Raw genomic sequence first — 72,089 nt, 5'->3', positions numbered from 1 at the left:
GAACAACAGTTTGCATGACTTTGGTATGGTCATGCCTAAAGGCATGATGAATATAATTCTTATGCCTGAACCATGATGTGTATATGATCCATCAAAATAAAACTTCCATGTAATTAGCTCCGTTTGAAGGATGTGTGTATCTGAAAAATCTACTAAGATGGGATTTATGCTTTCTAGGGGTGCCTCAGCCAACTTATCCGCAATGGCTTGTCCTTTGATGACCTTCCTATCAACATATTCTATGTCAAACTCAGTTAAAATCATCACCTATTTGGCTAGTTGTCTTATTAAAGCTGTTTTGCTAAGGAGATACTTGAGAGGACCAATTTTTGCTATGAGTTTCACCTTGTGTGTTAAGAGGTAGAGCCATAATTTTTGGGAAGCAAAAACTACTGCCATATACACCTTCTTAATGAAAGTGTAGTTGAGCTCATAGTTAACCAAGGTTTGAGTAATGTAGTAGATGGCTCATTCCTTTCCTTGGTCATTTTCCTATGCTAGGAGGGCTCCTATTGATTTTTCTGTCAAGGAGATATACAACAATATAGGTTTGTGTGGCATAGGAGGCACCAAGACATGTAGATTCAGTAGATAATTCTTTAGAAGATCAAAAGTTGTTTGACACTGATTGTTCCACTTGAAAACTATGTCTTTGTGTAGGAGGTGAATGAAAGGCACACACTTCTCAACCAACTAGGATATGAACCTTTGGATGGAATGAAGTCTTCCTTGTAGAGAATGGAGCTAGCTTGGGTTCTTGGGAGGTTGCATGTTAACAATAGCTTGGACCTTTTGAGATCTACCTCTATCCCTTTAGCGGAGACAACATAGCCCAGGAGCTTTCTAGATTGCACCCCAAAAGCACATTTCTTAGGGTTTAGGCTAACCTTGAATACTTATAGATGTGTGAATATTTTGTCTAAAATTGGAAGATGATCCTCATAGGTATGAGACTTTTCTAGAACGTCGTGAAAAATTATGGTCATAGCCCATCGATATGTAGCTCCTGCATTCAAGTGAATGTTGTTTTCTCTTGATCTTCAAGTGCTATCCTAATTTGGTTGTAGCCAGAAAAACCATCCACAAGGGAGAACATTAACTGTCCTATTGTTAAGTCTACAACAGTGTCAATGTTTGGTAACAAAAAAATCATCTTTGGGACATGATTTGTTGACATCACAAAAGTCAATGCAAATACATATACTACCATCTTTCTTTGAAATGGAAACAATATTGGAGATCCATGAAGCATAGGCTAAGGGCCTGATGAAGTTGGTATGAAGTAGTTTTTCCAACTTTGCTTTTACTAACAATGCTACATGGGGATGCATTTTGTAGAGCTTCTTCTTGGCTGGCTTAGCTTCTGGAGCAATGTTGAGATAATGAAGGATTAGATTAGGATCTAATCATAGCATGTTAGCACAAGACCTTGCAAATTTAATTTGTCTCTTGTTGAAGAAGTGAATGAATGCACTTCTTTCTTTTGGAGTTAATGACTATGTTAAGTGGTTGACTTTGGGTTCTTGCTCTATCTTGATGTGGATTTTCTCTGCTAGCTCAATTGGGATAGACAACCTCTCTTTTGAATATTTAGGTAAACCAACAATCATCTCATCTTTGGGTGCCATAGTTGGGTTTTCACCTTTAGATGCATCATTTCTATTTGTTTCTATTTTTTTATCTAGACCTGCCACAATGTAATTTGGGTTGTTGGATAAGTGAGGTGTTCAAAATTTGTTTGTATGACTTAGATGATTGATACTAGACCCATCCATAGGTGTTTCTTTTGTTTCTAGTCTCAAATATGGTTCAACTGCATTAAGGTATACATAAATGTCACGGTCAGTGTCAAAGTTGGGAATGTTATGAGACTCGCTTGTATCCCAATCAATAAGCTCAAGATGGATCAAAGATAATGGCTCAAGATATGGATATGGTTTAGCCTAATTTAAGGACATGATCTTGTTTGGTGACTCATAGATTATATCCATTAAGTCTATAATGTGCACCTCTTCTAAGTTGTCTAGGAAACTAGAGTTGTCAAACTACTCATTGTCCTTGTTTTCAATTTCTACAAGAAAGAAGTCCGAAAATAGGGTTTAGAAGTGGAATTCTCCATTGGGTGCATCATCACTCTGGGGAGTGAGATTGGGTGTCTATTCCATATCTACTTCTAAATTTGTTTGTCGTGAATTGGCTCTGTGTGGTGAAGGGGAGTCTAAGCTAGAGGCAAACTCTTATGCTGTGAGACTGCTTTACGTAGGAATGTGAATTACATCACATTCTTTGTCATGGGTAGATTCTTCAGCTATTGAATCAAATTCCCATTTGGTAAAGTCATCATTATCTTCATCATTAATGACATCCATGAATGTTTCTTCTACAATATGCAGATCAAGGATAGATAGGTTTATATTCTTTAGACGTTATGTGCTCTAATCTACAATGTTCTTCTCTTTTAGGACCCAAACCAAAGTGGATGAGGAGGAATTTCTATGTCTATGTTGTGACTTATCGAGGTGTGGTGGCTTAAGATAAGGTGGAAAACCTTCCTTTTCTTGTTCTAAATAGCCCACTCTTATTTTTAGTTTGTTGGGTCTGAACTGTGTCGTTAGTGGTTCAACAATACCTTTGCCTTTTCCTAAAGGACCATCCCCCTAGTAACCCATCTTTTTCATCAACTCATAACCTTTTCCAAAAAGGTGGGGGGCTATATCAACGTGTCATATTCTCTCATTTTCTTCTTCTGTTGTGCTTGTAGATATACCACTTTCTTTAACAAAGTGTCTATTGTAAGTGTTCTTTGTAGGTGGCTTGCCATGTGATTTAGGAGATGATGGTGGGTCAAACAATGAAACTGAATATTCACTTATGCCCTTGCATTGTAGTTTTCATTTTTGATTGAACTCTCTCATTCAACAACTCATTTCCTCATAGTGTGTTTGATTGGAGTCTATGGGTATCAGTGATGATGAGGTAGAAGAATTAGAACAACCCACTTTCTCTTTTCCCTTAGTTGTTGTGGAAAAGTGGTTGCTATTATGGCTGGTGGAGCTTGAGGCTTCTGCTGATGTTGATTGACTGACATTACTTGTTGAGATAGGGACTTCTTCCCTATTATGAGGAACAAGGGAGTTGTAATCGTATGTTAGTTTTGGTCTCTGGGTATAGTTACTGTTGTCACAAAAGTTTACACCCTTGTTCAAAGTTTTTACCTGAGGACAACCTTGTGAAACATGGAAACAACCTCCAAGCTATGGGACTTGAACTATGAGGTTGAGTCTCCAGAGAAGGCCAACTTCCTTTTATATCAGGATGCACCTAACTACTCTTGGGGAGGAAAATGAAGAAGGAATGCTGATGGGGACACAACCCAAGAACAGAATGGACACAACAGAAAAGGGAAATTGTATTAACTGAGAAAATAAGCTAGTACAAATAGTACAGAGAAAATAAACTTCAAGACATGCCCTAAGGGCTTACAATAGCATAAATCTAGAGATAATTTCTCCTTTTAGTACCTCCTCTCAAACTCCACTCCGAACTGCCTTTTACAATGCCAAAAATCTCCTTAAATAGACCCCAGAGGGTTAAGGACTAGGAGTACATTCTAGAAAGTGCTAGTAGGCATCCACCGACCAAATAGAAGGTTCCAGAAGCTGCGTTAGAAGTCGGTGCAAATCTAGAAGAATCCAAAAATGGTAATCGAACTTCCGGGAGGCATAACTTTTGAACCATAGCTCCGATTGACAAACCGTTTACATTTTTGGAAAGCTCTCGAAGCGCTCTATAGCCCTATGGACCAGCTTCGCTCGTCCCCCATTTTTTGGCCCTTTTCGAGGTCATTTAATGCCCCTAACTAACTTTGAAGCATTCTTAGGAGGTCTCCAAAACTCGAAAAACTGCAATAACTTTCAAACCGTGGGGCCTTTTGACTTGATTCTTTTTCTGGAATGCTCTAAATCACAATTACATTCATCTAGCCAATTCACACCTTCTAGTTTACCAAAATGATGGCCCAATTACATGCTCCTATTTTTTCGAGATTTTCTAACACACTGATAGTGGAACTGTGAGAGTTGGAACCTTTATTTGACCCAAATGGGTATCCAAAAATGAAAACACATGAAACATAAACTAAATCTAAGTACATTTTTTGGGTGACACAGGATTGCCCTTAGACCTCTAGATGCTCCTGCATCAAATGCATAGAAAGAAACTCTAGCTACTTCTAACTTAAGGGGCTGATGCACCAAAATAGAGTGTTCAAACTAATCTCTACTAATACATGTACTTTGGATCCATCATGACACCAAAAGATATACACATCCAGACTTGTTTTAATCTAACAATCACGTGTAGATCAGAAAACCCAAATAAATGACACAAGAAAGAAGAGAATTCACTTATATATTATTCATAGGCCAAAAGAGATATATTCATGCAAGATTGTAGATATCCATGATACACTAATGAGAGGCAAATGAGTCCTACACAATACATCAATAGATGGAGGAGATAAAGTAGAATTTCATATGAGTTTAGAGGTAAGATGCATTTATAGTGAGATCACAAAGCAATATCAAAGAAAATAGAGAAGAGTCTCACCTCAACAAAATTTACAAAAACTTCCTTTATAGCTTAGGAATAACCGAGATACTTCTTTTCCCTAAACCAAACTCAACCACTACCATTTAAGATTATAGAGAACAACCATGCAAATCTGGAGAAAATCTAATCTTGGCATATATTGGGCTTGCCGACCATATGATATCTTATTTTCATGGCATTACACATTAAAATGGGAAGTGGCCATTTATCCTTTATAATTTGAATGTGGTGATTTTGGAAAAAAAGCAAATTTGGCTAACCATTCTGGTGATTTAGAGGGGATGCAAGCAAACTATGCATAAGACTAGTGACTTGAAGCATCCATTGGGCTATAGAGTCATGAAAATGCAAGAATCCATCCAAAAAAACCCTCAAAATTATTTCAACAACTACCTCTCTACAATTAGAACCAAGAACCCAAAACCTTCCACAACCTCTACAAACCACATGTGCTCATGCGCTTCTTGGAAAACAAGAAACAAGAAAGGAAACTACCCTAAATTATGTACATGAAGTGCTCATCCTTTTTCAAAAGTAGGACTTAAGATATATTCCATTAACTAGAAAAGGCAGAATCTCACCATTGGGCCTGCTTAATTGAAAAGCATTGGCCTGTTTGCAATTGATAACCACATAGGGACCACTCCACAATGTATCAAATTTTGAGTGCCTCCCTAATTTTGCCTTGTCTGCATCCCATTTTAATACTAGATCACCTTCTTTGAAGAGTCTAACCCTAGCCTTTCTATCAAAACTCTTTTTAACTTGTTGCTAATGTGTTTCTAAGGTTTGCATGGCCTATTTCCTTTTCTCTTCTAGTTCCATCAATTCTGCTATTCTCATTGTCATGGCATCATTTTCCATTAGCTCCAGCTATTCAGCTAGTTCTAGGGATGGAAACTGTAATGAAATTGGAAGCCTTCCATATACCAACATAAAGGGTGAATTTCCTATGGCCCTCTTAGGTGTTATTCTATCAGCCCACAATATTGTCCTCAACTTTTGATGCCAACATCTTTGATTGTCCTCTAGAGTCCTTTTCAAAATCCTAATTAGGTTTTTTTTGGATGACTTAACCAATTTATTACCTTGAGGGTAGTAGTTTGAGGATGTACTCAAGTAGATATTATGATCAACTGCTCACGCACAAATCTAAGCTCCTATAGAAGATTTTGCATTATCTGAAATAATGGTTGAAAGGGCACCAAACCTGGTCATGATTTCATCAAGGAATTCAATAATAGAAGATTCTGTGGCATCCTTTAATGCTATTGCCTCTGTCCATCTGGTAAAGTAATCTGTAGTAGCTAAAATTGACTTGTGACCAGAGTTGGAAGAAGGATTGATAGGGCCTATGAAATCCAATCCCCATTAAGCAAAAGGCTAGTCCACCTGAATGGGATGAAGAGGAAGAGCTACAAGCTTTTTCTTACCAGAGAAGAAAGCACATTTTTCACACTTCCTTACATACTTATGACAATTATGGAATAAGGATGGGCAGTAGTAACTAGCCCTCATGATCTTCATTGCAGTTGTCCTTGCTGAGAAGTGGCCACCACTAGGACCATCATTAAGCTCTTTGATCATTCTTTTAGCTTGGTCTATATCAATGCATCTTAATAGGGCCCCATTAAAATCTCTCCTGAAAAGGATACCATCAACTATGACATAAGGAATTGACTATAGCCTATACTATCTTCTTTTAGTTCTATCCAATCCTTGAGGGTATCCACTGCCTGACAAGAAAGTCATCATATCATCCATCCAATTCCTTGGATTATCATTTCTTGTTTCTTGTTGTTCTATCAATATCATGGCAACTTCCTCATCTGACTCCTGAGACAAAATCATCTGTTTGCACAATCCCTTCCCTTTTATCAACTTGGTAATCTAGATGTCAACATCATATTCCATTACTTTAGTAATCCAACTAGCTCTCATCTCACTAATGTCTTTGCTCAAAAGAAAATCCTTCACGCTTGCATGAGGTACTAGAAAATGGATCTTGTTGTGTGATAGAATGTGTTTGAATTTCTTCAAAGCTCTTATGACTACAAGGGCTTGCTTCTCCACATAGCTATATTTGTCTTCATACTCTTTAAGCCCTTCACTAAAGAAGGCTATGGGTTGCTCTTCATTCTTATCATTTGCTTGAGTCAAGACAACATAAATGCTTGAATCACCACCTAAGTTATATAGGATGAAATCCTTTTCAAAATTTGGATTAATGAGAGTAGGGACTAAGGCCATGGCTACCTTGATCTCTTCAAAACTTTCTTTCCCTTCCTTGGTCCATGCAAACACCATATCCTTCTTAAGCATAGCTGTAAGGGGTTTTATCACGGTAGCAAGATTAGGGATAAATCTCCTCACAAAATTTATCCTATCAAGAAAAAATTGTAGCCCTTTCTTATGTTTAGGAAGAGAGAGAGCAAGTATTTCCTTTATTCTCTCTAGATCAATGGTTAAACCATCCTTTGAAACAATGTGTCCTACTAATTTTCCTTGATTGGTAGTGAAGACACACTTGCTTGGGTTAAGGGATACCCCAACCTCTCTACACCTTATGAACACTTGTTTGAGATGATCAAAATGATCTTTGACATTATTTGAATAAATTGTGATGTCATAAAGGTAAACCAATACAAGATTTTCAATAATGTTTTTGAAGGCCATCTCCATTGCCTTTTGAAAAGTGGCACCTACATTAGTTAATCCAAAGGACATTTTACTATAAGCATAAGTGCCCCACTTTGTGGTGAATGCAGTCTTGTATCTGTCAACCTATTTGACTAGTGCTTGATTGTAACCAAAGAATCCATGAAGAAATGAGAACCTCTCAGAACTGCTAACCTTAGATAATATTTGTTCCATGGAAGGAAGGGGATGGTGATCCTTTAAGAAAGCTTGGTTAAGATCCCTAAAATCTACAGACAATCTAATTTCTCCATTCTTCTTCCTAATAGGAACAAGGTTTGCTACCCATTATGAGTTCTTGATAGGGAAAAATATATTGGTCTCAATCAATTTCGATAGCTCTTTACTCATTAAGTGTTCAATTTTAGGATTCACTAGCCTCTATCTTTGTCTTACTGGTTTGACATTATCAATTAAATCTATGGTATGCTGAAACAAACTTGGGTCAAAACCATTCAAATCATCATATGTCCAAGAAAATACATCATTAAATTCTTGACATAGATGAATAAAACTTTCTTGTTCAATTTCAGAGCATACCTTCCCCATATTTAAGGTCTTTCCATTAGCAACCACAACTAGTGTATGATCATCTTTGTCATCATCTAGGTTCATGACTCTACCTCTTGCTTGGTCATTAGGTTTGAAAACACTTTCTAAGGTAATGAGACCCTTAGGCAATTTTTTGGAATTGAGCTTGATGATTTGATCTCCATACTGGTCATGTAACCTAGACTAGTTTCTTTCTAAGAACTCTGCGTCATTCTGCAAAAAGCTTATAGTTTGTTCATCAGATTCAAAAACTTGCCAATTGGCGTTGTTGTCAAGAATTGTAGGCCTAACTACCACCTTAATCTACTACTTCTTCTCTTCCTCAAGATTCCTTGGTACATCATAAGATTCACGTATCGCTGCAAGCCTGTTAGCATGCCTATTTTCTTTTCTAGGAATGCTTTGAATATTAAATGCATAGAAATTTTCAAGAAAATCCCATACCCTATGTTATAAGACTTGAGTGAGCCATTCTTGGTGACATTTTGATTTCTCATTTGATTAACCACCAACTCACTATCTCCATATACACTTAAGGCTCAAATTCCTCTTTTTTGAGCTAGTAGGAGACCCTGAATCAAGGATTCATACTCGGCCACATTATTAATACAACTGAATTGGAGCCTAAAAGAGAAGTAGTACCTTTCTAGTGTAGGAGAAATCAACATCACATCGACCCCTGATCCATTCTTATTCCTTGATCCATCAAAATACATACTTCATATCCCACTCACATCCTCTTTGGTTTTCATAAGGTTAGGGATAAGAGCATCCTTTTCTGACACACAATATGTACTAAGACCTGTCTCAAGGGCTTTTGATATGGGATCAACTTGATATGCATTAGCCCATTCATCTAAGAGAAAATTAGGTACCTCTGCTAGAGAAGTGGTAGGCTCATTCACTATGTCATTCTCATCCATTTCTAGGATAGTGCAATTCATATTGATGAGATTAGGGGTGTAGGGTTCAATATGATGGAGGGCTAGAGGATTTTCTCTAATTGAAGCCTTGGTTCCATATCTTGTTCTAAAAAACATATATGACTAATTAGAAGATATGTAACCACCTATTGGGCAATAAAGTCTCTTGAAAGATAGATGGCAAAGAGTGGCTTGACTTTAACAATTGATATATCTTGGACTACAGTATAACCAGGGCATGCATGTAGGGCCATTTCTACATTCATATGGATCCCTATAGTCTTGACAGTACTACCATCCAACTATAATACATCCCTAATAACGGGTTCATATTTCATTTCTAAAGCATCAGCAACACACTTAGGCATCACTGAACTACTAGACCCTGAATCAATCATGCAATTGTGGACTAGTTTATCCCCTATAATTAGAGAAACATAAAATGGAGGAGGTCTAACATTTTTACTTGTTTCTACCTCCTTTGATGGCTGTACTAGGCTTGTGGCATTTTCTAGACTAGGTGGCCAATCCTTTGGTTCAATACTTTTGAACTCCTATGTAGCAACCTCTTTTGCAAGGGTATAGTAGCAACAACATCCCACATGGAAATCTTCACATTTGTCTTCTTCATCTATTCTACCACACTAAATGAGGCATTAGGTACTTTGGTAGAAGTTTTGGAATTGCATGTGTAGGAGGTCGAGATGGAACAACTTGGGGACTACTCACATCTCCTCTAGAATTACTCTGTTTTTGTTGTAGATGAGCATTGGCTTGATCATCTACTACTTGTAATGAGGCACTGCATTTGACATTGAAGCTTGATTAGGAGGAGGAGTAGCATCTTCAATAGCTCTTCTTTTGTTCCTAGTGTTGTGAGCAATGGAATCATAGTTTACATTACAATTTTCCTCCACATGATGATTCATAAAGGAGCAATCACCCTATCTTTGCATATACAAGGCATCTTTGGATTGGTTCTCCTTGTATGATTGTCTTGCTGTAGGCTCTTGAATGGTCAAAGCCAAATAATATTCACCCTTTTGACACATGCAATAGGCATAGAAGTAATTAAAGGAGGGACAAAAATCTTGACCTTGGGCCATATTGTTTTGAGGGACCATGGCCCTACTTTGGTTTACATTTGAGGTAGAGGCATGACTATTTTGCCTATTCTAATCAAAAGAATTGTTTCCATAATTATGATTTAGAGGCCTACCATTGTTCAGAGTTTGATATTGCAACTAAGGAGCCTTACTACTTTGAGCTTGTTGCCTTTCCAACGTCATCACTTTGTTGCCCACTTTTTGCATCATATAGAAGCTATCCTCCAGCTTCTTCTCTTGGCCCTGCAATCTTTTATCTATGTTCAACATCATAGATTGGATCATCTCCTTGATTTCATCTATTCCATTTGAAGATTTGGAAGCTTGAGGGACTAGAACAAGGGATTGTAATGTGAAAGTTATGGGGATAGGGGCCATTGCTGGTTGGTGATTTGGGACATCAGGGAAGAAGGGCATAGGAGGTCTTGGGGCTAACTTTCCCCCTTGTATCAATATGTTTTCTGCCCTAATTGAAATTTCATAAGAATTAGGTAAAGTGTCTCCTCCCATGGTTTGGATTGTGGTGGCAATGTCATTGTTAAAAGCTTTGAGGTAATGTAAGAAGGCATTACTAGGGATAGGCTTCAGTGAAGTAGGTATTCTGTCCCATGTTTTCTAAAATCTATAATTGAAATTGGTGATACATTTATTGGGGGCTCTTTTTATAGTAGTTAGCTATTCTAAAAGTGACAAATAGTCACTTTTGTCCTCAAAGTGTTTACATAGTCCTTATCCTAATCCATCCCAACTTGTTATAGAGCCATTTGATAGACTTATGTACCATTGTAAGGCTTTTCCTTTTAAAGATGAAGCTAGGAGTCTAATGGCCACATCATCTTCTATGATACCATGGATATTATAGACATTTGCAACCTCTCAAATATGTTCCAGGGGAGAGGTAGAAGTTTCACCAATAAATTTAGGTATACTTTTAAGTGCAGCTACTGGTATGTCATGTCTTTGGGCCAATAAAAGAGGACTTCCACCATTAAAGGTGACAAAAGCATGAGCTCTAGGCTATGCCATATGGAATAATGGTCTATTTATATGAGCAAACGACAACCTATGTTGAGATCTAATAATAGGAAGAGTAGAGATGGATCTCGCAGGTGTATTTGTTATTGCTATACTCCTAACTAGTGATAAAGATACTCTAGTCTTTCTTCTTCTAGGATTTGAAAATGAGAGTTCCTGATACTGAAAATTACCTCTAGAAGATGCCCTTGTTTTAGCTTTGGGCACGAATCATAGAAAATTTGGTCTAGAACCTGATATGAAGGGTGTAGAGTCACCAAATGCTTTGTGGGATGAGCTTCTTGTAGGCTTGCAACACTGAGAGAAACATTATCTTCTTAGCATTAATCTTGAAATCTTCCATTTGACACTAATAGAATTGAAATTTTCTAAATATTGTCCCACCAAGCATGCCAAAAATTGTTGTAACAAAAGTTTGCACCCTTGTCCAATTTTTTTACCTAAGGACAACCTTGTGAAACATGGAAACAACCTCTAAATTGTGGGACTTGAACTATGAGGTTGAGTCTCTAGAGAAGGCCAGCTTCCTTTGCTATTAGGATACACCTAACTACTCTTGGAGAGGAAAAGGGAGAAGGAATGCATAGAAAGCAACTCTACCTACTTCTAAGCTAAGGGGGTGATGCACCAAAATAGAGTGTTCAAAGTAATCTCTGCCCATACATGAACTTTTGAACCATCATAACAACAAAAGATTTACACATCTAGAATTGTTTTAATCTAACAATCACATGCAGATCAAAAAACCCAAAATGACACAAGGAAGAAGAGAATTCACTTACATATCATTCATAGGCCAAAAGAGATGCAGTCATGTAAGATTGCAGATATCCACAATACACTAAAGAGAGGCAAATAGGTCCTGCACAATACATCAATAGCTGGAGGAGATAAAGTAGAATGGCATATGAGTTTAGAGGCAAAGGGAATTTACAGTGAGATCATTGAGCAATATTAGAGAAAATAGAGAAGAGTCTGACCTTAACAAAATTTACAAAAACTACCTTTATAGCTTAGGCATAACTAAGATGCTTCTTTTAAACCAAACTCAACCACTACCATTTAAGATTACAAAAAACAATCATGCAAATCTGGAGAAAATCTAATCCTTGCACAAATTCAAACATAATGAAATCCAATATTTTTCCAAAAGAGAGCCCTAAGAAGATAGAACGACGCCATTAAATCACTCTAACCAAGTAGATAAAATCAAAGATGGTGGAGTGTCTTCCTTCATTCACCAGATGAAACATTCATTGGAAAGTGGTTGGAAATGATCATAAGATCAGATCATGCAAGAAAAACATTCCTCCTTCATAGTTGGCTTGATGAATCACCAAAGTCAATAGGTCAATTGAAGTTTGCAACCAAGATGGGCCACGTGGGCCAATAATCTTATTTCATTTTTCCACCCCAACAAAGTCTCCACATGGTTGACTATATCACTTTATCCACCTCAACACCCACCTAAATAGCTGACCCCACATGTTCTTAGCATAAGATCAGAACTAGGCAAAATTCCCTTTATGACCTTACAAAATCTAGCAGCTTTGTAAGATCTTACATCTTTACCTTTAGCCTTATGATCCTTCAACATCCTTGATCTTATGACATCTCGATCTGACAACATTCTCTGAATTTTTTAGAATTGGAGCTCAGTCTCTTTCTTTCCATGATCCTATGACATCCTCCACTTTGTAACATTATAACGCTAACATTTCTCCCTCCTGATGCTATGGTTAAGGCCTTTTCATAACATCATAGATGAACCCTTTAAGGCTTCCAACCACTCGACTAACATATAATCTTATGCCTTTCTCTCTCCTCTCCCGATGCCACAGTTCCCCAATCTTATGACTCCCTAATCTTACGAGTCTGGTGTAACATTGCAACACTCCTTTTTCTTTCTCCCAATGCTACGACATATCACAATTTATTGTAAACCTGCGTGTTTCACTTTCTTGACCTCTCAACCATATCATAATATCAGAGGACCTCACCTTTCACTTTACTGATTCTATGACCACATCGTAGCATCGTGAACCCTTGAAAATTGCCCCGTGATCTTACGTTGGACCCCTTATCGTAGCATCTTACCCTTATAATTTGGGCTTCCAACCATATGATATCTTATTTTCATGGCATTAAACATTACAATGGGAAGTGGTCATTTATCCTTTTAAATTTGAATGTGGTGATTTTGGTAGGAAGGCAAATTTGGCCAATAGTTACCTCTTGACCCATGTATGGAAACTTTTGACATTGATGATAAGTAGAAGGGATTGCTTGCATGTCATGGATCCATGGTCTACCTAATAAGATGTTGTAAGTCTATTTCAATTCTAGGACTTGGCCAACAATTTCTTTCATGATTGGGCCAACCTTTATTGGTAAGATGACCATGCCTTTAGAGGATCTCTCTTCATCGTCATAAGCCTTGATTGTGATCTTTTTCTTGGGACCAACAAAATCCTCTATATATCATAGTGATTTTACTAGGTTTAACATGAAAATATTTAGACTAGCCTCACTATCAATGAAGGCTCTCTTCACTCTATTCCTATGTATGAAGACTTCAATGTGTAATGGGGAGTTTTGAGAATGGGTGAATGTCATGCCATCTTGTGCTAAAAAAGGATACACAGTGAAGGGCAACACAGTTGCTCACCATGTTTTGGAATCTATTAACATCCAAATCATTGGGCACTAAAGCTCTGGTGAGTATCTCCTTGTACTCTGAGGATATTTAAAGGATTTCAAAAGTGAAAATATGGGTAGGAGTGTTTAATAGTTGGTTAACTAGACTATATTTGGGTATGGTGGAACTTGTTGTGGCTTGGTTTGAACTAGTGGTTGTCCTAGACATAACAACTTTAGAGACTTGACCTAAGGTGATGATGTTCAAGGCTTCTTTCTCATGTTTATCTTTAACCACGATGACATTGATAGCGTCATCAAATCCTAAGATCATGTTAATCATATTGTCATAATTATGGGTGTAGTTGACTTTTTCATTAGAGGATGTGGTCTAGTTAATTTTGGAAGATTCACCTTGCTCATTATTCATGAAGGGATTTTAAAGATTTCATGATCCTCATTATTGTGAAGGTGGTGTACTTCAATTGTCTCATCATCAATTAGTTTTTGAATGGCCCCTTTGAGAGCATAGAAGTTATTTGTGAGGTGTCCTTGGTTTCAATGACAAGTGAAAAAATGTTTTTCATTCCACCATGATAGGTTGACTTGTGACTCATAAGGTTTAGCTTCTAGTAATACAATGAGCTCATTAGCTAAGAGCATTTGTAAAGCTCTTTTGTATGTCTTTCCTATGGGTGTGTATACCTTGGGTATGTTGGTGGAATTGTATCCTCTTGGGGAGGAGCTTGATTGTATGCTACTTATTGATTGGAATGGTTTGACATTGGGGAGTAGCTATATTTCATCAATAGAATGGATGAATACTGTCTTGTTTTGGTGAGTTTTGGCGAGTATGTACATTGGTGTTATTGACAGTTGGGTATGGTTGATTTGGATAGGGGTGAGGTTGTGGTTTAACATGATTGCCATTTACCACCCCATCATTTACCATGTTTTTATTATTGTTCCTCTACCATGATTTTTGTTTTTCATTCAACTGGCCGGATGAGTTGTGTTGTTGTGAGGAGTTATTCGAGAAACCTTTGCCATCTTTTGATAGCTTGATGATGTTTTTGCTTAGCAAGGTCTCTTCTACTTTGGTTGCATTCTTCAATTTGGTTTTAAAGTATTTTGGACCTTGTAGTTGTAGCTAATAGTTGATAGGTTTGGAGAGGCTAATGATGAAGATATCCATCTTTTCTTTGTCTAGAATGTCTAGATGGTATTTAGCAAAGGTATGTCTCCATCTTTCTAAAAATATCTTGAAGGACTCTCCTAGGAGTTGTTTTGCATTGGATAAGTTGAGCACGATGACCTCCCTTTTGATGTTGTATGTGTATTGTGTAATGAAAACTAAATCTAGGTGGTCAAATGACTTGATATTAGAGGGGATTTTTGAGAACTACTCCATGGCTTGTCCCACAAAACTCCTAGGGAATAGATACATAAGGTAGGTTATGTTATGAATGAATTCCATACTTAAAGTATAGAATTGTCGAAGATGATCTTGAGGATCTGATGTGCCAAAATATTTATCATATTTTGGTATTTGCATGTTTTGTGGAAAATATGTCAAGGTGATGTTTCTATCAAATAGGAGAGGGCATACCTTGTCAAGGCTAAATTCAGTCAGTCAGAATTTTTCCCATTTCATTCTTTCCATTTCCAGTTGTAGGTCTTGAAGTTTTTGAGTGACAACCTCTAGGGGTGATTCTTCTTGATCCCTCCTGAGATTTGATATATAAAAGTCAGATGATAATTTTGCACCTTGTTGTGCCAATGATAGAAAGCAATGTTCTTTATGTCATTCAAGGATTTTTTCCATTATATCAACAAGTTTGGTATTTTGTTTGAAATCCTTGATCTTTGTTTCTAGTCTATTTTGTTGGTCTCAGATTGGTTTTGACAATTGAGTGTCAACACACTTAACAATTTTCTAAGTTGATGCTGAGTATGATATAGATGTCAAGCTATAGTATGTGTTGATTCATGAATTCAACATGTGTTGAGTGAACTTCAGGTGTCGAGCAAGATTCAAGTGTCGAGTGATAAGTGATGCTGAGTCACTATAGGTGCTGAGCAAAGTATAGATGCTAAGTGAATAGAATTACTATAGGAGTTGAGCAAGATAGAATTCCTATATGTGCTAAGCATCAACAACTATTAAGTGCCGAGTAACACAAAATCAACATATGAGTTTGTGCCTTCACAAACTCAGATGTAAACCATTTTTGAGTTGACTGAGGATGAATCTCGAAGGATCTTTAAGATAAGATCAAATCTTTTGCATTCCCTATGTAATCAGCATGTAGCCAATTAGAAAAATGGAGAAAGCATGCAACCAAAATGAAAAGTTAAAGAATTGAGCGGGAAAAGAAGAATGAATATTGATCATAGATTCATACCTAACCCTAAGTCTTCAAAAGCCTTTAAAAGGAGGATGAAACCCCATTATTCATGTAAGAGTAAGAGTTTATGGGTGAATGCTAGCGAAGTGCAGAGGGGTGTAAAGACTTAGAAAAGGAAGAAAAACATTGCATAATTCAATTGATCAGAACAGAGCATTAGAACTTAGAGGAAAGACATATCGTATCGAGGAAGGATCAGAACAGACAAAGCAGAAAGAGGATCTAGAATCAACAATTGAAGATTTCAAGTCATTAAGTCAAGACATTCTAATACTTTCTAGCCATTGTATTAGGAATGAAAATCATATGATGATAGGTTGGTTTAAAAGTCATGTTGTAAGCTTTTAAACAAGGTGTTAAATCCTTTAACAGGGTAACATTCCAAGTGAGTGTTTGCAAATCCTTTAACTAGGTTGCTTTTAACAAGGTGTAAAGTCTTTAACAGGACATGCCTTTCACAGGGTAGACCATTGGAAGTGGTTAAACTTTGCAACCTTAAACAGTTACATATTGCCATAATGATAGTTTGTGGGTGTCATCCCCACCCCAATTTTACCTTCTCATTTTGGAGAGTTTTTGGGTGACCAAAATCTTGTGTTATCTATTTTCATGCATGTCTTTATTTTTCATGTTAAGTAGATATGTTATATGCATGTGAATGATCTCAGCTAAAAGTTTTAAAAGGTTAAGGTTAGTTTCTTCTGATTCACCCCTCCCTCTCAGAAGTAAACCTTCCTACTTCTAAATTCCAACGATTGGTATTAGGGCCTAGTTCTCACAAGAAGGATCCTTATAGCTTGGAGAAAATATTTGGAAATGGAAGTCTACAAACTTGGGAAGGTCATAGAGAATCAGATGATTGATATACAACTCGCTCTACATACTTTGGAAGAAGTCAGGGAAGAACTGAGAAAATCTTTAAAGAGAAGAAGAGAGATTGCCATAGCTGAGAAAGACACACAATACAAGGAGATTGACACCTCAAACTTGTTTGCAAATGGAGATTCCAAAGAGTTTGATGTAGCAATAGCAAACCTAATGGAGAAGAATAGAGCTCAAGTAAAAGAGATTAGAACTCTCAAGATTGAACAAGAATCACAAGCCATGATGCTTTGTGAAGTGATTGAATAGAAGAAAGGAGCCATTGAAGATATGGCTATGCTAGAACAAGACAAGAGAAATCTTACCAACAGATTAGAAGAAAAGTCAATTGAGCTTGCAATAATTTCAAACATGTAGCTAAACACTCCAAGTCAGATGATGAATGCACATCATGAACTGAATGTCAAGGACATTGAGATCTCCACACTGAAGATGAAAATGAACAACTGCAAAATGACCTAAAAAGAGAAAAAGAAATTACAGAGAGCTTCAAAAAACCTAATGAGGCAATCAAGTACTTTGAATAGCTACTAAAATCACCAAGAGCTAGTAATGATACTCTAGGACTAGGATACACTAGCACTAAAAAAGGAGAGTCATCCAAGACTACAGAAGAAAGAAGTGACAAAGATAAGAACAATAAACCTACTTGTCATTTCTATGGTAAAAAGGGACATACTTCTAATGTATGCAGAAGCAAGAACTCACATCAGCATGAAAAACCTAAGAATATGGGTCACTACCATAAGAGCAACAAGCAAGGACATCAAGCACACAACTACAGGACTAGGACGATAAGAACACCAAGTTTTGAAGGTCATTGCTACAATTGCAAGAAGTATGGACATAGAGCTTTTGCGTGCAGATCAAAGCCTATGTGGACACCTAATCAGCTAGCAAAGAAAAATAATCATGGACATCACTACAATTGGGACTACAACACCAGGTATAGTTGTTAGTACTGTCATGAATATGGACACATCCCTAAAAATTGCATAAGAACATATTTCAATGGAAACTATAGTAGATGGCTTAGCCAAACTACATGCTTCAGTTGTTTGAAGACTGGTCATATCAACAGGAATTGCCCAACAAGGTCAAAGGCACCCAACTTAGAGTTCAAGAAAGGAAAAGAAAAGGTAGATGTTGAACACATCATAGGAGAAATAAATAATACATGGAAGAGGAAAGATGGAAAAAGCACATCAAATGAAGGGATCACTTCACCCAAAAGGTCAAGTTGTCACACTTCATCAAACTAAGCAAAGAGAAGGTATGTGGGATTGATATACAAAGCTTTATCACACATCAGTTCCTAGACAAGTAAGTACTAAAAAGGAAAATATCAACATGAATAGAGGTGCAAAGTTAAAACTTCAAGATTTCACTAGTATTGCATAGTAAGAAAAGTTGTCTTCAGATGCCAAGTAAAAGTTTCAATACATGTTGAGTTGATTACCAAAGTTTAGTTATAGCTGAGTTAGTAGTAGAAGCCGAGTGAGGGATACTTTAGTGGATTTTGAGTGGTGGAAAGATAATGGAAGCCGAGTAATGTAGATATGATTAAGAAGTTGAGTGGATAACTATAAATGCACTAAGCATTAAATACTATGAAAATAGGGTATATTATTGCATTTTGAACCATTTTTCTTCATCACAAATGAAGAGAAAAGATGAAAAAGAGTGAAAAATGACTTCAAAGTAGAGAATCTAGCATTTGAGCCAATGTCAATAATGATTCAACACAATTTCATCGATTCAAGGTATTTACACTAGTGCCGAGCTATGCAGTTTCACATTTTCTTCATGTTTAAAACCCTATATAGAAGAAAATGGCCTCTAGTTCTAAGAAACCCCAAGAGAAAGAGCTATTTCAAGTCCAACTTGTGTCAAACAATGTAAAACAACCTTATGATCCAACTGGAGCCCTATCTATCATACCACCTAAGGTAATTATGGTCTAGGATGTTAGAAGATGTTACAACTATAATATTGGTGCTATTGGAGATATGGAGATGAGGGGAGCCTATGAAAAGTTGTGTGAAAATGAAGTCTTGAAAGAAGAATACCAAATCATTGAGAGGAAGGGTTTGAATCGTGCCCTAGAATTCCCCACTGTCTTCAAAATGGAATGTATTAGAATTGTACTTAGCAAGATTCATGATGGAAGTTTGTGGCTAGAAGATGGCCTAGTGAAAATAACAAAGAGGATTGTACATAGAGTAATAGGGTATCCAACCTTAGATCAGCCAACGACCCTTAGAAGTGACTCTAAGGAAGCAATTGAGAAGAACATAGGTGCCAAATGTAACAAGAGAGGAATGACTATAGATACTATCCAAGACCCTCTTGTTGACTTTGTTGTCAGGGTTATTTCTCACAAATTTTATCAATCTAGCAGACTTAATAGTGTACCATGCATTGTAGTGGATGTTGGTTACAAACTAGTGAAAAAGGATCATACTTATGATTTTGCAAAACTGCAACTATAACAAATCAATGAGAACTTAGCAGCAATAAGGAGAACTAAGGGAGCATAGTGCAAGTTTGGTGCAATTTTGATATATATATATATATATATATATATATATATATATATATTTATGTACAAAATGAATTTCCATTATTTGGTAAGTAAGCTGGAAGACCAACATGTCAATAGTAGCTCAAGTTAGTGAATATATAGAACAAATGGGAGCTAATTTTGAAACCCTTATGACAAGTTATTTTGAAGATTTCAAGAAATCCATGAAACAAAGGCTAAGGATACCAGTTTCATTGGTAGAACAACATGTAAATGATGTATGTTTCCTTGTAGATATTGATTTTACTTACATACAAGCAGCAATACCAAGGGTTAGATGGTTAAGACCTCTTGGATATGAGTTAAATATAGATGAGGCATCTGTAGCTATAACTACATTATTAGCAAAGGAAGTGGACAAAAGTGCACCACATTTTGGGACTTTTGATGTGGTAAGATCAAAGGTGGATATGGAGTTGAAGACTACCTCCACATTAAAGAAAAATGACAAATTGGTTAAGAAGTTAAAGGCAAAATTTGGTGAGGACACTGTTGAAGAAGAAGAAGATGAAGAAGCTAAAGATAAGGAAGATGAACAAGGTCAAGAACCATTAGCATTGACCAAAGGCATGGATGAGGATATAGAGGAAGAAGAAGGTACCAAGCAGGAAGCACCCAAGGTTGAACCTAAGAAGAGACAAGCACAAAAATAGCCTGATGCATAGCCCAAAGGGAACAAGAAAGTAGCAAAGCTGAGCCTAGCCAAGCCTACTACAAGGGTAGACACAAGGGCAACAACAAAAGTGGCTAAGGAATAGGAGAAGTAAAAAGCCATAGAGCAAGGAGGGTCTACAAAAAAGAAAAGAAGAAAATATGTTGCACCCCTAGAGTCAGATGAAGGAAGGGCAGAATTTGACAATGATTAATTCAGAGAGGTAAGACATTCCACCAAATCTAATTTGAAAAATGTTTGTGATAACATTAAAGATAATGCAGATTTAACTAGTTTAAAGACCATTGATTTTAATAAGTTGAGTAGAGAAGAACATAACATAGTGGAAGAGTCTATCTACACTATGATGGCCAAGTTCAAGACTACTCCAGTTGAACTGGACAATTCTATGCCTAAGGAGCTAAGCTCCACTGTTGAAAATAAATGGCATTACTACCTAAATATGGAGAAGGAAATAAGGGAGTCAACATTGGCTCGTGTGATGCTAGACCTTACAAAAGGTCAGATAAGTAAGGCCAGTAAGAAACATGGGAGCAAATTTGCACCCAAATCTAGAGCCTTTAGTATTTTGCAAAATAAAATAGAAGATGTTGTAAAGAAATTCACACAAATGTGGAAATTGATTTATGGATTGACCATGGTCAAGGAAGGGCAAGAAGATCCCTTTGAGGGAAGAAATAATGGAGGAAGGAGAAGAAAATGAAAAAGAGGAAGAAGGAAAGAAAGAGAAAGAAGAGGTAACAATGGTGGAGAAGACACATAAAGGTGATGAGGCAACAATTGAGGAGCAGTAGCAAGAACAAAGTGTCCATGACACCCAATTTCCACTACCTAGTCCTCCACATGCAGCACCTACATCTACATAAACCATAATTGTGAAGGATGTTCTTGACACCTTAGGTCAGAACATCAATCCATTGACTATAGAGGATCTTAAAAAGATCCTTCACCAAACAACATTGCAATCACAGTTGTGCACAAATCTTGTTTTGGTGAGTGTAGAAGAGTTACAAAAAGCTGTAGCTAAAATTATCAAGGAGAAGGTGAACACACAAGAACCACCTTCACAACCTCCCACAACAACATATGATCAACCAAAAGAGCAAATAGCACAAGACACAATTGCTAAGGTTGATCCCATAATGATAGTAGCAACAACTGCTGAGGAGTTAGCAAAGGAGCATATAGGAAAAAAGGTTCCTATAGTGCAAAGCCAAGGTGCACCTCCTCAAATCATTGTAATTGATCAAAGTAGGAGTGAAGAAGATAACGAAAAGGAGAAAACCCCCAAGGAAAGAGAGCAAGAGGCAATACATACCTTGTTTAATTTGCATACTATGGGGACTCCTACTTAGTAGCCAAGCACTGATGTAGTACCCTTGCAAATTTTAGCACCAGGCTTGAGCTCCACCAAGGTAGCAAGGGTAATTAACTATGGATACCTTGCACTTGATGAGGAAATAGTCATACCAAGTTATGACTATAAGACAATAAACCTAGCATAGATAAATGCAGTGCAAGAGGCACTGGAGAGAAAGAAGAATCAAGAGATACTCATAAATGAGTATAGACAAAGGCAAGCATTAGTAGAAATCAAAGACATATTCTTTGATGCATTCAGCTTGTTAGTACTTGATGAAACAAAGCCCATTATGAAGCAACTATCCAACATAGTGGATTAGGTACAAAATGAAGATCTTGATACTAATGCTAAATTACTAGAATGGTCTGAGAATAAATTTCAAATGAAGGTTAATGAAAAGATATCTAGTGAAATAGCACTATCACAAGTGGAACTAGCTAGGAAAGTAGAAAAGGTGAAAATAGTACTTGAGAATATATTCTGATTGTACTCCAAACTATGTGACTCTTCATATTTCACACAAGAGACTAGCTAGAGAATACTAAGCTTGGAGAGGATTCTTAAGATATCAAGCACATAGCTACCTAAGGATCCAGCTCAAAGTGAGAAGCATTTTTCCACAATGCTTCACACTCAGAAGGAGTTAGTTGTATTAATAGTAGAAGAGGCTAATGTTATGGCCAAACTAATACAAATTCAATCTACAATCACCTCACATCTGAAAGTATTACAAAATAAGTGGCCTATGCATAAAATGTTTTGAAGAAAGATCCTAATCTTTCTACATTAGAAGGCCTTATGCATCTTGCAGCAGAGATAGCCATCTAGCTCAAAGCACTAGAAATAGCATTAGACAACTGGGATACTTCTCTAAAGATAATAATGGAGGTAAATAAAACATTTTTGGTTAAATATTCCATTCATTCTTAGGACCCTTTGACATAAGTGTCAAAAAGGGGGAGATATTCATGTAAGGGGGAGATATAATAAAGATAGGAGAAAATAAGAATGGATGTGTAGATAAAGGGAGTAATACCCAAAGGGGGAGATATTAAAATTTTGAATTTTGAGGAGAGATAAGGAAATAAAGCCAAAAGAACAACAAAAATTGCAAGAAGATGTGAAAGGGGGAGCAGAAACAAAGGGAGAGTACAGATAGACCAGAAATAGGATAGACAGAAACAGAGGCAAAGGAATGATAAGGCAAATAATGGAAATAGCATGAGACAAATTCAACTTAAGGGAATTTTTGGTTATAGAAATGGCATTCTAGCTCAGGGGGAGTTACAAATTTTTAAGGTATATAGTCTTTTACAAAATTTTGAACAAGTTTTTGAAGTTTTGTACATATGCCAAATATGATGCATATCATACTTATAGAGACTAGATTCATAACGTTTGGTTAAGTGTTTTTTGGCACTCATGTCAAAGGGGGAGATTGTTGGTCTCAGATTGGTTTTGACAATTGAGTGTCAACACACTTAACCAATTTCTAAGTTGATGGCGAGTATGATACAGATGCTGAGCTATAGCATGTGCCGAGTCAGGAATTCAACAGGTGTCGAGTGAACTTCAGGTGCCAAGAAAGATTTAAGTGCCAAGTGATAAGTGATGCCAAGTCACTAGAGGTGCTGAGAAAAGTATAGATGCTGAGCGAAACATAATTACTATAGGAGCCGAGCAAGACATAATTCCTATATGTGTCAAGCATCAGCAATTAGTAAGTGTCGAGTAACATAGAACCAACATATGAGTTTGTGCCTTCACAAACTTAGATGTAAATCATTTTTGAGCCGACTTAAGATGAATCTCGAAGGATCTTTAAGATAAGATCAAATCTTTTGCACTACCTATGTAATCAACATGGAACCAATAAGAAAAATGGAGAAAGCATGCAACCAATTGCAAAAGTGAAAGAATTGAGTGGGAAAAGAAGAATGAATATTGATCATAGATTCATACCTAACCCTAAGTCTTTGAAAGCCTTTAAAAGGAGGACGAAACCCCATTATTCATGTAAGAGTAAGAGTTTATGGGTGAATGCTAGCAAAGTGTTGAGGGGTATAAAGACTTAGAAAAGGAAGAACATTATTACAAAATTCAGTTGATCAGAATAGAGCATCAAAACTTAGAGGAAAGACATATCAGATCGAGGAAGGATCAAAAAAGACAAAGCAAAATGAGGATCTGGAATCAACAATTGAATATTGTAAGTCATCAGGTCAAGACTTTCTAATAATTTCTAGCCATTATATTAGGAATGAAAATCCTATGATGATAGGTTGGTCTAACAACTGTAGTGCCTGCCCCTAGTCTACTTTTTCGAGCTACATTTATGATATGATTGCCAAACTCTTTTAGGCCAATTTATGTTTGATGAGTAGTATTATTATTTTAGAGATTATCAGATGATGTTTACACTCAGTTTATTATATGATGAGATTACTTGGTACTCTATATTTCATGCATGTATGATGATTATTCAATGGTTTCAGTTATCGATGATGATTAGTTAGATGGTTTATTATTTCATGTGCTTGTTATGGATACTTACCCCATATTGCATGTGTATGGTGTGCGTGTTGTTTTATTTATGTATGGTGTTTCTGATATGGTTAAGGAAGGGAGTCGTAGTCACCGGCTAGTCAGGATCTACACGATGCACCACTTCCTGCCATTGTCTGTTTAGCTTAGAATATTGTGTTTGTACATGCGTGGATTTTATGCAGGTTGCAGGTACCGGGTATCGACTTTCCTGAATTGTCAGGATGAGCGTACCCTATCGCACTGTCTCAATGGTAAGAGAGGAGAGATAAACTCTTAAGTCCAAATCCTAAACCCTTTAGCCAATCGTCCTAATTGATAATTAGGACAAGTATCTGAGTTAAGTATCCTCCGAATGCATCAAATGATGTAATTTCGTGATTATAATCCTTTTTGTTGTTTTGGTATGTATTTCTCTATGATGGGTTTTCATATGTTGCTTTATGAGTCCTTGGTGTATTTTCTATTAATTAAGTCTAATTAAAAAAAAGAAAGAAAGATTAATTAATGATTTAATTAAATAGAGAATTATTATGATATCTTTATATTTAATTAATTAATTAATTAATTAAAAGAATTAAAGTTGGAGATTAAAGTTCAAAGATAAATTTAGAACAGGATAATATTTATTTAATTTAATAGTAATATATTTGGAGTTCATTTTTGAATAAATGCTAAATATTATTGTTATTTAAATTAATTAAATATGTTATCAATTAAGTTCTAAAATAAATTAAAAGTTGAAAGATATTAATTTATTAAGAATTTTAGATCGCATGATCTAAACATGAGTTAAATTTAAGAATTAAATTAAAAGATTAAATTATAGAAATTAATAATGTTATTTTAATTTCTTAAAAGTGCACATAAGATTTAAAGTAATAAATTAATTAAGAATAGAAGTCAAGTGAAATTTTAAATAAAGTTATTTAATAATTCAACTTAATGTGCATGAAAGTTGAATGCAAAAGAATAAGAAAAGATAATAAAAGTTAAATTGGAGTTAACTGAGTTGTGCAAAGAGTCTTCTTGGGTAAACGCACAATTAGTGCCCCGATTTGAGGAGAAATTGCTTATCACAACTTTGGGGGTTCATTTTTTTTGGGAGACGAATTTGGACAAGAATTTTGGAAGACATCCTTTGACAGCGAATTTCAGAAGGAGAATTCTAGGAAAGTTTTTCAGAGGAAAGTTATTGAAGGGGAGCAAATTCTCCCTAGTTTTTCGAGGGTTTTGTATTAGCATCAGGATCAGGTAGGGTCTTGTGTATTGATCGTTGATTATTTACGCAATTTCTCTATTCCTTGTCTTCTTCGTGCCTGTGGATTGTATATCTAAATTCTCTGTGATGAAAGTTTAAACATTCCAATATTGAAAATTAATAAATGCTCATGAATTAATCTTCTGTACATGTCAGGGTTAGAAAAGAGATATGAAAGAACCCTAGTTTCTAAATCAAAGAACATAGGATTTAATCGAGAAAGGGTCGAATCTAAAGATGAAATTCTAAATTTGGATGGTTGATAATATTTATTTACTTTCTCCATCAGAGTATAGATGAAATCAATTTTAAAAAAAAAAAAAAAAAAAAAAAAAAAATAATAATAATAATAATAATAATCATAATAATAGTTATTTAAAAAAAAATTGTTTAATAAATTTAAATATCTATAAATTTTTTTATAAAACAAAGTCTTATTATAAAAATGAAATAAAAACATATATATGTGTGTGGTGGGGGGGGTTTCGTTGACCCAGCCCCGAACCCGACTGCCGACCACATTAATTTGCAGCCTGTACTGCTGCGGCAGCAGGTACTGCTCACGCAGCAGTACCTTGCGCAGAGTACCCTGCGTAGCGGGTTAATGCCGCAGGACAGCGATTTTAAAATCGCTAAGTTTTTTTTTAATTAAAAACTTTTCATGCAGTCCGCATGCGATTTAAGAGTGTTTTTTTTTAATAATATAAATTGCAATTTAGTTTTTAAAAAAAAAAAAAGAAATATAAGTTTTAATTAAATTTAATTTATGTTATTAATATTTTTTTTCTATCAAACTTTTATAATATTTTACAATTTGATATGTTAATAATAATATTTATATATTGTATTAAAACTTTAATCTATTTAAATTAAATATGTTTCAAATAATATTTGTTAAGATTAGAAGATATTAAAATATTGATTTTTAATAAAATCATGATTATTTTATTTATAATCATTAAGGGATTTCTTTTATAATTTAATAAAATGAAAAGGTTATCTTAGACTATTTTGTTAGGAAAATTAACTTTTAAACGTGAGAGCAATTATATATCTGTGGGTTGAATTAATTATCGGATTAAAATTTAAGGGTAATAGTGGGGAAACCTTTGCATTAGAAATGTACATTAATTGAAAACTACAATTTAAATCCTATTGTGTGTTCTGGAAACAAACCCAAACTATGAAATTTAATTACTTGAAACATATGTTAACTGAGAACTAGGTCCTTACCTTTAACTTGATAATTTACCTTCAATCAAACCCACTGTGAAACTATGATGTTTTTTATGTACTGGTTATATCTGGGGTTTGGGTGGTCCTAGAGTGTTGACCCGTTTAGGTTGTTACCAGAGGCTCGGGGGTTGTGAATGTGATGACATGATGAATTGGTCTCGATCTTTCTTAACCCGACCATGGTAATTTGATGAAGTGCTCTATGACATGATTGTGTTTACCGTTTGTTATTGCTTTCCAGTTTCCATGTGTGAAGTTGAGGTGTATGTATTTGAGAATACCTAACTTAACCATTTCTGAGTCTCGATCAGTTATACTTGTATTACTTTCTGGTTGCTCATTGGAGAACCATTGGATTTTGTGACTTATCATTGATGCCTTCAGTTGTTGATAGAGAACTGTCGTGATTACATGATTACTATTTGATGTTATCTATTGCTCATGAAGAACTGATGTAATTTTGTGGATTATCTTTTTATGATGTTTTTCAGTTGCTCGTATAGGACTGAGGTGGTTTTATTATGATTCTTTGATTTACGAGTTCATGAGCTAGGGTAGGTTATCTATGTGTAGAGTCGGGAAGTGGCTTGCAATGGGGGTTGGAGCCCTAAGAGGCTTCCTTGAGAAATCCATTGTAAGTTGTTTTTAATAAGTGAAAACATTTACACTAAATGAGAGAAAATGAACCTAACAAGATAATTGTATGTTCTCTCCCATGCCATGAGTGCTAGTACAGACTAGGATGGGGTAGAGAGAACGCTTGGTTATGACCTTGCATTCCATAGTAGACCTCGTCAGTACGAGAGGATACTAGTGGCCGCAGGATCAGTAGGGACTCGGGATTCCTAAGGGATTGCTCGGGTAACTTCTACGTGACTTTTGTGATGACACTTTCCCGCTTGCATATTAGGTTTCCTACGTGTCTTGTAGTACCTCTAGGATTTAGATGTCGATCTTTTTAGGAACCCTTGAGTTAGCATACTTATAGGATTTCCTGGACTTAGAGAGTAATTTTGATTATAGGTTTTGTTATCCTAGTTGGGACTTGAGCCTATCTCCTCAGCGCAGTGGGAGTGGACCATTTAGGTTCCACGCGGTCGGGTGGTAGTGCTTTTACTCTTACCATTGAGATCCGTTTCGTGGTCACCGTGGCTGGAGTTTTCGTGATTGGCATTTACCTTCACTATGTTCTTGGATTATTATGATGGATGGTTAGATTTTATGATAGATGTTTTATCATTATGGATGTATGGATGTATCATGTATGGTGAATAGTTTCATATATTTTTACTGTACTTTGTATCATGGATTTAAGGATGTTGTATCTTGATCTTTACATATGTATATTCTTTTAAGCCTTTCATACCCTGTGACTTGTACAGTGGATGATTGAGCATTCCGAATTAATTTTTTGAGAGGCATTCGAAACAAATGTATATTATGGACATGGGACTTTCTGATTATTCTTTCATATGTATGTGATAGTTGTTAGACTTAGATTTAATTAAATTTAAACGTGACTCAACATCTTGGGATCTTTAAGAAATGTAACTTGCAATGTATGTTTGTCGATGATTACATGTTATTGCTTCCGCTACTATGTGTTTGATGTGTATGTCATACTTTCTTACTTTAAAAAAAAAAAATGTTTAGCAAACTTAGTGAAACTTTAGGTTAATTCTTTTGGATCCCTTGGCGGGGCATTACAACAACCATGTTGTAAGCCTTTAAACAAGGTGCTAAATCCTTTAACAGGGTAACATTCCAAGTGAGTGTTTGTAAATCCTTTAACTAGGTCACTTTTAATAGGGTGTAAAGTCTTTAATACAATAGACCTTTCACAGGGTAGACCATTGGAAGTGGTTAAACTTTGTAACCTTAAACAATTACATATTGATGTAGTGATAGTTTGTGGGTGTCATCCCCACCCTAGTTTTACCTTCTCATTTTGGAGGGTTTTTGGGTGACCAAAATCTTGTGTTATCTATTTTCATGCATGTCTTTATTTTTCATGTTAAGTAGATATGTTAGATGCATGTGAATGATCTTAGCTGGAAGTTTTAAAAGGTTAAAGTTAGTTACTTTTGATTCACCCCCCCCCCCCCCCCCCCCCCCCTCTCAGAAGTAAACCATCCTACTTGTAAATTCCAACATATTTTCACCCCAGGCTTGAGATGAACCCATTTTGATGATAGATTCTAAGTTTTGTTGGTTGAACAAGGGTTATCTTTAGTAGAGGTTGCAAATAAAAAATCAATTTGTGTAATAGGCTCAACGATATTTGGGGATTGTGTGGATTTGGTTATTCATTTTGCTATTCTGGCATTTACCTATATAGGCAATCTTTTTTGTTCCTTTTTTTGCAGCTATAATAGTTTTGCATAGTGGCATGAGATGTGGATGAGATCCCTCTAATTCTTTTGCATTTCTATTATGTGAGGATTGCTTTTAGACCAAATTTATCGAAGTGTCAAGCTATGTTTCAAAAAAAGTTTTTGGTAATGCTGATGATGATAAGACTCAATTCTGTGAAGTGAGGTAAGGAAAGGATGTGTGTGTTAGCGCTCAAAATTGCATTCTCATTTTGAGCGTCTATTTCACATTTTGAGTCAAGTCAAGCCCCATAAATGCATGTGTACCCAGCTGTACCTTTGAGGCCCCTGAGGTGTTTAATGTTTCTAACACCTTCCATTTAGCCTATCCACATGTTCCATGATGATAAACTGTTGTTCTGAGTCATTTGGCAAAGTCCTATTTTGAGCAAATGTCAAATTTGTATTTTTCACCAAAGTGTCAAATAGTGACAAGAAGCTGTGTTTGTCATTGAATATCTCGCACCTAGAATTGCGTCATGACCCGCCACCTTGGGAGTGTCTAGTGCCCATACCTAAGAAGCTATGTTTTAGATTTTGATTCATTTCAAATCCATTTGACTAGGTTTTGAATCCCTCAAAGTTGGTAGTTTGTTGTTTTCATGCTGATGCACATTGTACATAATTCTAGGAAGCCTTGTTTGACGTGCTATAACTTTGACTAGTTGACCAAAATGCTAAATTTCCTTTTGCTTTGTATTGTAGATGTCAGAAACTTGTTATGTTTCAAGTTTCAGCTTATGACGAATCTGTTTGATTAGTTTTCAAACGCGATTCCAAACGCAATTTCTAGCTTTTTACTAGTGTTAGCATTTGTAGATTTGTCGGAACCCCTGTTCGTGATGTCATATCTTTAAATCTATGATTGCCTAGATTGAATGAATTGTACCACTATGTTTTGCTCTGAAAATACTCCAAGTGTGTTAGTTTTCAAGTCTTGACAAATTTGTTTGCACACTTTTCCAGGTCCATTCCATTTGCAAAAAATGTTTTCTATCATTGTTTCCAGTTTGCAAAATCCAAGTAGCCTACTTTGACCGATTTCCATTCGTGCCCCGTGATTCATCATGAGCCCAAATAACAAATCTATACTCTCCTCGTGATAGTGAATCAACATCCCAGTTTTCGTCCTCCCAAGTGTCAGTTTACCCAGTTTTCAATGCTAATTCTAAAGGAGATTTAGTGTTTTCTAACATGTTTTGTTGTAAGCAGTTCGGAGAGGTCAACTTTGACAGCGAATATCTTTTGATTGTGAATTCGTTATGAGACAAGATCTGACAGGATGCAAGTATGCATAATAGAGATTCAATGTGCTAGTTTTCAGAGCCCGGTCAGGTGTTTAAATAAGTTTTTAAGGCCAGTCAACGAACCTTCTGGCGCAAAAGTGACAGGTTGCAAAAAAGGATAAAATGAGTTTCAAATGTTGATTCATTGGTCGAGTTTGATTTCAATCAGTATCAAGTGATGAATGGATCAGTTACAATTTTCAGTTGTTTGAAAATGAAATTTTTTTAGCTGGACCCACTTTGGGGTCCGACTGATTACATCAGGTTGATAGATCATTGAATGGTCCAATAAATGTTAAAGTTGTCAATTATCACTTTCATACATTAAATTACATCATGAATAGTTTGAAGCTAGCCAAGAGGATAGTAGGGATGTATTTGATGATGAGAATTTCAGATATTTCAATTCAAACTTTGGTCCACAACAACTTGGAGATAATGAGAGAGGATTATTTTAATTTGCATGTGTCTATGCATGTGCACTATGGCTTTGAGAAAGGATCTACACCAGGTTATGGAACTAAGTTTGACTTTGAAAGAGAAGATATTTTTGATATGAACCAATGCCATGAGATTGTTGTTGCTACAATTGTATTTGCCAACTATGATAAGATACAATAGCATGAAACATTTTCCAACCACAAGTTTTCTTTTCAACCGTCAAGATGGTGAAAGAAGTTGTCTTTGCAAGGGGGATCGATTCCACATTAGTAGAGAATAGCCCATGATGGAAAGAGTGAAGTCTGCACATTGAGAAAAAAGAAAAGAAAGTTCATGCAATCTAAAAAAGAAAAAAGCTATCCCACGCCAAGGAACACTCATTTAGCAAGGCAATAAGCATTGACCACTAGTACCTAAAAAGAGCAGAGATCCAAGCCATGCAGTCTTAGCAAATAAAAGAAGACCCTGCATATAATTTTTTTTAGGTACATTATAAGAGGCAGCAATTTAATCATAGAAAATCACAGTGAAAGCCCACGCATCTCCACACATTAAAGGAAAGGACGTCAGGGGCAACCAATGTTTTGAAGGTAGGGGATTGTATTTAAAAATGGAGCTCCACGTGTGATAGGGGATGCTAAGGAAAAGAAAGAACTCACACTATGAAAGGAAAGCCGCCCAAGCATATTGAAAAATATGCCTTCTAGAGGCAATTGTCTTCTAGCTGCAGGTGAACCACAAAAGCGTTCCACACCAAAGTAACACAAGCAAGTGGTCAGAGAAAGTTCAAAATTCCCCTGATAGTAAAACCCCATGAGGTAGAGCGCAACATTAGCAGTGCATTGTGTTTAAGGTAATACAAGGTTCAAACCTTGGAGTGGACAGATGGATTGATTAGAATTGAAGTAGGAAAAATGACAGTTAGAGCTCTGATTATTCATTCCATTAATAGCATAATGGAGTTGCTCTGCCACATAGTTAAAACTGAACTCGTATAGAAGAAGGTGAGTAGAAATGAAGAGCAGCCCAGTATATGTGCAGGTCCATGTTAAAGACCATGTAGCTAAGAAAAAGGAACTCATGCCAGTAAAAATGCATTTAAAGCTGAGATATAAAGGACCCTCATGCAATAAAAAAAATAGAGATGCCAACACACAGGATTAGCACCCCACATGAAAAACCTGTAGTTTTTTTAAAAGCACAAAGAAAAAGAAAAGGGAAATAACGGTATTCACATTATCCCACATTGGTAGGGAAATGGGACTTTAAAGTCTTTAAATACTATCTTACACTCCATCTATGAAAAGAGAAGGCTTTTGGAAGCCATGTGGTGTATGTGGGGTTGGATGACGTTAGCATGGAGGTGCAAAGCATAAATTTTGAACAAATGAACATGCAGAGTGAAATGTCCCTTTCTCTGATTTTACATGATATTTCAAGCCTCTAATCAGATTTTCAAAATCAAACAACCATTATCACAAAGATCCACCAAATTTCTCAATAAACCCCAAATCGGGTATGCCGAAAATAGTGCCAAAAACTTCACAGCTTCACATATTATTAATCAATCTGAAAGTGGAAATTTTTTAAAGAAATTTCAGCAGCATAACAGCCTACAAAATGACATTTTCAGATCTGTATAACATTTACACAACAGCTCCCAAACAGAGGATAAAAACAATGCTCTTCAGGCTCCCGAAAACAACATAAAATAGCCCGAAAACACCACAAAAACACTAATAATCTATCACAAAAGTATAATCATGATCAAATAAATATATTCAGCTCTATTTTAACATCTAAAAGTCTAAAATACAGCAGCAACCCAAACTGATATGAAATACTCAACCGGAAACACCAAACTCTTACAAAAAACACACTCGAAAAACCACAAATCTGCACTGTTCAGCACAAAGGCAAACTCTGCATGAGCATGCACATGGAATAGCTTCAAAATCCCATCCTTAGCCTTCCTAGAAACCTGCAAACTCCCATTCTTGGGTCTCCTTCTCCACAGGTTTGGCAGCCTTTGAAGAATAACAAAGAAATGAGCAAAAATCAAGTTCTGGAATGAGCCCAAAATGCCTCCAAACTCCTTAAAAGAGGGCATAAACCTAACTCACATCCAAGAGGGGTTAATAAAACATATTTTAATAATAATTTTTATTTATTAGTCCATTAGCTTCCAAAGATTATCCCCTTTTTCCGAAACTTCACCTTTTTGGGCCTGCCTGCCTTAGAAAAGATTATTATTTTTAATTATTTGAAAAGGGGACATGACAAGTCCTCCCCTCCCAAATATTTCTTGTCCTCAAGCAATGGCTAAACAATAAACCAATCAATCCACTTGGATCCCAAATGTAGTCATGAACTATATTACTACCAATTAACATAGGCTCCTGCAATATCCTCTGCAATATGACCAAGAGGAATCCATAATCAAACTGACAATTACAGCTCAACCAAACTCCAAAATCACCACTGCCACAGTTAGAAACCCATGAGATACAAACTCGTAGAACATCAGAACCCAAGCAAAGTGGAAAAATCAAATTGCCAACATAGTACATACCATCAACGCATCCCATTGGCCTATACAGAATGTACAATCCAACTCTGCAACAATGGTGAATGCTCTCGAATGAAACTGTACCAAGTATGGAGAATCCACACACTGTACAACTCCTGCAGTCAACACAACTCTATAGATCACTGACCACTATCTCATAACCATAACTCCCATGCACCCCTGATGGTGAAAAGCCATCACAAGATAAACAACAAGAATTGGAACCCAAACCAAATTTGCCTGCCATCAAATCCTCAACACAAGGATCAAATGCTAATTGATGTACATACCTTGCAATATAATGTTGATAAAAAAAACCAACCTCAGTCAATAGCTCACCATGAAAAAGTGATACAACCCACTGTGACTGATCACCGGCTAAGTCAGGAGATGTCATAGCCAAAGGAGTAGAATCAATAACAACACCCGCTGAAGCATCACTCCAAAACTCCTGCTCTAAGTCATGTATTATCAAGCTGTCAACTACAGAACCTATCGCCATGTTGTGCCCATCACAACTCTCATCTCGAGGTGTTAAACTATCCCATAACTGATGATAAGCAATAGGAACCAAAGTACATCTCTGTATCATCATCTCATCAACATGGTCATCAAAGGTAAATTGATGAGCATACCTCACAATGTAATGCTGATAGAATGCGCCAATCTCAGTCAGTGGCTCAGACTACAATCCAGATGTAACTAACTGCAATCGATCACTAACCAAGTTGAAACTAACTACTACCTCTAAAGACATCGCCAAGGGAGTAGTATTACTAGTAGGAACCATGCCAACTATCGGCTCACCAACATCACACATGGTCTTTGATACAACATCTCTAGTCTTCTTGCCATTAGTGCTAGAGGTCACCACCATGTCAGGCATACCACAACAATCTACTACATCACCCAACTCAATTGAACCTGACTCTAGTGGGGATGAACCCGATATGCCAATGTTAGTATCAAGGATGGATGCATCCCCATCTCCACTATCTTTGAAAATCTCGACCATGGACATCCTTGGATCATCAGACACCACAGCTTGTGACTATACAGAATCTAGTAAAGACTGTAGTTTCTCTAACTCCATGGTCACCTTAGCCAAATGAAACTGTGACTCCTTGAAAGCCAACTGTGTACTCTCAAGAATCTCAGAAGTCACCTCAAGCTGCTCAGTAAGCTCACTCACCTGATCTTCCTTGGCCAACAATGCATCATATGTTGTACTACCCCACTCCATAAGATAATCTTTGTCGGCTACCAACTGCATATAATCCTGTCTTAGAATCTGGATAGCCTCCCATAAAGAGTAGAACTATGTCAAGGAAAGATAACTGCCTCCTTGCTCATCACTAGTAGGAGAACCCCATCCATAAACCACTAACAATTGACGAGCAGCATCAAAATGTTGGCAAGCGATAGCAATGTCTCGCTCACTAACTCTCAACTGATTAGACACATGATGGCACTGGCTTGACTGTCTCCTACAAACCTCCTCTGATGCACTGTCTAAAGGAGTATCCTCAAAGTTACTAGTCTCTAGATTATTACCATCCATATCTTGTGAATCAACTCTAAAGCTCATACCAACAAACGAAGTATCAAAAACTGTAGCACTGCTATCTAACTCCTCTATACCAAAAGAAATCGCCAAGGAAACTAAGTCTTCAAAATTGCCCACTACATCCTCCTAGATGTCATCAATGCCAATATGACCCTGGGACTCATCTGTACACACTACCAAATATGAAAGGTCATCAACACATTCTAGCAAAAATGGTCGATTGGATATATGAACAAAGCCCAACACCGGTGAATAAAAACTAATACCAACATTGGACAAGCTGCTATCACAAGAAAAGACAACACCGTGTAATCTGCTAATCAAATCCATGATAGCACCCAAACAATCACTGCTACCAAAAAGTGTTAAAGATTTCCAGTCAACTGAATCCCAAATGCCAATATAACAATCTCGAGTCCATATCTGTAAACTAGAATCAACTAGTAACTCAAGCAAACTCCTCACCTGAGTAACATGATCAATACCAACTAACTCCACATACCTGTCATGATGAGATAATGTAGTCACAATACTGTCTTCACTCACCTTCAGCTAGCAGGATAAATCATGTGAAGTACTACTAGCCTCAACCTCATGTGACGAAGCATCTAACTGTGCCTGGTACTCTCTCTTAGAAAAGTCATGAATGCTCAATGTTTTCTCATCTCTATCAGGTATCTCACCATCATGCACAACAACATCCTCATAATCATCATCCTTGAGGTCAAATCTATCTATCACTCTTTGACTAAAATCATCAAATGTAGTTACCTGATCATGACCTTGAGTAGTCATTCCATAATACCACCAATCATAGGCTGCATCTTCCAAGTGTAGAATTGCAATTTGAACAACATCACTCTCCTTCATGGGGTTAAGTGTGAAGAAGGTCTGTAATTTTTGTAGCCATGCTCTAGCTGAAATTTTATTTGTTCCATCAAAAGTAGGTGCTATAAACTTGCTTATTTTATTTTTGAGCTCTCTTCCACTTATTTCATGCTCCCTCCCATACTCTTTCTTGGGCATCAAAGTGTTCATCATATCCACATATTCTCTAAAAGGAACTAAACTGCGAAAGTCATCATCTAAACCATTGTAAGTAGCTCTTAATGCAATCAAGTTCCCTGTAACCTCTTCCATGGGATTAAGGGCTGGATTTGGCACTGGTGGCTCATCTGCATGTAGAAAAATAGTTTTTGTTGATTGAGAGGGTGTGAGTTTCAGATTTCTTGACTCCCTGAAGTGCTCCCTTTCTCATTAATAGATGCAACTCCTTGCAATTTTTCTGTCAATATTCGCAAAGCCTCTCTAGTTTCTGCCAAACTATCCACTGTTTGCTTCTGAGTATTTTGGATGTCTTGGAAGAATTTCTTTGCCATCTCATCTAGAATAGCCATATTTTTTCCTTCCTTGGATTTTATACTTTTACTTTCAACTGGAGGTTTGATCAAAATCTCTTTATTCTTTTCTTGCTATCAATATCTCTTTTCTCTTTCACTTAGTTGCATGCAACCATAAATTTTGACATGCAGCTGATTAGAAGCAACATGAAACCACCAAATTCACCAAGAACTAACATGAAAATGATTAGAAGTAGCATGCAACCATATATTTTGACATGCAGCTGATTAGAAGCAACATGCAACCATAAATTATGACATGCAAGATTTGGGTAGTTGTCAAAACTGACATGCAAACTTCTACAAACCCTCAGGCTGGCAAGATCATAGCTCTGATACCACTAAAATGTCCCTTTCTCTAATTTTACATGATATTTCAAGCCTCTAATCAGATTTTCAAAATCAAACAACCAATATCACAAAGATCCACCAAATTTCTCAATAAACCCCAAATTGGGTATGTCGAAAATAGTGCCAAAAACTTCACAGCTTCACATATTATTAATAAATCTGAAAGTGGACATTTTTTAAAGAAATTTCAGCAGAATAACAGTATACAAAATGACATTTTCAGATCTGTATAACATTTACACAACAGCTCCCAAACAGAGGATAAAAACAATGCTCTTCAGGCTCCCGAAAACAACATAGAATAGCCCGAAAACACCACAAAAACACTAATAATCTATCACAGAAGTATAATCATGACCAAATACATATATTCAGCTCTATTTTAACATCTAAAAGTCTGAAATATAGCAGTAACCCAAACTGATATGAAATACTCAACCGGAAACACCAAACTCTTACAAAAAACACACCCGAAAAACCACAAATCTGCACTGTTCAGCACAAAGGCAAACTTTGCATGAGCATGCACATGGAATGGCTTCAAAATCCCATCCTTAGCCTTCCTAGAAACCTGCAAACTCCCGTTCTTGGGTCTCCTTCTCCACAGGTTTGGCAGCCCCTGAAGAATAACAAAGAAATGAGAAAAAATCAAGTTCTGGAATGAGCCCAAAATGCTTCCAAACTCCTTAAAAGAGGGCATAACCATAACTCACATCCAAGAGTGGTTAATAAAACATATTTTAATAATAATTTTTATTTATTAGTCCATTAGCTTCCAAAGATTATCCCCTTTTTCTGAAACTTCACCTTTTTGGGCCTGCCTGCCTTAGAAAAGATTATTATTTTTAATTATTTGAAAAGGGAACATGACACAGAGTGTGGTGACATCATAATTTGTAGGCCATTGGAAAAGTCCAGAATCTAGCAGTTGCTACCTTGCTAGCCAAAAAATCTAAGGATTTTTGGCTAGCGACATAGCGAGTCGCCGAAAAACCATGAAAATCTGGCAAATAGTTGTGGGTCTTGTGTGGCAGTGCCAATGAACCAAAAATTGACAAGTGGTAGTCGGAAAACAATGGGTCCCTATTGTGATGACATGGCATACAAAAAAGAGATGGAACAAGATCACACCACATGGCGGATCCTATGATCATTGCTACGTCACCAAATGAAAGATGCAGGGAAGTTACCATAGCGAGGTAGCGACACTGAGGTGGTAACGACACATGGAGCCTAGTGGTGCTTAGGTGGTTGTGAATGGGTGTGTAGGTGGTGATGAACATGGAACTATTGTGCAAACAGAGCCAAATAAAGTGACATGTGGCATAGTTCAATGGATAGAGCCAATATGGAGGTGACAAGTGGCATTCTCTGATTGGTCAAAGGAGGATAGGGAGCTTTTAAATATAAAGAAATGTCTGTGTGTTCATTCGAATAGAGATTTGAAGAATTTAATTTTAAAAGATGAATATTCTATAGTTGGAACTATAGAATTTTTTTAATTTTTCAAAATTTTAAGTTTTTAATGCAAACCATGGAGTCAGAGGCCTGATTTTCAAACAATCATAATTGGAGCATTTTTTATCAAAAATGGGTGCTCCGATATACCACTAGAACCGAGAAAATCCAAATTTTTCATTTCTAAAGTCAGTTTGTGCATAGGTATTCACCAGTTCATGCTATAGGTCAATTTGTAAAATCTGGGGCATTCTTAGCAAAATAGGCAAAACTCATCATTGATAATCATAATTGGTTAGAGGGTAGTTTTAAAGGCTTTTTGTGATCTGAATGTTGAGAGAATCATCCTTAAAAATTTTTCTTGCATTCTTGAAGTCACTTTGAACCAATTTTCACTTTTTACCATGAATTCACTTTAGCACTAGAATCAGTTATGATGATGAATAAAATATCTCAGATATTTCTGCCTTGTAGAGACTAAATGATGAGATTTTGATATTCAATTACAGAGAGAAGGTAGAGAGAGGCTTTTTCAACTTCTTAGGAAGGAATTCAGAGGGGACACATGTTAATTGCAAGTTGAATCTAGGAATTTCCCTCTTGATATTTATACTTTCTTCTTCTCTTTTGTAAGGGTTGGAATTTTGAAACGTTTTCTCTGGAATGAAGATAGTTAGTAGAACTAGCCTTGGAATTGATGAAGTCTACATGGAAGATCTAGGATGTGCTGGTTCCAGACCATGAAGCTTTGCTTTGGCTATGATACCCCCTTCCCATCCCATTAGTTTCTCATTCCTGCCATTCTCTCTCTTGTATGACATCATTTGTTCATTGAATAGTCTAGTTTATTAGGTTCTTTGTGAGTTAATTTCATGCATTTTTATGTATTATTTCAAGGAAATCAATACAAGGAACAAAAAGTGTTTAGTTTTAGTTTAAATCTTGTCTCCTTTCTTAGTTGAGCTGTGATGTTTTATGGTCTTTGAATAAAGAGCCTAGATCATAAGTGTAGTCCCTTAAGGCTGTATGTTGCTTCATTGTTGCTTGTAATTCAAGGAATTATGTAAATGCTTCAGAGGTTCAACAGGGTTGCAGGTTTTTTTAGGAGGATATCAGGTAAGAATGAGATTTAGATCGAACATTGATGTCTATTTACAAGGTGAATGGATAGATCATATATCTAAATATATGAATTAGTATCAGATATCCAAAATGCATGAGGGAGATTCATGAATTTCCCAATGGATGAGGCACTGATCTATTACAGGATCATAAGTTTGTTGTTCATACTTGGTTTTCATCCACTTTCCCCACCCACATAAAATCAAAATCAAATTCAAATCATCTTTACATTTTATGTTGAAGAGCTAGAATAGCTTAACCCTCACTCAGCTTGTGCATTCTATAGAATTGTAATTTGCTACTGCACTTCTTTGTTATTGCATAAGTCTTTAGGAGATATAAGGGGTTTTCATTTGCTTAATAGATTCAGGGATATATTTTTGCACTGGTATGGTATCAATTGAATTTGAGGTCCACCCACCTAGATTTTGCAGAGCCTGAAGAAGAAGAAGGAATTATGCCTTATAGTTGGCCCAAGACTGCAGTTAGGTGCATTCGTCATAGGAATTTGCTAGCCTTAGATGCATTTGTCTAGTTTCTTGGTTATTTGTAAAACTATTAAATCAGGAGCCAACAAAATGGCAACTCTGCTGGGGAACTGTATTGAATCAGAATGACAAAAAAACCTTGAGAATTTAAGAAGGGATCCAATACAGTAGGAAGACATGCATGGAAAAGTTGCAAGAGTAAGTTCTCTGATGTGTTTTTCCAGTTTTCTTACTTAATTGTCATGCACCCCAGTGATTCTTTGTTCAGGATAGCAGTATATGTGAAGGATTGAGTGCAGATTGTGTTGTTACTTAGTTTTATGTTCAATCAATTCAATCAATCTGGTTTTCAAAATACTGATGCAAAAATCAGAGTCAAGAATTTGAAAATGAAGTGTATCCTCTTTCCAAGGTATTAGTGATATGCAAGTCTTCCATATTGAAAGTCTGGTTCAGAATCTACAAATGGTGAAATTGTTTCAAATCTTTTCTCACTAAGTGTGAGTGGCAACTCTGAAGTAAATCTCTGTACCAGTGCATGTTTTGTCTTAATATAATAGGCTTTCAGTATTTGTGGGCAGATCTAGTTTTTTGGGAAAGAGGAAATATAAGTTTCTTGATTAAAAGTTTATGTGGTTGTTTGTATCTACTGATATAATTGATTTCAAAAGGTGAATCACTGTTGTGATTTCATTTTCCTCTTCAAGGAGGTGGTGACTCTACAAAGGATTCTATGTACGGTGTGAAGGATTTCATATTTGCACCTGTGCCAATCAGTAGATCTGAGGTTTCAGACAACAACACATAAAGGTATTTTAGTTTTCATGTCTTTGTCATTCATGAAAGTTAAATGGTAGAAATGGTTGCTTTCATCTAGTGTTTTAGCACTAAGAAAAAAGAGGTAGGGGTTTTTTAAAATTTCAAGAGATGGATTCTAAGTTCAGGTCTGAAAGTGATGTGCCAAATCTTGAAAGTGTTCATGCAAATATTGCTAGGTTAAAAAGAAAGATTCATGATAAGACTAACTTAATGCTAAGAAATACAATTGGTGATATTAAGGGTCTTAATGGATTTCAAACTTACATGAAGTTCAAGTTAGTAGTTATGAATCTTCATGAGTTTTTTAGACCTGAGGAGTCTTCATGGCTAGTGGTACTCTTAGAAGTTTTTATGCCACATTTGGTTGATTGGCTAGCCAAGATAAGATTAGATAAGATGTGTGAAATCTAAGATTTTATCATGGAGGTTGAAAGTGCTTTGAAGGCTAATGAGTCTAATGTTAATGAATATAATGAATCTGTTGAAGGTGATACTAAATATAAAGAGTCTTAGCTTTATGAATCAGAGGACAGTAATCAACAATTTGATAATAGGCATAATGTGGATTCATTTTCTTATGATAATGAATATAAAGAAGAGGAAGAGTGTAATAGTAGTAAGAGTCTTTCTTCTAGTAATGAATCTGAATGTGTTATGATACCGGTTGTTGAGGTATTGTCTAAGGAAGAAGACTTATGTGATGATTAGAGTTTTGATTTTTTAGAATATATTACTAACAAGACTGTTGTTACAAATGTATCAAGCTACCCAGATAATGATCATAGCCAAGGGGAAGAAACTAGTAGTGAAATCTTGTTAAGTGTTGAGGAGATTTTTGATTTGTTGGCTCATGATTTTGAAAGGTATGCTAATCTATCTAAGGATTCTTATGCTTTGCCACATTTTGCAATTTCATATAGTGAAGTCAGTTCTCCTAAATTTGACGTTGAAGAAGATGTAGTTTTAGAATATGCTCTGTCAAGTTTGGGAGGTGTATGTGATGGTAATTTGTACATCAATGCACATGACGACTTCTATGTTGAAAATGAAGATGTAGAGATAAAGTCTATTGTTGGTTCATTGTTTTCTTGTTTTCATGAGGATGAGATGCATTTAGATTGCTCATGTGATGAGAAAAGTAGTACTAATGAAATGGTTTATTCTAGTGAGCTATTTGAGGAAAAATTTGTTACAGATCAGCACATTGTTAGAATGCAATTTCATGATAATTCTTGTGGTTTGAGATCTAATCATTTATTGGAATATGAAGAAAATGCAGTGTATGTTCAGTCTGATTTATGGAGCACTGATATTGCAAATGAGGAGAAATTAAATTTTACATTTTCTTCATATCCAGATACACAAGGTGAGTTACAATTTGATCCATGTAACTCATTGAATGAAGTAGAATACCAAGCTTTTATGTTTCCAGTTGAAGGTGTTCATGAGTTAGTTAGTGATGATCAATTTTAGTTTGATGTCAATTGTTATGATCATGCTGATTCATATTTTCATAGTAAGCAAGATAAAGAAAGTATGCCTGATTTTTATATGCACTATGGAAGTGATGATAATGGTTCTATTTTGCCTAACAAAATGATTGAAAGTGCTAATGTGTTGGGTGAAACAAATGGGAATAAGAATTTTAGTTTACCTCAGAGAGATGTAAATGAAAATTAGGTATATGACAGAGGTAAGAAGTTTTGAAAACTTTCCAGTGGCCCAGGGCCATCGTTTGTACATAGTAGTGTAGTTTCCTTGCTTTCAATAAAGCTGTTCAAGAGAAAATTTTGGAGTCACGTGTGTGGTCTGCTTCTTCCAGAGATCTAAAATCTTGCCATACCCGCAAGGGGCATGCATCCCCAGATAGAGACACTATTGGCGCTCAAAATTGCATTCATGATTTGAACATGATTGACTTGCATTCATTTAGGAATACAAAATAGAAGGATTTCCCTCTCATTGGTCTTGCTAAGGAAAATCTTGAAAGGTAGCCTTTCTACGACTGAATAAACTACCTAGTGAAAAGTAGAAGAAACAAAAATTAAAAGCAAGTTTGGGAATTTGATCACCCTAAAAGAGTGAGAGCATATCCCTACTACTCCAAACTCTCAAACATGCCAAGCAGAGTGTTCAATTACGAGCCTTTAACTATGAAGACAAGAGGCTCCTATTTAGTCTAAGTGTTGGTTCATTCCTAGATTGATTCTTACTGACTCTTTTAGAAGGTTTGGCATTCTGATCAACTTAGTGAGTTGAGAGCATAGGCCTATTTTTGAGTGAATTAGAGAAATCAAACTTGTTACTTAACCTAGGTTATGAACTTTGAAATGTGCACTCTAATTGAAAAGGGTTTAGGCCTACCTAATTCAATGCTAGCAAAGGCTAGGCACATTATCGATTGTCTTCATTCCCTTATCTATCATTTCAGTGACCTAGGAGTTCCTGTCTAGTCTAGAAGAGACCTGTAAACAACTAGAAATTAGGTCTGCAAGTTAAATATGATAGTTTATACCTCTGATCAAATGTGTTATAGAACTATGCACATGCACGACAAAATAATGTAAATGTATTATAATGTTAGGTAAATGTGCTAGATGACATGTAAACACATTAAAAAATCTCGCAAATGCACTATGAAACAATTTAGATGCATTACAAAATACTTCAAATGTGTTACAAAACACTTCAAATGCAGAAGAAAATAATGTGAAAGTGTTGAAATAGTGTTTAGAAGTGCTAAAATGTCAAAAAAATCTCAGATCTAATATTCATGAACCTAGGAGCATCTTTGAAAGGTTGTTGCTCCTGTTATGAGTCTTCCCAAGTGTTGTAAAACCTATAACAAGTCAGATCTGCACAAGAAACTAGAGTAATACACATATCTACGAAGGAAATCAAAGATTAGAATGAAAAGTTAAAGAACAAATGAGGCTCTAGAATGAAGCCCCACAGTTGGCATCGATTTGTACACGGTGGAATCACGTATTCATGAGACCTTAGTGCAGAGTGCAACTAGAATAACAATGAAAAAATCTAGACCCAAAAAATCACTTTTAAATAAATACTTCATGAACATCTCATGTTTCCCTAATTAAAACTATGATAATTTCTCTTAGACCAACATCTTAGTGACAGTTCTAGAACATGAGTATGCTATTAATGCAGATCTAGGTAAGTCTATAAGAGATCTATATGAAATGCCAATTCTATGAAGATAGTAACACTAAAATGCTATGATAGGTGTATGCATAAGACTAAAAAATACTAAAAAAATGTTAAATAGACATCAAAATAATGCTAAAATGACATTTATTCTCAACAATGATGATGCTAAATGATAGCTCTAAATTCCTATACTATGAATGCCTACAAACTTGGGTCCTTTTGCTCTTGATTTTCCCTTCTATTTATAGGATTTTAGAAGGGGGTTGGGGTAAGAATCTGGATTTTACCTTTTATTGGTGGTAGTGGTGAAACTAAAAATATCTCATAAGACCCCAAGAGTAATAATCCAACGGACTTGGTTTGTGAGGATAAATGGGGATTTTCAATTATTTAAAATTCCCAAAACAAAGGATTTCACTTTTGAGAGGACAAATGATTTTGTTTATTTATTAAAATGTTGCATTTACTTTCAACTTTTGTCTTTAACTTTTTCCTTTTTTATTTTGTTTTATGATTTTATGAAATGATTTTCCTCTTTAAAAGTGACTTTGATCTTTTTGAATTTGAATTGGTGATTAATTAACTAACCATTTAAGTGATTTGATGTCGCAATTGATTTGAAAGCCCACCATTTTCCTCATTTATTTGATTGAAATCCACATTGTTTTAGGTCTTTTCCAAACTTAGGGTGTCTACACCCACCTTATTCTATACATCAATAACTTAGTTCAAAGATAGATCGTAGTATATTACCTAGATCACCTCAATATTTGACTCACCATATGTGTTCCTTTGGTTGTGTTGATAGCACTTAAATGACAAAGCCAATATCTATTGTGGTAAACCATTTTTTGTGAGGAAAGGCAACATCAAATTATGGGCCAAGGTATTGAGTAATGAACCACAACCTTAGGTAGAATTGCTTGATGTGTCATTGTTTGTGTTAGACCTGTGAAAATTGTTTGAACATACACATATGGTGGTTTTTTAGAGATTTCCCCTTTTGGACTTCACAAGTGTTTGTATCATGCAAGGTTGCTTTGTCTCTTGCTTTATTGCTTGAATACTACTCCATGTATCACTATCTTTATTTAAAAAATTTCTTTTGAATATCAAACTTGCCATGCTATCAACTATTGTCAAACCTTGTCAACCAAGTTAAAACATCAAGTCTAAATATTTACATGTGTTTCTTACTAAGATGATTTTTGTCATTTGAAATTTATTTTCTATGTCTCTAGTGCTTGAACTTTCTTAAAATGGATCTTTGGTCTTCCCACTCTTCTGGTTTATGTTGGCATATTGGGACATTCTTTTTGCTGAAATGTTGACTTGAGTTACTTGACTGAATTGTCCATCTTGGGTTATTGTCTCTTTTGGATACTTTTATTTTATCATTGCTTGCTCACAACAATTGTACATGGGCATTCTAACTCGCAACTTGGGCATCTTGTGACAACTTATCTTTGTTATCTCCTTTTATGCTTTTTCACTTTGGACAAGTGGAAACTTTTCTTACCTTTTCTAGAAATCAAGGACACTCTAGTTCTTCTATTAAATTCTTCTATTCTCCTTCATATTTGAATTTTCATCTAAGACTATTGGGTTCAAATATTTTTCTTCCAAATCCCTATCAAATCTAGATGTCCTCAAATTCCTCTATGTTGTTAAAGAGTTTTAGGATCTATACACTTGATACAAAAAACAAAAAGAGACATATGATCTTGTTTAGCTTAGTCTCACTAAGGACATCATAGAATTCTAGTGTTACTTTGAGAAGGGGTTAAGAGAAAGAATGGTATCATCACATGAGTTTTCCTCAAGTCCTCTATATGCACACGAGTCATTTTCTTCAAGATCACATTCATCCTCTTCTTCTAGGTCTACCCGCTCTAAACCTAAGCACAACTTCACACCTTTGGGAGACTTGTATTATGTGCTGCTTAAGACCTTAGTTACAAATATTATCATCACTTTACCAAAAACTCTAGACCTTATGAAGCCGAGGTAAAACCCAAGTTGTGAAATGATGATCACTATTGCAACTACCATAGAAACAAGGGTCATAAAATTGAAGGTTGTGTAGAGTTAAAACATAAAATCCAAGATCCTATTGATGATGGGATTGTTTATGTTGGAACCCTTGAAGAATCACGTGATGAGGATACTTCTCTTGAGAAAGATCAAATTGTTGAACCTATGTTAGCAATGGTACCCTTATAGCCTCTAGTTCTTCCAACACTCATGCATCCCATAAAACATCAAATATTTCCCACATGGCTTCATTAAACAAAGAACATAATGCTTTTCATATGGACTATGCATACCCTTAATGGCTACCTCTAAAACAATCCCAAGCTAATTTGAATTTGGCTACAAACCTTTTCAATGCTACTAAGACTAAAGATCCCAAACCTTCATGTGTTGCTACGCCTATAATACTTACTCCAAGACATTCTTCATTACCTCTTTAAGAGCTTACCATGCAAACCCAAGATACTCCCTAGTCCTTATAAGTGTCTCCATGTCAAGAGGATTATAAAAAATCTAAAGAAAATAGTATAAAGAAAAATCAAGATCAAGATCCATCCACCCCCTTACATCCTTCTCAAGACCTTATCCCTCCATCTCAAGAACAACCTATTCCTCCATGTCCTACCTCCTATCCATATCCCAAGCAACATCAAGATACCACTTATAGTGAGCTTATTGAAAATCAAGAGAAAAGTACTATGCCTATGCTATATAAGGAACTTGTCAAAATAAAAGTATCCCTCATTCCCTTGTAGTAATTCTCCATATTCACCTCATGAATCCTCCACTATTAATTCTTTCCATAATAATCAATACCTTCAAGCTTTAGTTGATCCAATAAAACAATTTGCTCCTATCAAATCTACTCATAAGTCTATTGGTAGCCTTGGTCATGATTGATACAAACCATCAATAAAACTAACCAGTTTATAAGATCCATTTTGTTCCCTTCAACATCCATTCAATAAATTTATTATTTAGAGTCATCTCATGAGGTAAAACAAAATATGCTTCAACAAGTTTATAAATATATCTCCATTCACATAGTTTGATTTCTATATCAGATTATTTTATTCATAAAGTTTGTTCTCAACATCTTCCTAAAAAATCCCTTTTTAGGGGTTGTTCAAAATTAGTCCTTCTAAAACATATCCAAATCTTATCCCCATACAAATAATCTTTTACATGTTATGGTCTCTATACCAAAACCCATTTGTACTGTCATAAACCAGAAAGGATACATGTAACCCTGCATTAAAAATCAAATATATTTCATAAAACAAAACCGAATGATCCCAATTTTTTTTAGTATTAATATTTCTTGAGTCTATTTTCCAAATATGTAATCTATTCATTCTTCCAATCCATAAATCATCACATGCATGCAAATTTATGCTCGTAATTCCATTGAAGATGTTGAAAAACCAGTTCCTACTAAAAGATTCATAACTTCCACAAATATGCATAAAAATGACCCAAACAAAAGGGAAATGAAATAATATTTGTATATATTTTTGATGAATCTATTTAGAGATCATAACACATTAATATGTGTCTATACCAAACACTACAAAATGACTATTGTCAGAGAATCTTAAATCTGCAAACAAACACTTTCACTAAAATATGCATAACTTTCTCAAAATTGAATGATATTAATCCAAAAAAATACTAGAAAAAAGATAAGTCATCCTACTATCAAAATATATAACTTATATAGGGTTTCCAGGCTATAACTATCTCTACAAGGCCCAAAAATAACATAAAAATAGTGAACACCAATAAAAGTAGCTAGGAATGAATGCACAAACTAATACCAAAATGTTCTCCTTCTCATTCTAATTTGGAACAACCAATTAAAATTATTTATACCATTTTAGGAATTTATAAACCATCCAAATTCCCCTATGACCTTTCATCTTTCTTTTGTTTTCAACATTTTGCAATATTACAATTTTGTAATCTTGCACTTTCTTGACAACTTTTCATTTTATTGCCCTGAGGCATTACCATTGATTCATTAGATGGAATATCACATTTAAACATATAGACTTCAATTAACTAATTACAATATCTCTTGGGGTTATCTACAATATCTTTATGACTAGGTGCTCCTACACCAATGATGCTCACTCTAAAGATACTGATATTCCTATCCATTATCCATTGACATCTTCTAAATCCATCCTTGGTCCTTGTCCATCAAAGCTAAAAAATTTAAACTTTCCATCCATATTCAAACCTTATATTTTTCCATCTCCCATACCTTTCACTCCTAGCTTGTCATCCAGTTCTCCTATCCCACCTCTAGATCAACAAAGTAACTAATCCTTGAAATTTTTTAATCCACCATCCATCCAAGCCCACCATATTATCCTGATTATTCCACAAATCCAAAGTCTTTTGGGAACAATTCAGATGTGCAACATAAGAGTAAGGTTCCATTTAAAAATTAAGATCACTATGTCCTATCTAATTGACATGTGAATTCGAAGAATGAAAAATATTAAAGAGACCACAAATGCCCACTAATCAAAGAGTAAAATCAAAGAAAATATGGGTTCCTAAATCCATTATTGAAGAAATGTGTTCTAAGGCATCCAAAGGAAAAGAAAGTTCAAAAGCTATATGGATTCCCAAGTCTCTTTTGAAAAACATAAATTTTGAAAATAAATCAAAATTGATATTCAAGATTCCAAAGGCTTCCACTCCATATTCTTCCAAACATCTTCCTCAAAATCTTCCAAAGACTTTGACTCCATCTTCTTCCAACAATCTCCTACAATCTCATGTATCAAAACCTCAAGAAATTTCATCCATGATTCCTCCATCATTCCACCACCCTTCAAGGTGTGTGTCAATGTTGATCTTGCCCACTTTCTCACCTACCATTATACAATATTTTCAAACCTACACTTACCTACTATCCATCATTTTTTTAGCCTTCCAAAGCATAAAGGCTTCCTCCATATACCTTAATGATGTAGTGCAAGGTAGGTGAATCCCTAAAGGAGATTTCCTAGCCCCTAAAAAATGGCCAAATAATGGAAACAAAATTAAAAAACAAGATTTGATACCAAATCACAATACTTCATTCATAAATATAACTATTTACATGCAATATGCCCAGTTGTAAGGCCTTCTAGCTTAGGGCCAAATATAACAACAATTACAAAATAGTTCTGTAAGATCCCTCAAGATCCAATCCAAACCCTAGCTAGTCCATATGCACACTCTGGTAGAAACCTCCTAGGAAGATCTAAACTTGTGCTCACAAACCTACCAAGTAATCCCCTAGTTTTTCAAGCCTCAACCACTAGCCCTTCAAAGTTTTCTCCCACACTTCATCCTCTTCTCCAAGCTGGATGATAATGACTAAAGACTCCACAAGACCCCCTACTTATTCCCAACTAAGCCAAATTTTAGCCTAGCAAGCTACAAATTAAATAAACCCTTACATTAAATGCATATTTAAGCCATCAGTTAGCTCACAAAAAATATTAAATACAAAATTTTAACCCTTGTATTTGTCATAGTTAACGTGCAATACAATAAAAAAAAAAACTTAGGACAAGCCTCCAACTTTACAACCATGATTAAATGCGCATAGGAGAGATAACCAAGACCACACATAGGCTTACACAAACTCCCAGATCACTCCACATCACGATCACACACTATTTGCATTAAATGCATCAAATCAAACAAGAAGATCTATAAGAACTTAGGTCGGCACCAATACACTATAGAGTGTCAAAAAATCCCAAGAATTGCTGAGCAACCAACATATGCCAAGCAACCAATATATATTGAGCACAACAGTGAGTACCAATAAAAAGTATCTGCCAAGCTCTTCAACGACCAAGCTCCTTCAATGACAGAGTAGCTCAACCAACACTACAACCAATAGCAACTGAGAACCACTCCTTTGGTGACCGAGTCCACAACTCCAAACCCAAACACCCCCAACATGTAAGATTGCAAGAAAGATTAGGATGCTCCTACATCAGACACCCCAGGTTTGAAAAGATGTTCCTAGTAGCTGGAAGAACATATTTTGGGATTCAACACATAAATCCCAAACTAGTTCTTCACATACATATCCTCCAAGTCCTCAACTTGTACACTCTTTCCTTTTCTCTTCTTCTACTTATCCATCTTCGGTGTACCAAAGATCTTCTTTCCATGCTGATCTCTAACCCTCTTAGAATCCTTCAACCCAACTTGGCTACCAATACGTAGGTTCCTCCTACTAAGCTCTTTATTCTACAAAGGAATCAGGGAATGCTTCCTGCCACCTTTCTCAATAGTGAATATATTCTTGACACAATCATGCACAACCTTGCAATCATATTACCAAGGTCTACCAAGAAACACATGACAACTATTCATGTCCACAATACTTGATCCTTATATCACCCAATCTAAAAATCAACAAGGCATTGCTCCCTTACTTCCAAAGCATGCTCACCTTGTAACCAACCAATCCTATAAGGATAAGGATGTCTCACTCTCTTCAAACCAAGTTTCTGAACCATCTCTTAAGCAACAAGGTTATCGGTACTATCACCATCCACAATTACATTGTAGACTTTACCACCAGACTTATAAGAAGTCTTGAACAAACTAGTCCTCTGACAAGAATCTAGTGTCCTCTCACCAATCAGTACTCGTTGAGCTTGTAAATTCTCTCCTTGCTTAGGTTGACTATCTTGGACTTCAACTTCATTCACAACAATAGCTCTCCTACCATGCAAACATTCAAAACATATATGCCCTTCTTGATTACATATGTAGCAATTACTTCTAAATACAACTCCACCTGTCCTCCTTTTCTAATCAATAGGTTTTGGTTCACCTTTTGCACTCAGTTTAGCTTGTGCTGAGCTATCCTACTTTGACTTTTCCTCTTCAACTTATCTTCTACCTTCGTGGCATACTGATAAACATCCTCAACCATATCAATCTTCAAAATACCAACCTCATCTTGGATATTGAATCTTAAACCATTAATGTACTGAGATTGTTGGATGCAATTGATTAATTGTGTGTTGTCTTTGATGTTACACAAATGTCATAATCATTATTAGTTAGTCTATGTTGAGCTCACTCAGGCAGTGAAGATAGTTCTCAGTGTCTACTAAGCATTCCTATGTTTGCCTAGTTCAGAAGGTAGTGTCTACCAAGTTCACTTAGGCATCAAAGGAAAAGTTGTAGAAAGCAAGTGTTAATTGAGCTCATTCGAGTAACAAAGAAAAGTTGGATGGAAATAGTGCTAACTGAGCTCACTCAGTTGCCAAAGGATTTTCATAAGTGTACAATGTTAACTGAGCTTCTATTGGGTAACAAAGGAAATCATTTCAAAGTTAGTTTCTACTAAGCAGGGTCGACTAATGAAGGATTTTCTTATTTTTTTGTATTAAGCTTAATTGTTTTATCTATAGATTCCAGCCGACTAAGGTGATGAATATTAATTATTGTAAGTTGTATTTGAGCCGATTTGACAAAGTGGAAGATATAAGTATAAGGTCAAGTTGTGATTTCAAAGTGTATAAAAAGGAAGTGCAAGTGAATGTGTGAATTGTGGTGATGTGATTGAAGATCTATTGATGAGCAGAGGAAGAAAATTTGAAGGATAAGCATAATATCCTTTTGGTGTAGCAAAGCCATATTTGATAAGGAAGGATCAAGCACAAGCCAGAATAGAGATCTATAATTAGCAATTTAGTTGCATTCAAATCAGGTTATCTCATTGTTACTCTCTAACCATTGTAGCAGTGATCTAAATCTCCTAACAAAGTTGGCTTAACAACTATTTGCAAATCCTCTAACAAGGTGGCAATTCCATTGAATTGTTCTCAAGACCTCTAACCAAGCCACTCCTAATAGGGTGATTATATCCTTTAATAGGGTCACAACTAATAGTTTATTTTGTAACCTTTAATAGGGTTGGCTCCTAACAGGGCTCACTTCAGAAGAGTGAAAATTAGTAACTAGTTGCTATTGGTGGTTTTTACCAAATTGGGTTTCCAAATTAAATCTTGGTGTCAAATGTGTTCATGCTATTTTCTTTTATGTGTTTGCAACTAGTTAAAGTAATGGTAATCACAAATAACATCTAAAGGTTTATATGTTAATCTTTTACCGAGCTAATCCAGTTATTATTGAGTTACAACATTTTGTGTGTTTACTAAGTTTCAACAGTATTTAGTTATCTATTTGCATTTTGTATTGAAATCTAAGGGACTTTGGATTTATTTTTGTAGTAACTAATTCACCCCCTCCCTCTCAATTACTCCTCTAATATTTCCAACAATTGGTATCAGAGCTCTTGGTGCTTGCAGAGAAAGTTTCAAGGACCTAAGCTAAAGATTAGGATGTCATACAAAAGAGAGATTTCCAAGCTGAACAAAGACAAATTTTCAACCTAGAAAGGACTTATGAGATTAAATTTGGCTACCATTAGTGATTTAGGTTGCAAGTATCTTGATGCTAAATATAAGACTCCTACTAGAACATTATCAGTTGAAGACATTGCTAAAAAGAAGAATCATAATATCATGGTGATTGATATTGCATCTGCTCTTAGTTATGCTAAATTTGATGAGGTAAAAGATTGCAAAAATGCTTTTACAATGTGGAACACATTGAAAAATATCTATGGAGGAGTTTATAATGTAAGAAGAGCCAAAGGAGATAGCCTTAGAGGACAATTTGATTAAGTGAAAATGAGAGAAGATAAACATTGGAAAATATGTGGAAAGGATCAAGGCTAGTGTAAGTGCAATCAAAGCATCTAGAGGAGGAAAATGTTGTAAGTAAAGTGCTCACTTCCTATTTATGCAATTAGAGTATCTACTATTCAAGAAATGAGATGTGATCCAAATAACAAGATAGGTTTGGATGCTCTAGTTGGAAGATTAACAACTTTTGAGTTAGACAATTATGATAACTATGTTCCTACTTTAAAGAATATTGAATTTGCATTTAAAGCTAAACTTTCACTCAAAGAAAAGGGTAAAAAGTCAAAATCTAGTCAATCAGGAAGTGGAGAAGATGGATCATCAAAACAAAGTTCAGACAATGATCTTGAAGTTGTTGAATCCCTACTTGCAAGGAAGTATTCCAAAGGAAGAGGAAAGTACAAGGGTAAAGTTCCTTTGATCTACTTTTTTTGTGAAGAAATTGGTCACATTGCTGCTAGGTGTCCAAACAAGGAAATTAAGAATGAAAGAAAAGAAATAAGCATAAAGGCAAGAAGGACTCCAAGAACTATAATAGCTTCAAGGACAAAGGTAAGAAATCTTGTTTCATAGCTAAAGATTCTGATATCAGTGAAGATGAAATGGTATATATTGCTATAAAAGATGAATCTAATGATGAAGGAGATAAGATGACACTTATCTCTCATGTTAACAAAAACGATGTATGGATTATTAATAGTGGTTGCTCACATCATATTATTGGTGACAAAAAAAAATTTGAGCACATGGAATATTATGATGGAGGTAGTGTAAGATTTGGAAACAATGAACCTTGTAACATAAAAGGAAAAGGATGTATCTTGTTGAAAAGAACTTGTGTGTGATAATGCTTATTGGGTTGAAGGACTAAAGCATAATGTATTGAGTATGGCACAACTGAATAACATTAGATTCAAGGTAGAATTCATGAATGGAAAGGCCAAACTGCTAGATGGGAAATAAAATTTGGTTGGTTCTGGCAAACAAACAAAAGGTAATCTCTTTTATCTTGATCTCAGTGATTGTTCATGTTTTATTGCTCAAGTAGAGGAAAGATGGTTATGGCACAAAAGGCTATGTCATGTGAATTTTGATAATCTAGTTAAGATAAGAAAACATAAAAGAGTAAGAGGTATTCATAGTTTGAAGAAGCCTGTCATGGGTCTATTGCAAGAATTGCCAAATTGGTAAGATGGGAAAGACAAGCTTCAAAAACAAAGACTATTAGTTAGAAGAAGTCTTGGAAATTGTTCATACAGATTTATGTGGATCTATTGGAATAGAAAGTTATAGTTGAGCAAAGTTTTTCATTCTCTTTGTTGATGACTACTCTAGAATGGTGACATCAATGTACCTAAAAGAAAAATTAGATGCCTTTCAAAAATTCAAGTGGTATCTGGTAAGAGTAGAAAAAGAAACTGGAAAGAAGTTGAAATGCCTAAGATCAGATAGAGGTGGTGAATTCATCTCCTATGAATTCAATAATTTTTGCATTGACAAGTACCTACTCCTGGTACACCACAACAGAATGGTATAGCAGAAAGAAGAAATAGATCTATCATGGATTGTACAAGAACCCTAATGATTGAAAATAATGTTGCTCTCAAATACTGGAAGGAAGCTATCAATACTATAGTTCATACCTTGAATAGAGTTCAGTTGAAAAAAGATTCAAACAAGACACCTTATCAGCTATGGTATGGCTACAAACCTAATGTAAGTTACTTGAAAGTATTTGGTAGCAAATGTTACATATTGAAAGAATCTAGAAAAGAAAAATTTGATGTAAAAGGTGATGAAGAAATATTTATAGGATACTCCTACAGAAGTAAAGCATATATATGTTTGAATTTGTCTACTCACAAAATTATAAAAAGTGCACATATCAGAATTGATGAATATGCAGAAAAGAGTGAAGAAGAAAGCAACAAGGAGCCTAAAGACTGCAAAAGATTTGTTTACTATGAACCTAATACTCTACCAAATCTATACAAGAGAAAAGAAGCTTCATCTCTCGAGTCTCTAAAAACTCCAATAGTTATCGAGTTGCAGGTAGTGCAACCTAAGTTGCTATTGGAATTATGATATATTTGTCATTAGTCACAACATTTATTCGATTCTGAATGCTTACCGAGCTCATCACCTAGTCTATAGTTCACACTGAGCATTCAGTGGTTACCTTATAAATTCCACAGGTAAACAGTTGATACCGAGCATTCCTTTGGAAACTGAGCATATGGGCAGTTTAATAGTATTTACCAAGTTCACAGTGGTTACCGTGCAGAACAGTGGTTACCGAACTGAACAATGTTCTCCAAGCAGTTAGTGGTTACTGAGCAGAACAGTGTTCCCCAAGTAGTCAGTGCTCATCGAGTCATCAGAAGAACTTAGCGTTTACCGAGTGATCAAGGTAAACAAAGAACTTAGTGTTTACCGAGTGATCAAGGTAAACAAAGAACTTAGTGTTTACCGAGTGACCAAGGTAAACAAAGGAATCAATGTTTACCAAGTGAAGAAGGTTATCAATGGATTCAGTTTTTACCGAGTGACACAATATTCACCAAGTCACCAATGGTTACCGAGTTCCAAGCTACTTGGAATGATTAGTATGGACTGTGCCTCTACTCTTATCGAGTGCATGACGATGCAGAGTATTATAGTGGATGCCGAGTATCAGAAGGTCACTGAGTCAGTTTGTGGAACCTGAGTTTTCTACCATCTGGTCGACTCAGTAATATTTGTTCACTTGTGTTTGGCCGACCTTGCTAGTGTAAATATTGGAATGGTATATATCATTTGAAATGATGAGATGTTGAATATCGTTGGTTGTGTTGTGTTGCAATAATTTGAGAAGAGGGAAAGTGAATCACTAGCAGAATAGATGAATATAGCAAGGTCAACATTGATGCAGAAAAGATATATCCATCACATCAGGTGATCAGAGCACAAAGGATCTTATCAACAATTAGTTGTAATTAGATCCACTACTTCATCCTAATAGGTGAATTAGTTTGCTAAATCCTTTAACAAGGTAGACTTGACAGTCTTTTGTAAATCTCCTAACAGAGTGCATACTTTATTGTATGTTTGTAAATCCTGTAACAAGGTGGATCTAGCAATCCTACTTGCTCCTAATAGGGTAGATCATCAGAAGTGATCATTGTAAGCATTAACCGGCCAACTTTATACTGTAGTATTAAAGTTTTGTGGGCATCATCCCCACCCCAGTTTTACTTTCTAATTGGAAGGCTTCTGGGTCACCAAATCTGTGTGTTCATGTGTTATAAATGTTTATCTTTTCATGCATACAGTAGATTAGATGGATGAATGGTAAAAATATTATTATGCAGAATTGAATTAAAGTTTTAGAGTTACTGATTCACCCCTCCCCTCTCAGTAACCTTGTTAGTCTTGATTATTTCCAACAATTGGTATCAGAGCTTTGTGGTTCTCAGGATAAAGTTTGACAGCTTGAGCAAAGATCAAGGACAATGGAGATATTCAGACTTGACAAATCTATTGAGAATGAAAAGCTAGATCTAGAAATGGCCATGACTCAACTCAAAGAAGAAAAGGAGCATCTTTCTCAATCTCTAAAAAGAAGGAAGGAACTTGCAAGACAAATGAATGATCATCAGTATATTGAAGAAAGGATTGAAGGCCTTCTACCATCAAGCAGTTCAAATGAAGCTAATGAAGCAATCAAGAAACTCCTAGCAAAGAATGGTTCTCTGCATGAAGAATTAAGAAAGCTCAAAAGAGAACAGGAAATCCAATCCATCAGGCTATGTGAAGTTTTGGAATAGAGAAACAAGGCAAATGAAGAAATTATGAATCTAAGATCTGAGAATGAAAGTTTGAGAAATGATTTAATTACTAAAAGACAAATCAATGCAAGCTTACAAAGTGATCTAAGATTTGAAAGACAAATCAATGAAAGTTTGAAAAATGACTTAAATGTTGAAAAATAAGTCAATGAAAGGATGATAAAATCTCAAGCAGATATGGATCAACTGAATCTGCAAAATGAGCAGAATCTTTATAGACAAAAAGGTAAAGCAGGCCTTGGATACAATGAAGAAGGTGAATCTTCCAAATAGGGTACCCAAAAGAATAAAAAACCTACTTGCAATCACTGTGGTAAGTTAGGTCATACATCTAATAGATGTTGGAGCAATGGTAAAGGAAAATTCAATGGTAAATGCTACAATTGCAATCAACATGGTCACAAAGCAAATGAATGCAAAGAAAAACCAAAGTTTGAAGGCAAATGTCACAAATGAAAGAAACAAGGTCACAAGGCATCTGAATGTAGATCCAAAGCATTCAATCTAGCATAACAAGTTATCAAAGCAATATTTGGTTGGGACTACAATACTTGGTGTAGATGTCACTATTGTGGAGAATATGGACACATTGGAATAAATTGTGCAAGGCATCACCTAAGGAAGAAAGATACTACTATAAGATGTTATACATGTACCAAACTTGGTCATATATCCAAGAATTGCATGAATATAGGAAGAATCGAAGATGAAAAGAAAGCCAGAGTTGACAACATTCGAAAATAGATGAGACAATAGTGGATTCCAAAATCTATCAAGCCAAAAAATTCAAATAATGGCTATGTCACTCAAGAAATGGGTGACTCCACCATTTCTAATTAGACTCATCAAAAGGGGATCAGGGATGACATCTTCAAGCAATATCGTAAGCAGTTCCAGAATGTAGTAGTGCAAATGACAAATCAGTATTTCAGATACAAGACATAGTTCACTATGGTGCATCTATCGAGCAAGGTTGGTTTCAGACTTAACCGAGCTAGGTCGGTAATGTGAAAGGTTTTGTTTGTTTACCGAATTGCAAGGTTTATTGAGTAAGTTGGTGACTATCTGAAAAACCCTAGGTCATCTCATCTACCTTCATACCTGAGTATTAATGGTAGGTTTTTCATCAAAAAGGCAAAATTTGATCTCATTTTTCACCGCAAATTTAGAATATACAGAGTGAAGAAGTTTCCAAGAGTGCGAAAGTGAGTTCAAGCGATTGGAAGTGATTTTCCAGTGAAGAATTTGTTTAACGAAATCATTCACTCATCGATCAGCAATGGCATCCACAAGCACCAGCAGCAGCAAGGCAAAGAGAGGCTCTGAAATGCTTGTGAAGGGAGTAGAATGGAAAGCACCTAGTTTCAAGCTCGTTCCCGCCATAGCTGAATCGCTCGACCCACATAGAGGCCAATAAAAAATTCCACCAAAGGTACTACTTATAAATGACATTCGTACTCATTTCAAATGCACTGTTCAAGAAATAGGGACACTAGATATGGATAATGCCCTAGCCGAGTTGTGTGTGGATGGAGCCCTCAATTTGGAAACCAAAGGTTTGACCCATATCCCGCACCTGCCAAGGAACTTTCAAATGAAATGGATAAGATACATTTTAAGCCGTGTGCATAATGGTCAATTGTGGTTAGAGCAACCCATCCTGATAACAAAAAAGATGATTCATAAGATCATGGGTTTGCCAATGTTAAGCAAATAAAAAACCACCAAAACCCTAAGTCGGGATGAACTTAAGAAGTTAACCCTAGCTGAATAGGATGGCAGAGGATTAAAACCTAACAATGTATCTGATTTAGAGTTAAGATTTAGAATTTATTTAATTGCATATAAGATTTATAGTTCCAGCAGATTGAATAGCGTGTCCTGTGAGGCTATAGATTTAGCCTATAAGGATGTGAAGAAAAACATGGAGTTTGACCTAGCAGATGTGCTACTAAAACAACTTAATAAAAACATGGATAGTATAAGGACCTCAAAAACCAACTCTTGTAAATTTGGTTCTTTTTTAGTTTGTTTATTTTTCTATGTACAAAAGTTTTTCCCTTCAAAAGGTACAGTTGTATGGAGAAAAGATATTCCAGTTTTGTATCAAATAAATGAGTTTGTAGCAGAGATGGGTGAAAATTTTGATAGTATTATGGATAATTATTTTGAAGACTTCAAAGAAAGGATGAATAACAGATTTAGAATCCCTCCTAAGCTTGTTGAGGACTACAAAGATGATGTGTGCTTCATGGTTGACTGTGACAAGGTATACATTTATGCAGTCAGACCCCGAGTTGCATGGGTGAAACCTCTTCCTTATGAGGTAAATATTGATGAAGCTAGAGACATTATAGAAGCACTAGTAAATGAGCCAGTAGACCCTAGGCAACAAATTTTTGGAACCTATGATGAAGCTAAGGCCATAATTGAGCTTGAAATCAAGCTACCACAGGCCATAAGTAAGGGTAAGAGGAAAATAGCCAAATTGAAAAATTCTACCGGTCCTCTTATGCTCACTGAGGGAAAAGGTGAAGATGAAGAAGGTGAAGAAGAAGAAGGAGGAGAAGAAGAAGGAGAAGAAGAATCTGCAAAAGAACAACCAAAGAAAAAAGGTAAGGTAATCATTACCAGACCTAAAAAGAAGCCTATTGCAGTGTTTTCTAGAAGAACCAAGAAAGGTAAGTAGGAACCTATACTAGTCAGGCCTGCACCCTCATTCGAGCAAAGGCTCAAACAATTGGAGGAAGGAGCTGGAATCACAAATTTCAAAGCATTGAAATTTGAAACTAGAACTGATGCTGAGAAAATGTAGATTGAGGAACTGGTACTCAGCAAGATGGGTAAATGGAAATACTCCCCAGACCAGATTGCCCCTCAAATCTCAAAAGAACTACTGGAGAGATTGCAACCGAGATGAGAGTCAGCCACCCAAATGGTAAAAGATATTTATGAGAAATCTCTGAAGGATCTCCGACCAAGTCTCACTGGAGTAGAAGTAAAAGCTGAAATGAAAAACCATGAAGGTAAAATGATGATCAGATTCCACACTTGTTTGATTTTGATTAAAGACATTGAACATGTTGTAAATGATGCTACAAACATGTGGAAAAACATCTATCATCTACATAAGCCCAGTGTTGACCCAGTAGAAATCAAGGATGATGACAGTGATGATGAGCAAGGTAATGATTCCATCTCCATGGATGTAACTGATGAAGATCTTCAGGATCTGATAAAGGAGAAAGAGGAAGAAGACAAGGAGGAAGAAGCTGAAGAGGCAGATAAGGAGGAAGATGATCTGGTGAAAATTGCAACAACAGTTATTGCATCCCTTCCTCACTCTCCACCTAAAACTATGACATCATCAAGGTTGGAGTCAACTTCAGTAGGTTTGGTCACAACTACATCAGATATATCATCTGCACTTGCCACATCTCAGCTCTAGGTATCATCAATTGAAGTCTCTACCACTTCATCTATCGAGCTGCATACCTCCACTTCATCTATCGAGCTGCAGACAACTTCTTCAGTTACCAAGTCATCCACTGTAGCAGTCACCACATCAAAAGTATCTATTACTCTTGCAGTATGTATAGTAAGTTTTCCAGTTTGCTCTCCAATTTTGTCAACTTCAGCTACATTAGCACCAATTTTTGCACTAGTAAGCTCTTCAATTGTAAATATTCTAGTATACACATCAATTCTGGGAAGCATATCAATTTTGGTACATTTAGCCCCTCTCTCAATCTTCTTTTAGTTGGTCCTATTCCAGTTTTGATAGCCAGTCCAACCTCATCAACCATTGTCTCTGTTTTCAAAGACAAAGATGTTAGTACAGCAGAAAAACCAAAGACTCCATTAAAACTTCTTCTTACAGGCAAGACAATTGATGAGGATGTAGACTTGGATACTAAAATTGTCATTCCAAAGATAGATACAGATATTGCTTCAGTTGATGAACTAAGATTGCTCAGTCAGCACATAGAACTGAAGGCAAAGCAGAAACAACTAAGGAATGAGAGAGATAGAGAGTTTAAAATTATTGATGAAGTGAAAAATATAATTACTGAGGCTATAGGTGTTGATGTTGATACTTCTCAACAAATTTTGCTACAATTAGAAGAGGCAGTCAATAAATTCAATGAGGATACCTCCGGTCAAGAAAAGTTGATAGAGAAGGCAGAAAAGAAGTTTGATAATAAGGTGCTTGAGCACATTGCTCAGCACATAGCAATAAAATAGGTTGAATTAACCACAATTTTGGCCAATATTGAAAATTCTTTTAATAATGTAACAACTCTTTTTGCTAAGCTTTGTGATGTTACCGAGTATACTAAGGAGATAAGAGAGCAATTGAATAAGATAGATGAGGATCTGAAGGCAAGCACACAAAACCTGAAGCTTGACCCCAGTTCAACCTCATCTCATCACCTCAGGATAAAATTTTTGTCAGAAAAGCAAGCAGAATTGATGAGAGAAGAATCAAGGATCTGATCTACATTGTTAGATATTCAGAATATGATCCTTCCCATCATGGACACAATGTAGAAGCACATTGCCCATTCAAAAACATTGATCCATGACAACAATTTCTCTGTTGCAGACCATGTGATTGAACTCTTTGCAGAAGTTCAAATAGCTCTATCCACATGCAAAATCCTGCAAAAGAATTGGGATAAGACTCTGCAACTCATTCTTCAGGTACATTAAGAGTTTATCTCACATTTTGGTGTTTCTATGTAAATACATTATTTTTTTAATTCTTTGGCATTATTGTCAAAAAGGGGGAGAAAGAGATACTCAGAAAGAGTTATTGGTGAGATAAATGTACAAAAGAAAAGATACTGTAAATAAAAGTCATATAACTCATGTAAATACCTTGTGTATATTGTATGGGGGAGTCATATGTAAGGAAGCCATGTATATTCAGCAGAATCAATTGTCAGTATGTCAGATATTGTATATAAGTTTTGGCTCATAAGTGTTTTTGTCACTAATGCCAAAGGGGGAGATTATTGGAATTATGATATATTTGTCATTAGTCACAACACTTATTCGATTCTGAATGCTTACTGAGCTCATCACCTAGTCTATAGTTCACACCGAGCATTTAGCAGTTACCTTATAAATTCCACAGGTAAACAGTTGATACTGAGCATTCCTTTGGAAATTGAGCATATGGGCAGTTCAACAGTATTTACCAAGTTCACAGTGGTTACCATGCAGAACAGTGGTTACCAAGCTGAACAGTGTTCTCCAAGCAGTTAGTGGTTACCGAGCAGAATAGTGTTCCCCAAGCAGTCAGTGCTCACCGAGTCATCAGAAGAACTTAGTGTTTACTGAGTGATCAAGGTAAACAAAGAACTTAGTGTTTACCAACTGATCAAGGTAAATAAAGAACTTAGCATTTACCGAGTGACCAAGGTAAACAAAGGAATCAATGTTTACCAAGTGAAGAAGGTTATCAATGGATTCAGTTTTCACCGAGTGACACAATATTCACTGAGTCACCAATGGTTACCGAGTTCCAAGCTACTTAGAATGATTAGTATGGACCGTGCCTCTACTCTTACTGAGTGCATGATGATGCAGAGTATTATAGTGGATGCCGAGTATTAGAAGGTCACCGAGTCAATTTGTGGAACCCGAGTTTTCTACCATCTGGCCGACTCAGTAACATTTGTTCACTTGTGTTTGGCCGACCTTGCCAGTGTAAATATTGGAATGGTATATATCATTTGAAATGATGAGGTGTTGAATATCATTGGTTGTGTTGTGTTGCAATAATTTGAGAAGAGAGAAAGTGAATCACTAGCAGAACAAAGGAATATAGAAAGGTCAACATTGATGCAGAAAAGATATATCCATCACATCAGGTGATCATAGCATAAATGATCTTATCAGCAATCAGTTGTAATCAGATCCACTGCTTCATCCTAATAGGTGAATCAGTTTGCTAAATCCTTTAACAAGGTAGACTTGACAGTCTTTTGTAAATCTCCTAACAGAGTGCATACTTTATTGTATGTTTGTAAATCCCTTAACAAGGTGGATCTAGCAATCCTACTTGCTCCTAATAGGGCAGATCATCAGAAGTGATCATTGTAATCAGCCAACTTTATACTACAGTATTGAAGTTTTGTGGGCATCATCCCCACCCTAGTTTTACTTTCTAATTGGAAGGTTTTTGGGTCACCAAATCTATGTGTTCATGTGTTACAAATGTTTATCTTTTCATGCATACAGTAGATTAGATGGATGAATGGTAAAAATATTATTATGCAGAATTGAATTAAAGTTTTAGAGTTATTGATTCACCCCTCCCCTCTCAGTAACCTTGTTAGTCTTGATTATTTCCAACAGCTACAAGGACCCAAGTCACAATCAAAAGCTACTGAGCTAGTGCAAATCGAGCCTAATGGACCCGAGTCACAGATAGAAGGATCCAAGCTTGAAACTGAAATTTAAGAAGAAGATGGTGGAACTCATTCAAAACCAAAGATCTTGTATTAGCAAAATATGTCAGAAGGCATCATACACCTAATCAGATCATTGGAGACAAATCTGATGGAACAATGACAAGAAGCAAATTAAAAGGTACATGTTTACTTGCTGAATTTGAACCTAGAAGAGTTAAAGATGCTCTAGAAAATAAAAATTGGATTGAAGCAATGAATGAAGAGAAAGAATAGATAGAGATGAACAAAACTTGGACTCTTGTCCTAGACCCAAGGATAAAAATGTAATTGGTACAAAATGGGTATTTAGAAATAAGCTGAATGAAGATGGAAATGTATCAAGAAACAAAGCAAGATTGGTATGCAAAGGTTATTCTAAAGAAGAAGGTATTGACTATGGTGAGACTTTTGCTCCTGTAGCAAGACTTGAAGGTGTTAGAACTTTACTAGCATATACAACACATAAAGGATTTAAAGTATATCAAATGGATGTTAAATCTACATTCTTGAATATAATTCTTAATGAGGAAGTTTATATTGAACAACCAGAGGATTTTGTAGATCCTAGCGAAGAAGACATGGTTTGCAAACTACACAAAGCATTATATGGTCTTAAGAAAGCTCCTAGAGCTTGGTATGAAAGAATCCATAATTACTTGGTACAAATTGGTTTTCAAAGGACTAATGATAACAGTAGTCTGTATATCAAGGAAGGACCAGATAAGAAGATTGTGTTGGCAGAAATATTCGTTGGTGATACTCTATTTACAGGAAATGATGATTTATGTAAAGCATTCTCAGAAGAAATGAGTAAAGAATTTGAGATGTCCATGTTTGGTGAAATAAAATTCTTTGTTGGATTGCAAATACAACAGAACAAGAATGGTATCTACATCACTCAATCTAAGTATATCTAGGAGATATTGAAGAAATTTGGAATGGAAGATTCAAGACTAGTTGGAACACCTATGTCTACTAGACATAAGCTTTCCAAAAATGATGATTCCAAAGAAGTAGATAAGACCACTTACAGATCAATAATTGGAAAATTGCAGTATGTAGTACTCACAAGGCCTGATATTGCTCTAGAAGTTGGAATAGTGGCAAGATTCTCAACAAATCCTAAAGAAAATTACATGATGACAATCAATAGAATCATGAGATATGTGAAAGGTACTAAAGACTATGATTTATGGTACAAACTTGGAGGCAATTTGGACTTGAAAGTATTTACTGATACTGATTGGGTAGGAAGTCTTGATGACAGAAAAAACACTAGTGGTGGAGAATTCCTTCTTGGTAAAAGACTAGTATCTTGGACAAGCAAGAGCAAAATTGTACATCTCAATCCACTACAAAGGTAGAATATGTAGCAACAGTAGTTAATTGTTCTAACATTGTTTGGTTCAAACAATTGTTGGAAGGGATGAAGGTAGAGATCAAAGATCCACTCATCATATGTTGTGATAACACTAGTGCAATCAATAGATCAAAGGATCCAGTAATGCACTCCAAAACAAAACATATTGCTATCAAATATCACTTCTTAAGAGAGTTGGTGCAAGATAAAGAAGTTAGATTAGAATATGTGAATACAAAGGAAGAAATTGCAGACATATTCACCAAGCCATTACCTAAGGATGCATTTCTATATCTAAGAGGTAAGCTAGGGGTCATTCCCCTATCTATAATTCACTAAATGAAGTTTAGTGAATGCATCAACTAGAACCTGTTGAAGATCAATCAGTTGGTGGAAGAATTGGTAAGGGCATATTGCAAATGAATCAGTACTTAAGGTATATCAGTATTTAAAGAGTTATTGACTTTGGCATGTATTGTTAAAGAGGGAGAAGTTTACTATCATATCTTTGAGAAATTTTTTAACTAGAATAAAGTTAGAAACCAGAGAGGGAGAAGTCTTCCAAAGAAGAAGTATGCTAAAAGAGGGAGGATGTTCTGAATGAACTTGGTAATAGCCATTGAAGATAGAATTTAGTGAAAGGAAGAGCTCATACTAACAGAGGGAGTTCTCAAATCTAAAATCTAAAATTTCATTATGCTATGAAATGTTGTGTTGCCATCAATGCCAAAGAGAGAGATTGTTGGATATAATTGATTAATTGTGTGTTGTCTTTGATGTTACACAAATGTCATAATCATTACTAGTTGGTATATGCCAGTCTCATCCAAGCAGTGAAGATAATTCTCAGTGTCTACTGAGCATTCCTATGTTTGCCTAGTTTAGAAGGCATTGTCTACTGAGTTCACTCAGGCATCAAAGGAAAAGTTGCAGAAAGAAAGTGTTAACCAAGCTCACTCGGGTAATGAAGGAAAGTTGGATGGAACTAGTGATAATTGAGCTCACTCAGTTACCAAAGGATTTTTGTATGTTTGCAGTGTTAATCAAGCTTCTATTGGTTAACAAAGGAAATAATTTTAGAGTTAGTTTCTATCGAGCAGGGTTGGCTAACGAAGGATTTTCTTATTTTGTTGTATTAAGCTTAATTGATTTATCTATAAATTCTAGCTGACTAAGGTGATGAATATTGATTATTGTAAGTTGTATTTGAGTTGACTTGACAAAGTGGAAGATATAAGTATAAGGTTAAGTTGTGATTTCAAAGTGTGTAAAAAGGAAGTGCAAGTGAATGTGCAAATTGTGGTGATGTGATTGAAGATTTATTGATGAGTAGAGGAAGCAAATTTGAAGGATAAGCAGAATATCCTTGTGGTGCAACAAATCCATATTCGATAAGGAAGGATCAAGCACAAGCTAGAATAGAGATCTATAATTAGTAATTCAGTTGCATTCAAATTAGGTCATCTCATTGTTACTCTTAACCATTGTAGCAGTGATCTAAATCTCCTAATAGAGTTGGCTTAACAACTATTTGCAAATCCTCTAACAAGGTGGTAATTCCATTGAATTGTTCTCAAGACCTCTAACTAGGCCACTCCTAATAGGGTGATTAAATCCTTTAATAGGGTCACACCTAATAGTGTGTTTTGTAACCTTTAATAGGGTTGGTTCCTAATAGGGCTTACTTCAGAAGAGTGAAAATAAGTAACTAGTTGCTATTGGTGGTTTTTTTCAAATTGGGTTTCCACGTTAAATCTTGGTGTCAAATGTGTTCATGCTATTTTCTTTTATGTGTTTGAAACTAAGTTAAAGTAATGGTAATAATAGATAACATCTAAAGGTTTATATGCTAATCTTTTACCGAGCTAATCTAGTTATTATCGAGCTATAATATTATGTGTGTTTATCGAGCTTCAACAGTATTCAATTATCTATTTGCATTTTGTACCGATATCTAAGGGACCTAGGATTTATTTTTATAGTAACTAATTCACCCCTCCCCTTTAAGTTACTCCTCTTATATTTCCAACAGAGCTACCTTCTCCTTTGACAATTCTCTATGCCTAGACTAAATAGTCAACTTGTAGAATTCCTAAGTATAATCTTTCGTAGACATATCTTTTTGTTTCAAATTTTGCAACCTCTTAAACAACTCAAGTTCATAATAAAAAAGAATGAACTTAGCCTTCAACTTAGTCACTATCAACCTCCATATAGTAATCTTCATTTCACCTTCCTCCTCTTTGTCGCTTTGCAATTCTTTCCACCAAAGAGCAATATGACCTTTCGACTTAGTTTGTGCCAACCTTACTCTGAGTGGATACTCAATATCCTCAAGCTCAAAGTAGTCCTCTAATTCACCAGTCCAATCAATTAGGTCTTCAAGATTCAAAGTACCTGAGAAATTAGAAACCTCCATCTTATGCTTCAATTTCAACTAAGATCCAAGTCTAACAGACTAACCAGCCCTAGTTCTAATCAATCTTTCCACACAATTATTTTTGTCCTCACCACTCAATCCAACAACTACAAAGTCTTCAACAACTTCCTCATAACTACCTTCAGTACCCACATGATGAGGTATACCACCTATAACATTCACAATTTTAACAATCATGTCACTCTTCATCAATGCCATCTAAGAACTGAAATTGGCTTTAACCTTCTCCATCTTAGATCTAAAATCTACTTTAGCCTTCTCTGAGATCCTTTCTTTGACAACATCACTAAGATCATCAATCGCCCTAGGGTCCAATCTTCTTAGAGGCATCTTCCAATATTTTCACAAACCCTAAGCAATAGATCCACAAATCTAGAAGATCAATTGGCTCCACAAGATCAACCTTCTCCAACCCAAGGTCTGGGTACAAACTACCTCAACTTCGGTGATTGGTTTTGAAACTCAGGAGCAACCTTCACTCTAATACCACTTGATGCAGTGCAAGGCAGGAGAATCCCCAAAGGAGATGTCCTAGCCCCCAAGAAATAACCACACAATGGAGACACAATAACAAAACAACATCTAATACCAAATCACAATACTTTATTCATAAATATAACTATTTACATGCAATATGCCTAACTATAAGGCCTTTTGAGTTAGAGCCAAATACAACAACAATTACAAAATAGTTCTGCAAGATCCCTCAAGAGCCAATACAAACTCTAGCTAGTCTAGATCCACACTCTAGTAGAAACCTCCAAGGAAGATCTAAACTTGTGCTCGCAAGCCCACCAAGAAATCCCCTAGTTTTCCAAGCCTCAGCCAGTAGCCCTTCAAAGTAAACTCCCACACTTCATCCTCTTCTCCAAGCTAGATGATAATGACTAAAGACTCCACAAAACCCCCTACTTATACTTAGCTAAGCCACAAGTCAACCTAGCAAGCTAAAAATTAAAAAAACCCTTACATTAAATGCTTATTTAAGCCACAAGTCAGCTCACAAAAAACATTAAAAACAAAATGTTACCCTTACATTTACTGTAGTTAACATGTGATACAACCACACAAAATACTTAGGACACACCCCTAGGTTTACAACTATGATTAAATGTACATAGGAGAGATAACTAAGACCACACATAGGTCAACACAAACTCCCAAATCACTCCACATCATGATCACACACTATATACATTAAATGCATTAAATTGAACAAGAAGATCCACAAGAACACAAGTCGGCACCAACACACTGTAGAATGTCAGCAAACTCCCAAGCATTACCGAACAATCAACATATATTGAGCAACCAATATATGCCAAGAAAAATAGTGAGTGTCAAGCAATAGTATCTACCAAGATCTTCAGCAACAAAGCTCCTTCAATGACTGAGCACCTCCACCAACACTACACCCAATAACGATTGGGCACCACTCCTTTGGTGACCGAGTCCACAACTCCAAATCCAAACACCCTCAACAAGAATGACTAAAAGCAAGCCCAGGAGGCTCTTAGATCACTTCATTTTCTCTACTATCTCTTTTCCATCACACTATCAACATCTTTCAGTATGTTGGGACTCAAAATTGAAGCCCTAATTGAGTACCATTCTAAAAATCAAGCCCTATAAGCGCATTTAATGCATGTGTACCTAACTGTTCTTTTGAGATCTAAGAGGTATTTAATGTTTATACCACCTTGCATTCAGTATATCCATGTTTCCCTTGAAGATAAATTGTCATTATGAGTTATTCTATGAAGTCTCGTTTTGAGCAATGTTAAAATTTGTATTTTGCCTAAGTGTCAAACAATGATAGCCTAGTTTGCATTTGAATATCTCACACCTAGTAATGTTTCATGACTCACCACTTTAGGAGTATTTAGTATGTATATCAAAGAACCTATGTTTCATATTTCAAGTCATTTTGACATATTTTGACTAGGTTTTGAATCCCTCAAAGTCAATTGTTTACTGCTTGTCATGCTAATGTAAATTGTTCAAAATTTTTGGAGGCCCTGTTTGACTAGTTATATCTTTGATCTAGTTGACAAAAATGAGAAAATTCCTTTTGCATTGAATCCTAGAGGTCAAACACTTGTTATGTTTTAGATTTGAGCTTATGACGAATCTATTTGATCAGTTTTCGAACGCGATTCAATATGCAAATTGTATAGTTTTACTGGTGTCATAAAGTGTAGATTGATTAGTACCCTTGTTCTTGATGTCATAACTTTGAATCCATAATAGGTGAGATCAAATGGATTGTATCGATGTATTCTACTCTAAAAATTCTTTAAGTGCGCCAGTTTGAAAGTCTTGATGAATCAATCTACACACTTTCCCAGGTCCATTCCGTTTGAGAAAATCACTTTTCTATCAGTGTTTCCAGTTCTGTAAATCCAAATAGCTTAGTTTGACCCCTTGCCAAATTCTCCTAGTTATATGTCATGAGCCCAAAACACAGATTTATACTCTCCTCATGACAACAAATGAATCCCCTAGTTTTCATTCACTCAAGTGTCAGTTTGACCTATTTTCAAAGCCAAAATCAAATGTGATTTATGGTTTTCTAACATGTTGGTTTGCAGGCAGTTTGATGAAGGCAACTTTGATGGTCAATATCTTTTGAACTAGAAGTTGTCATGAGAAAAAAATTGATAGGGTAAGAGAATGTGGAACAGAGAAGCAGTATGTTAGATCTTGGGGCTTAGTTAGATGTTTCAGTCACTTTTTAAAGCCAGTCAGATAACCTCTTGGCATGAATTTCATATTTTGTAGGAAGGGTTATAAACGAGTTTTAAAAGTTGAATCAGTGATGCAAATTGATTTCAAGTAGTGTCAAATGTTCATTGGATCATTTTAAGATTTTAGATGTTTTGGTTCAATTTTTTTTTGTTTTCAGACCTGCTTTGGGGCTTGACTAAATTCATCAAATTACTTAAAGAGGTGAAATTTTTTGGTCTAATGGATGTGATTAGAATATGTACTTATCATCAAAGATATTGTTTTCATAAAACACTATGGTCTTCTGTAAAGCTTGAATTAGTCAATAGGCTCCAATGTTTCAAAGGTGATTTTTAACATCATTCTAGAACTAACTGTTATATACATAGCCTCTTTTAAGATTGATTGAGCTTATGTTTCTCCATATATGTTGAGAAATAAAGCATGGAATTGAACATATGGGGGTCCAATATGAATGGGAAAATATCATCATCTAAGGGAAAATAAACATGCAGATCCATGGTAAAGAGAAAAGTGTTTGAGTAAATCATGTAGATTAACGGGGGATTGTACACATAGTTTTAAAAAGGTAGACACAAATAGACAAGATATAATTGTGGAGACATACAGCTAAAAGATGAGCATCAGATGAATTATTTATTAGTTAGATGGAGCTTATCCTGGCAAAGGAAAAAGTGTGAGTGATTAAACCACCTTTAACATAGAGCTTCCAACCCTCTAGACATCTCACAATATGCATATGCTTATGCTTATTCAATTGAGAGTGAATCGAACAGACATGGAGTTCCAGCTAGGATATGGTGATAAAAGAAGCCCCATCTCAAATTAGGTTCTTCATCTACCCTTTCTATGATGTTTTCTTCACTCTCCTCAAACTAGCACATGCAATTGATCCCAAGAAAGGGGGGCTATTACTCTATCCTTCAAGCAGTGATAGCGGTAGAAAATCCCACGAGAAGGAAATGCATGTTTCATGGTTCTCATGGTTTCCACCCTTGTTTGTACAAGCTATCAGAGGGAGCATTTGGCGATTTGGGAAGGCGTGGATAGATCAAGCATGAAATAGTGGGGATACTTCTAGTATTTTCCATTAGAAACTTGAGGTGCCAGTCACAAATGTTTTGATGATTGTGATAGTTTGCATCCCAATGAAAAGACAGTTCCCCAAAGGTGAGAAAAGGGTGCATTCAAAGAAGCCTTGGGGGTAGAGTGACAGGAAGGAGAGTTGAGATCCAGGGAAGGGAAAGTGTAGAGAAGATCATGACAAGGGAGGATTAGGACTCATTAGTAGCAACAAGAGAGTCATGTGTGGAGAGCTGGAGCATGCCAACAATAAAGAATCAGGACTGCACCAAGCCATGTCCAAAATTCCAATCACCAGTTTCACCAAGGGACACTTGTGGTTATGCAAGTAGGTCTATTTGAAAGACATTTTCATTATCAATAGCACTACCTCTTCCTCCATAAAACACATGTATGCTCATAGTCAAAAGGAAAGTAGAAATTTTTTATGCCACATTGTTCATGGGTGTGAATTTGTAAATGTTTATATACCATTATGTTTACCATGAATGTGTCTAAAGCTTTATGCTTTATGACAAAAGCCTTCAAAATTGCTTATGGAAGGCCCACCTTAGTGATGTGGTAAAATTTTGAATAGAGATTATGGTGATGAGATGTTGATTGGACTTGATCAGAGGAATTAGAAAGTGATAAGTGGTAGGCAGCTGGGTGAACCAAACAATGACAAGTGGCATGAAGTTCAAGTTTAGAGATGATATGGCAATTGCAAATTTGGAGGCTCTAGATTGTGACATGTGTTACATATGATAGTTGGTGCTTCACTGCATTGTGATGTTGCTTGATTGTTAGAGAATATGGTGAAGCACCTTGCTGCCACATAGTAGTGAGCCTAGTTGGTGGATGGTGTGGCATCGAGTAGATCAAGTGAATTAGGAGGTGCCATGTGGCAGTGATGTGGCGAGGGGCTAGCAGGAGATGATGTAGCATAGATGACCAGCTAAGGAGGTCGAATAGGAGACTATCATGTGGTGGACCAATAGACCAATTAGAGGGTGCCATGTGGTGCTTAGGTAATAGTGATGATGTAATGGTCAACCAATCACATTGTGACATGTGTCACATGAGTTAATCGAGGTTTGACTTAGATGCATAATAGTAGGGAAAATCCAAAAATGAGGAAAAACATTTTTATTTATTGTCTTTCCAAGAAGGCACTTACAAGGTCATTTAAATCAAAGATGATTATATTATATAGTTTTGACCTTAGGAAGAAACAAAATTTTTGCAAGAAGATGCAAACCTGTGAACTAGTCTAGGAGCCTATTTTTCAATTTAATCCTCTAGGAATCTCCAGTAAGAAAATATATGACTATTGTATACCATTGGAACTGGGAGAGAACAAACTTTCCAATTTTGAAGTTTGTTCTTGCACAGGAAGCCATATGTTTGAGATATTTAGGGTTTTGTACCAAATGCTCATTTTTCAACAACATTTAGGTAATAGCAATTCATATCTAATTTTTGGAAAAATGGTGAATTGGGTGAATGCCAAAGGTAGTAGGGACAAATTTTCTCACCTCCAAGTCAATTTAGTGAAGGTTTTATCATAATTTCAGATGCATACCTGATGTTTTTATCAGAACAAGGGTTTTTCATCAGTTAGAGGAGATATTTTGAGTTTGTTTAGATACAATGATGAGATTCTTTTATGATTTTGGTTGTAGAGAGAAGAAAGATGTTTTGCAACAGTAGGGAATGAAGATTTAAGTGGACACATGTCACTTTTAAATCATATCTGGTATCTTCTTCCTTTCCTATATCTTTCTCTTTCTCTCTCATTGTAAGGGTTCCAGTTTCTTGGACATTTTTTTTATTGTTGTGATACCACAAGGATGGTTCT

This window comes from Cupressus sempervirens, chromosome 2 (assembly GCF_028749045.1).
Source record: "Cupressus sempervirens isolate cs-2001-9-10 chromosome 2, ASM2874904v1, whole genome shotgun sequence".
Classification (NCBI taxonomy): domain Eukaryota; kingdom Viridiplantae; phylum Streptophyta; class Pinopsida; order Cupressales; family Cupressaceae; genus Cupressus; species Cupressus sempervirens.
This window is presented reverse-complemented; position numbering follows the sequence as displayed.